The 71,615-nt window shown below is 44.4% G+C and overlaps 2 protein-coding genes across 3 annotated transcripts; both read left to right on the top strand.

Annotated features, from left to right (window-relative positions):
- The first annotated feature begins 14,834 nt into the window (after window positions 1–14,834).
- LOC123067420 (serine carboxypeptidase 1-like) lies at window positions 14,835–16,631 on the top strand. Its single transcript, XM_044490221.1, has 7 exons — window positions 14,835–15,129; window positions 15,219–15,490; window positions 15,562–15,811; window positions 15,903–16,008; window positions 16,084–16,170; window positions 16,282–16,390; window positions 16,470–16,631. Exons 1-7 carry the CDS (start codon window positions 15,054–15,056, stop codon window positions 16,629–16,631), a joined length of 1,062 nt encoding a protein of 353 aa, XP_044346156.1. The 5' UTR covers window positions 14,835–15,053.
- Window positions 16,632–30,737: 14,106 nt separating this feature from the next.
- Window positions 30,738–35,735, top strand: LOC123069162 (protein IWS1 homolog A). 2 transcript variants are annotated; one of them, XM_044491943.1, is made up of 9 exons: window positions 30,738–30,985; window positions 31,924–31,979; window positions 32,063–32,187; window positions 32,491–32,650; window positions 33,209–33,370; window positions 33,407–33,621; window positions 33,750–34,241; window positions 34,783–34,864; window positions 35,307–35,735. In XM_044491943.1, exons 1-9 carry the CDS (start codon window positions 30,917–30,919, stop codon window positions 35,449–35,451), a joined length of 1,506 nt encoding a protein of 501 aa, XP_044347878.1. In that variant the 5' UTR covers window positions 30,738–30,916; the 3' UTR covers window positions 35,452–35,735. The 2 variants fall into 2 exon arrangements, with proteins under 2 accessions (XP_044347878.1, XP_044347877.1); XM_044491942.1 differs by having other exon boundaries at window positions 33,209–33,621.
- The last annotated feature ends 35,880 nt before the right edge of the window (window positions 35,736–71,615 follow it).

Here is a 71,615-nt window from a genome sequence, read left to right as displayed (position 1 = left end):
GTGTGTGTGTGTGAGAGAGAGAGAGAGATGGAGTCTTAGTGTGGGGGGGTGCGTGCGTGCGTGCGCGCGCGCATGTGTGTGTGTGTGTGTGTGTGTCGCGGGGTCCCCTGTGGCGGATGTAATTTAAGTGTGCATGGATTCATCATAGAGAGGTGATGTGTATGGTAGAGGCCACCAACGATGGGGTGCGAGAGAGAAAATGCCCGTAGGGAGGGAAGAGAAGGTGCGTGCGCGTGAGAGGAGTCGACATCGAGAGAACGTGTTTGTTCGAGAGACACCAAGGAAGACTACTATATATCGATGGTGCATGTAGGCGGGAATTAAATAAAGGGATGGTCTTATTGGTTTCGGAGATGTAGGGGAAGAGTGAGAGGCGCGCACGCAGGGGGGTAGCTAGAAGGAGATTGTTAAGTGTGAGTGTGTGTTTTGCCCATCCAGGCAGAGGTTATGTGCACAAAAGAGGAGAACGATTCAATGTGGCGTTAGGATTGAGGGTAATTAACTACGTATGGAGACATAGAGACCTTGAACATGCATGTGTGAGAGGTATACATGTATACGTGGGATGTGTGTGTGTGCGCGCGCGCATGATCGAGATAAAAGAAAGAAGACATAAGTCCTAAGATCAATGACATGGGAGAGACGGATCGGTATGACAATATGCATGCATGTGAGAATGCACGGAAGAAGGCCCGACAATTGAGCATGTGTTTTTGTCTTTAAGAGATAATGGCATGGGCTGGAGCATGCATCTATGGTGAGAAGAGGGGGTGAGGCGCAACGATTGTGAAAAAGAGATCAACCTATAAATGCATATGTATGGATAGACATATATAGTGTGGGTGATAGGAAGCAAGACTCTGTGCGAGAAAGAAATGTTGACGGAGAAACTACAGATGGATACAGAGATGGAGATGCTAGCTAGAGAGACATCCGTTAGTTTGGGTGTCGGAGATGACCATCGGGTGGTTCAAAGGGTGAAGTTATATATGTGTGTGAGAGAGCACTTGACTGCATGTAGAGAGAAACATATGTGGTGTGCATGATAGGAATCAAGAGTGAGGGCGAGAAAGAAGGTTGATGGAGAAACAGATAAATAGAAAGATAAAGATGCTAGCTAGTGTGCGCTGGAGATAGGAGTCGAGTGGATCAGAAGGCTGGGTTATGTGTGTGGGTGTGAGAGAGATAGAGAGAGGGTGCATGTGAGTCACATACAAACAGATATCAGAGAGAAATGAGATCCAGAGAGACGGAGTTTTGTGTCTGCGAGAGAGAAAGATATTTCACAACGAGTGTGATAGCTAGAAAGACATATGAGGGAACGCAAGATATCTCTAGGGAGAGAGGGTGTGTTTGAGCGACATACAAGAGAACAATGGAGAAATATGAGACCCTGGGAGACAGAGTTTGTGTTTGTGTGTGAGAAAGAGATATTGAAGAGGAAGAGTCGTAGGTTCTCATATCTAAGGAGTGAAAGAAATCTCTGTATGAGGGGTGTGCGAGTGGCACGCATGGGAATAGTTGAGAGAAATGAGACCCCGGGAGACAAAGTTTTGTGTTTGTGTGAGAGAAAGAGATTCCACATGGAGAATCATAGCTAGAGACACATAGTAGGGAGCGAGATATACTTAAAGAGAGATAGAGTGATGAAGGTCGAGGGAGAGAGTACCGTCAGTGTGTTACGAAGATAAAAGATCATTGTCGACATACAGGTAGCACGAGAGATGCCTGAGAGACGATGAACGCGTATAGGTCCAGAGAGATAGTCCTATATAAGCATGAGTGATAGCTATATGGGACGAATATCTGGATTAAAGGGGATTCAAATATTTAAACTGGAGATCACGACATCGATAATATCATAACACAAATTGGTGTATCAAACATGCATATTCATTTGAATTTGGGCACACGTGTAATGTTATATAGTTTATCAATATTGGTGATCCATAGATTCTTCAATTACAAACAATGCATGGTTTATATGCAATTAATGTCTAAACGGGATTACACTATATGTTGCGTGTGTGAAACACATTATACATGTTTGAGAAGTTAAAAAAACCGCATGAAACACGCATTAATTGGAGACAGTTAGCGAGGAATGCATACATTGGATTTCAACATAAAGTGGTTTCAAATATTTGAAAATCCAAATTGATGGATACAACCTTATGAATATGAGATCATGCCATTTGTAAACCATATTTATGTATAAATGGTGTTGTGCTTTTGAAAGTATATATAAAAAATGATGTATATAGAATGTAATTCCAATTGAAAATGGATCCCGCCCGGAAAAAAAATAGTAGAATACAAACGGGATTCAAATTGAGTTGTCACGGTAAACGTGCACTGTGCAAAATTTGAACGAAGCGGGGAAAGTCGCAGTAACCGCCCGAAACCAAAATCTGCAAGATGGAAATCACTACTGCCTATCCCTGCCACGCAAAGCCTATCTGCTGGATATCTATAGGTTTCGATAGGGGTAGGTTTGTAATTTCACCCAAATGTGATGTAACCGCCTCTCACCCGGATTCATACACGGTGGGTGCCAAAACATAGTGTGCCCTCGGCCGAAATCGACTCCCTCCCCGATTCATATTCATACACGGTGGGCGCTGAAAACAAACTCTCGTCCGCAAATATTCGGTGTATGCGAGATTACCGTCCTATCCCCAACCGACTAATGTTGCTGTGATGTAGTAGAAATTTGAAACGGGGGCTAAGTTTGTAAATTTCCTCGCATTTGAGACAAGCGCGCCCTGAATACATGGTTCCCCCTTCCTCTCTACCTCCCTTTTCCCCATTCGTACTCCGTGGGCGCCAAAACACCATCTCCACCCCACCCTCCTCCGTCTGCCGCCATCCGCCACCCCATCCACCGCCGTCCTCCTCCACCATGTCGGAGCTGATACCCCGATGCCACCGTCCATTACAAGAGATCGACCTCTCTCATCCACGCCTTCAGACCGGGATCCTTGCATCCCGTCCTCTCGCTTCATCCCCGCCGTCGTCCACCTTGCCGGCGCTGCTCCTACGACCGTCTCGTCCACCGTGCCCCGCCGCCACCGTCTACCCTCCTAGATCTGTTTCCACGCTGCCGACAGCCATCGCTATCGCAGCACCGTCAAATTCTCAGCAGATGCGTACACGGCACCGCACCAGAGGCGGTACTCTTTCGTATCTGCTCAACTTATTTATCACAGCAAGAAAATAGATCGCCACTGCTTTAGTCTGATTTCTTGTCTTGGTTGCGAAGTTGCCTTTGTCCGGTTTGCACCTTCAGATCCGCCATGGCACGCTCAACACTATACTCCCAATGCTTATGGTTTTTCCCTTTTATATTCCACACTAGTTAAATCACAGTAGACTAAATTTCAAAATTGGGTCAGTCGATTTTTCAGAGCTCGCCGGAGTTCGCCGGTGCGATCCAAGGGGCTCGGGTAGTTGTGGGGCCTCGCCGAACAAAGAAAACTCGATGCGGGTGGGGGTGGGGGTAGCGGAGGAACACGGGCGGTGGGGGCCGGTGGTCCGGCCGGCGGCCCGTGCGGTGTTCTGTATGGGAAGAATCAGAGACGAGGAAGAAGAAGGGTTAGGAGACGTAGGATCTTCATCCAACCGCCTGAAATGGTCGAGAGATAGCTGGGAGTTGCATTCTTAATGCGCTCTGGTTCATCATGTGTGGGCACTGCGCAACCAACATTTTATTATCCAAAATCTGCTTGCTCTTCTTTACCATGTTTGATACGTGATCGATAGGCTTTCAATTACTAGCGGCAATACAACACCGTATTTTCAAGCCAGTTCCACTTTCCCGATTTATATATCGTGGTTATGGTGTACCCCTGTTATGTACACTATGATCTGCCAAGTTGTTGTGTGCTCTTGTTATCATGGTTTGGCAATAAACTCTCTATACAATATATTATGAACCTATCATCTGCCAGCTATCCTTACTTCTGGAGCCTACTTTTTTGTGTACTTGTGCCAGATTATATAAATGCACGCACGATATTACAGCACACATGATCTCTCTCATCAGAATCCAGTGATAGCACATAAGTGTTTACAGGAGCGCCCCTGTATTAGAATATCATCTGCATTACAAAGATAATCTCACAACTATTTATGTTTTCATGGTTCTCAGATATTATACGCAATTACAGTGAATATCAGAATCTGCGCATCAGAAGAATATTGTAGAACACTGCAATGACTTACAAAATTGGCACCAAGGCATTGAGTGCCATTCTGGAAGCAATGAAACTCGTACGCTCCCCGCCTGTTGATTCTTGTTCAGAATATCATCCTAATGACTATTCTAACCTCGAGGAGTCAAAGGCAGATGGCCTGTCCTATTCACCCATCAAGGTGCCTGTTCTAATTTGGCAAGGTTTTATTGATTGCGCATATCTTCATTTTCTTGTCTTGCATTTCTTCTACTTTGTTGCACCACCATCTGCTTAGTTTACTCATCATATAACTCGAGATGCCATGCCCATCCATTATCAATACATATTCCATCTGTCGTCATACCATATTTTTTCACTCAAATGTTGTTCTTGTGCATCAGACATCAAAAAGGAAGAGGGTGATTGCTGAACCTGAAGGAGCACCAGCAAAGTCCTTGAAAAACATGGTGGTGCCGGAGAAATCAGACAGCGCCCCACTTATATTGGATGTACAACCAGTGACACAAAACATAGGACCGACTCCAACAGACTGTACCCATACTTCACTAGCCACACCACTAGCCCCACCACACAGGACCTGCACTCCAACAAAAGGTATACCGATTTCATTTGCCATAGCACCAGCCGTACCATAGAAAAATCCCACTCCAGCAAAAAGTACAGCAAGTTCACCGGCCGAAAACATATCCCAACTGCAGAGACGGCCAATTCCTGCAGATTAGAACCCCATTCCATTTATTCCCAGTTTAAAAGACAATGATTTCAACATTGTTAGGGACTACGTGCATATATTCCCATCATGGGAAGATTATAGTGAAGACAAACACCATTTTCACATCTTCCTGTCCAACTTACGTGTAAGTGCTATTATTCATGGTTATTATTGTCCTGTTTTCTGCTAATAGAGCACATCAATGATTTACATTACATTGTTATAACTAGGTGCGGGTCAATCTGGATAGTCATGACGAGCAAAGCTTGCTTGTGCTTTTCAAGGAAGCATTGCAGCAGTATCGGTGTTACCTGAGGAAATCACACTTTGATGGCAAGTCTATAAACAAATTTCCGGTGAAGTCTGCTGTGCTAAATTTAGAAGATATTGAATGAAAAACCTTGTTATGCACTGGTCTCGTTCCCAGGATGAGGTATTGTCTATGAAATCACATAACAATTTGAACTTCTACTTTTCCGCATGTGCCTTACGGATCTTTTTTTGCAGGAAATCGGCTCGAAGAAGAATTCCGGTTTGAAAAGAACGACAGGATATCGCAAATATGCTGCCCGCTACTTTGCTCTTGTTAGTACCTGTTGTCCTGTATCACTGTACTTGCATACATACCTGGTTCATTATGTGACAGCAGTATGCATGATAGCTTGCTTATCAATTGTTCGCTCCAAATTATCTGATCTGTATGAATGGTTACATTAGTGTAGAATATATCCAATGCCAATGAATTTTTTTAGCTCTGCATTGTTCTTGTAAGTACATGCTGTCATTTATCAGTGTACTTATATATTGACAGGTAGTTGTTCATGTACCATCACTCTGCAGCTTATTTTCCTTTGCCCTCCATTTTCTACACATCAGATCTATATTTACTCTTACCATAAGGTTGGTACTGAAAAAGTTTAGTTGTGCATTGCTCTTGGATGAGCCTTTTGCCTGTATTACTGCACATACATTTATAGCTACTTGGTTATATAGCATCACTCTTCATCTTATCTTAAATATTCTCCATTTTTTTCGTATATTATCACATCTATATTTACTCTTAACAAAATGTAGAATAAAGGCAATGCTTATGAAGAAGATTCTGTGTTAAACTTCTTGAATTGCCCCCCCCCCATCAGCATGGACAAGGGCTTTATAGAGCCTGTCTTCACCAGTAATGTAAGTTTGTCCTTCTCAAGCCTTCAAACTTTGTTGTGTATATTTAGTTAGGCATGACTGCAACAGCTGTTTATTTTTTATGTTTGCATCAAATTGCATGTTTAAAGTTTATTATGTAGTTCATAAACAAAAGCTTGTCCTTCTCAATTTAAGTTTTCAGTTGTACAACCAAGTTCCTTCTTCATAACATGTAAATTAAACTATCCAGAGCAAGTGATCTTCTTTTGCACTGCGTGTATGCTTCTGTTCTTCATCCATAATCCGGTGGTGTGGTGAACCTACCCACTACAGCACAATGTCATATTCTGCAATGTCTTAACTATGAATAATGTCATATCATTCTATTATTATTTAAACCGTCTCTTTATTTGCCAATCTAAAATGGGATAAATTGACAGCACACTAACCATTGATACTTATGAGTTCTTGATCTGTAATCCAGTGGTGTCGTGAAGCTGCCAACTCCTTCATAATGTCATTTTCTGCCATGTCTTGACCTGAACAATTCCATATTGTGTTAATGCAATTTTAAACTGTGTCACTTTATTCATCAGTAAGAAATGTGATGAATTATTAGCACTGATACTTTTATGTGTGAAACATGTCATCTGTCTGCTTATTTATCTTTCAGAGTGAGGAAGATATAAGTGTTGAACAAGCGCAGTCTCATCATCTTGCTCAGCTGCTTGCGCTGCAGCTCCCCAGCAGGGCTAACTTTTCTTGAACTCTATTGAAGTGATGTCGGTTTTGTATATTATTTTGTCGGCGTGTTTATTTGCACTGGTGGCGATCTTTGATGCCCAGTGTATGTAATCTGATGTCTGCTTGTGCTTTATTATTATAGTGGCGAACTTTGATGCCCAGTGGATGTAATATGCCATAATTTCTTTGTATAGTCTAGGTTTTTTTTATTCACGATGTTGCAGTTATTTTACTATATATATGTCATGTCTTCGCAGTAAACCGGCCAAACCATAAAGTTACGGTACATAATCGGGTCGTCATGCAATCACGATGTATGATCCGCATCATGGGCCCCGTCAAACTGGCCCACTAGTAGATTCGGGTCTTTAATAGGCCGAGTAACCCCCGTCCCTCTTTTCGCAAGAAAACTGAATGGGCTTTTAGGAGGCTGAGAAGTAGGCTGGGCCTGAAACGTGCCGAATAGCTCACGGGCCGGCGGCAGCCCGAAATGGACCCCGACCCATGATTGTGCGAATCAATTCAGGGGCTTTTAACAGGCCAAAGTTGTCTCGGTTCTTGTTTGGCCCAATCAGAGATATCGGCTGCGAGCAGGCCGGATGCAAACCGGGCCGTAGTTAGGCCCAACTATATGACGGGCTTTTAACAGGCCGAAATTAATTAGGGCCGAAATGTTAAATGGGCCCTTAACAGGCCGAAACTAATATCAGGCCGAATTACTAAATGGGCCTTTAGCAAGTGGGCCCAAAAGCATAGCATCCAGTCAACGGGCCAAATTTGATATGGGCCATAATTGAGCCCAAAGCCTCTTAAAGGGCCGGACCTGATCTGGGCCATGATTTGGCCCAGAAAGTGGGAGGCTTTTAACGGGTCGGATCTTATATGGGCCATTATTAGGCCCGGAACGTGGCAGGCCATTAATGGACCGGATCAATTATGGGCCGTCATTTTGCCCAAAACATGGCAGCCATTTAATGGGCCGGCCTACTAGGGTCCTCAAAATCTTGTGGGCCTACAGCTGGGCCGGCCCATTAATGTCGGCGCAATCTCATGGGCCTTTAGCTAGGCCAGCCCATTATGATCCACAAGAATTTTGTGGGCCTTTACCTGGGCCGGCCCATTATGGCACACAAAAATCTTGTGGGCCTTTACCTGGGCCGACCTATTATGCCCCGCGAAATCTTGTGGGCCTTTACCTGGGCCAGCCCATTATAGTCCGCAAAATCTCGTGGGCCTTTAACTGGGCCGGCCCATTAAGGGCCACAAAATCTTGTGGGCCTTTAGTTGGGCCGGCCCATTTAAACTTGTTGGACCGTGCCACGTGTCGACGTATTATAGGCGCCTTCTGTCCAATGAGTGGATGACATCTGTCCCAATGATGAGCCGACACGTGTTTCCTCCAGCCAATGATGATTTTACACGTGGAAATTCCCCATTGGTCGGGGCTGTTAACGGGTTATCGGATCCAAAACCCGACCCGATAGCTGTTCCATTGCGGTGGATGCCACGTGTCGGTCACCCTTGACGAAAGCACTTCTGTGACGCGCGATTTATCGTCATGGAAGTGGACACTTCCGTGATGCTAATTTTGGTAATGTCATGGAACACTTCTACGATAGCACAGGTATGACTATCTTGATTCTGTCATAAATTTGGCATTGATGTACATGCATGACAAAAAACGCTACCTACTGTGACAAACACGTATCATCACGGAAGTGTATTTTTTTGTAGTGTTAGGAGGTGGGCTTTTGGGGCGCGCGGCATGAAAATTCGGATGGGCTTCAGGCTAAGTTTTCGCAGGCGCCCGAGCTGATATTTTCAGCGGCCCAACTGCCGACCCACCGTCGGTCGGGAACATTTGCCGACCGACTGGGTGACAATAGTGCAATTATTACCGACCAATGGTTCGATGCTATAGATTTAGGTATTACCAACCGACAGTTGGTCGTTACATGCGAGTAATACCGACCAACTGTCTGATAACAGTTTTACCAGCAAACTGTCGGTCGGCGAAAGTGATTTTTTCCAACACACATCTGTGGGGAATGCAGTGTCGTGGTGTAGTGGTCCCTGTGGTTCACTTGCCCGGTCTACGCAAAAAGTAAGTATGAAAAGATAGAACAAAAACTCATGCGATTTACTTTGGGTAGTGTCGCGGTTCACTTACTCCCAATATGAAGTGCAGAAAAAATGTTACGGAAACGACAGAATAATAATAATGCGGTTCACTTCTTGATAGTGTTGAGGTTCACTTCAGTTCGATGTGAACCGCTTTCCACTTCCTCTTCTAGGAAAATTTACCTTTGACAAAAAACCATGAAGTCCGTTTGTCCATCTGATGGAGTGCAGTTTTTAATTTAAAGCAGTGCGGTTTTGTGTGTGATGCAATACATATGACGATTTTAGTGTCGCGAAAAAACAAAGTGTCCACATTTTGTTAAAATCAAAATTTATCTTAAATCGTAAAGAATCAGAGAGAATGTTCTACATGAAAAAGTTGTGCCTCATCGATATCTTTCCAACGACGTATAATTTGAATCATTTCGACCAGCGCTCTGTAAAAATTTCGCGAAAAAGGCCGTTGCCTCTCGTCGTCAGCCGCACGATTTTCAAAATTAACTAAAAACCGTAAGTAATCTCAAAAACATTTCAATATATGAAAGTTGCACCTCGTTCGTAGATTTTCAACGGCACATCATATGTCTCGTTTCGACAAACGGTTCAAAAACTGGAGCAAAAACAGTACCGAAAATTGCAAAATTTTCAAAAAAAACTGAATTCTGCGATTTAGTAAAATTAAAACTGCTCTTAAACCGTAACGAATTATAGAAAAAAAATAGATATGAAAAGATGTGCCTCGATGATATCTTTCCAACGAAGTATCATTTGCTTCATTCCAACGAGCGGTTTAGAAAAAACGCGAAAAAACGCTCGCTGCCACTCGTCGTGCGCTGCACCGTTTTCAAAATTATTCTTAAACCATGAGCAATCTTCAAAAAGGTTCAACATGGCGGTGTTGCGCCTAATCCATAGCTTTACAATGGTATATTACACGCCTCGTTCCTATAAACGGTTCAAAAATTAAAGCGAAAAAGGAACCAGAAAAACATTATGTGCAGTTATATATATATATTATAGGTAAAATAGGTGAGGCACCTAGGTGCCTGGGCACCTTGATCGGGTCCAACCCGTTAGTAGAAATTTTGGTTTCTTTCCTAATCTATTTGCATGCAAGACATTCCATCTATGAAACAACATGAAGCATTTCCTTTTATTGCTTTTTTCTCCCATACCTTTTCACATAAAAGATTTAGACCACGTATTTACGAGTATATACATAAAAAATAATATGTATGCTGCCCACACTTTTTCGTGGACATATATCCATAAAACAATTTGGGTATCATACCCACTTATTTGTGACTATTACTTCAAAAAAAATTAGGCACAATACCTACATATTATTGGGGTAGGTATATACACATATATTTCAATTTTGCATACCCACTTATTTTTGGACTATGTTCTTAAAGAAACAATTGGGTATGATACATACGTATTATTCGGCTATATATTCATATATTTCACTTTTGGGTATGTAGATATAGGGAAATATGGAAAAACAATTAGGTATATTACTGAGGTATGTACTCCTATATTTCACGCCGGGTATGTAGCTGTAGAGAAATATTTGAATGTATACTTAGTTACATACACAAAAATCTAATAAGAATATACTCAGTTAAAAATCCATATAAGGTACTAGTATATTTTACATGGCAATAGTATGGAAGTTTTTTTATTACTTGATCTCACAAATGCACAGTTGATGACGCGCATTAAATGACAGATTTGGCCATTTCCTTATAAGGTATGCCATGCAAAATTCTTTGGAAGGTAATCCATTGACACGCCTGAGAGCCATGCAAACAAGTATGGAAAGTAATCTCATTTGTTAACGGATCAAATCCAATAACCCATATATCCATCATCACAACACAATCACGATGCAATTGGACGACATCTAGGCAAGGTGCCTGGGCACCTAGGTGCCCCAAACAGCCGTCGTACTACCGGGTGTAGTTACACCCATTTCTCATATACTACCATGTGGTAGTATATACTATACTTTATTATTTTTAGTATGTTCAAATACTATATCTAAGATACTTCAAACTGAATTATATGAAAAAAATTCCAAGTGAGCTCATAGTTTTATTGTATTTGTGAAAAACGTGCATATTTGTACGTGAAATGAAGTATGCATAAAATATGATACATATTATAAAAAAGTAGTACTACCTAAACATTCTTATATACTACATTCTACGCATACATACTCTTTGATGTGATAGATACTATCTAGAACGTATGAAACAAAAGTGGGAATAACTACACCCGGTAATAAGAAAATTTTCTCTTGTATACTTGAATATGCATACCTTTTTACGTGAAAGATTTTTTTTTTGCAGGAAGTTTTACGTGAAAGATTGTTCAAGAACTATTTTTATGTAGCTAAAGTTGAATATTTATCAATGTTTGTATGAAAATACAACTTTATAGTGACATACGGGAAACGATTCAGAATGGTCAGCCGGCAAAACTTTGCGGTCGTTCGTTTCTGACACGATTAATGTCTTATGAACCGCGCTCACTGCCTCACTCCCATCATGCACATGTCCATGGGATCCATCTTGTTCTTATCTCTTTCCTCACAGTCTATCCTCTCCCATCTAGCAACGTCCACTCTTTTTTTTCATCTTTCACGTATCGTCGTCCAGTCATGTTTTTGCTATGAGGTCATCGCTCGCCGCCGCTGCAAGGGCTCGCAGGGCGACCCGCCAGGCTGTCGCAAGCCTGGGGGTGCCACAGCTGCTTGCAACTTGGAGACGCCATGGCCTCTCATGTCCTCATCAACTTGAGGACACCATGGCCATGCCGTGTCCAGCCTTCGCTTATGACGTGTTGCAACCCCGGCAACGAAATGCTGGAATCAGCGTTCGATGGGAGTTGCAATGGGGTGCGTTGCACGACACATCGGGATTTTTGCTGGATCTGGCGATGGCAGATGCTACAACCCGCGGCGAGGGATGTCACAACCGGTTTTTGTTTTTGCTTCAACCGACTACCGGAGTTTTGTTACTGAGAATTTTTGTTGTAACCAGTGTTATTTTTTGCTGGAAGCAGCTAATATTTTTGCGCCAACCGACATGACGGATTTTGTTTTTTGAGATTTTTTTTTTGGAGCCTGAGTTATTTTTTGCTGGAACTGACTATTTTTTGCTTGACCCGTCTAATGGAGTTTTTGTGCGAGATTTTACTGATGAAATAGGGTGGTGCAGACCGACATCGGCGGCGAGCCAGAGGCGGAGACCAATGGGGGCGGAACTGCAGCAAACTCAATTTTATCTCCGTCGACCGATGTATAGAATTGCCAATACCACCATTCAGCAGGAGGTGAAGTTGGAACGGGCGAAGTGGTGGAGCTGCAACAGGATGACCGCCGGCGAGTTGCAACGAGCTCGGGCGGCATGTCCGCTACGACCGCAAGGGGGGTGAGGCAGCGATGTACAGGGCGGGCCCATGGCGTAATTCCTACGTGGGGAGGATTGGCAGCGTTGACTGGATAAGAGAAGGGAGCGTGACATCTGAAGGTCACGCGGTCTCCCATCGAATGTTCGGTATTCGACCGTCTGAAAGTTGGACCGGCCGGCCGACGCCTAGCGCTGTCCTATGGGATATTGTATATTTGAACGTGCTAGAAATTTGCCTAAATTCCTTATACTACTATTGATCAATATGTAATTTGTGCTAAACATATGTATTGAAATATAGTATGTTTGGATGTGAAAGATGTGTACAAGAAGTCGAGAATTAATTTATGCAATGCTATCACAAATTTTCCAACGTTAAATATTTAATGTTGTTTAAATATAAATATAATTTTGTAGTTAAGACAGATATCAATATGTGATAGTATTGTGTTTGTCCACATGTTAGAAATTAGCCTAAATTATTTAAGTTGTCATTGGTCAATACATACTTATATGTACTGAAAAATAGATGATGCCCAGGGCGTTGCTGCAATAACTTTGTTAAGAAATGCATAAATAGTTGCTAAAAGAATAACTAAATCTAATGAAAAGAAATATAAACTTGAAAAGACAATAAAAGAAAGTCTCTAAAAATAGAACTAAAACTTGGGAATTATTGTTTCAAATATTATTTTTTGAACAAAAATGTGAAGAATGGCTAACATGCATGTATGATGTGGCAGCATTACATGCATTGACTAATGTAAAAATAATTGTAATATATAAGTTCGCTTATGTGGCAGATTTTGAATGGTTTGATGAGAGAGAAGAATTAAATGCATGGTTAGTTCCGTTTCGGAAGAAATGCATGGTTAGTGGGGATGTCGAGGTGGACAGTTATGTTGAGAGAATTGAGATCAACTTTTTAAGAATGTAAGATGTGAACTAGCTTACCAACAGTGGTATCCCAGCCCATCAAGATCCGTCCTAGACTTTACAGCGATGTTCGTATTTTTTCTAGAGTTATTTCAGGCCTCCTGACAATATGTGTTCAATGTAAGGAGACGTTCTCATCGACTACTGAGGACGTCTGTGGTGAGTTTCCTCAAGCTCAAGTTGATGTGCCCAGCTCGGTCTAGGGGTAGAGTGTGCGTGTGTGCATAGGGTTGGTGTTGTTTGCGTCGGTATTGTGTTTAAAAAAATATGGATCTACTATATTATTATTAATAATGGCAATAAAAGGTAATTCCTTATCAAGATCTAATACTCCTAGCTAAGAGCCTGTTTGGGACTGCTCTGCTCCTTAAAATTCAGCTCTGCTCCAGAAAACACAAGCCAAACGGGGTAGCTCCACGATATGCCGCTCCACAAAAAAACTAGAATCTGGGGCACAACTCCCGGTTTTTTATGAAGCTCTTCAGGGGGTGCTCCAAAAAAACTCTAGAAGTTGGAGTTGGGTGGAAATTACCCACCACTGCCACTAGTAAGTGGATACCCCTTCGTTTCTCCCCTCTCGACCAATCAAATAGATCCTTTCCACCAAATTTCTCATTCTTGAAGCTGGAGCTAGATGGAAGCCAAACATTCTCTTTGGTAGTGCTACAACTTCTGGATAAAACTGCTCCAAAGTAAATTTAATGAAGCGAAACTGATTTTGATGAAGCGGAGCAGTCCCAAACAGGCCCTAAATTAAGGGCATGCAAGTGCTCTGGCATATTCTGGTTGGAATAAATTTGGAATGGAACCAACACGCACATTAATTAGCATTATTATTAATTTCCTTAATTACTTGCACGTTTAATGGAGCAATAATTTACTTCCTTATTCGTAGGAGTACAAATTAAGTCCATATTAGCCTTACAGAATCATCTCACCTTATAAGCGGTAAGAGTAATACTAGCCATCGGATCTCTCCTACTAATTAACAGCTCATATCAATTTGGACCATCTGTTGCCTAGCTAGAGATGTCACCTCGGCATCGGCGGCCTCGCCATGTCGACTCCATTGCTGAACGTACGTCAACAATGTAATGGTGAGGAGGATCGATATCTGAAACTCCCGCATTGTTGAACCCCAATCCATGAGACGTCCAATGTGGCTCTTAGCTAGCTCACTCTCTTCCGGCATCGGTTTCGGCGAATCCTAAACTCCAATGCTCTTACGTACTTGGAAGTTAGCTACCATTTCGTGGTACTTTACCCCCTCCGACCTCTACGGGTACCACCTACTCGCTATAGAAACACCTAAGATCCACGTATTCACAACAAGCAGGTGCCGCCTGACAGCATTAGGTTACGATGAGGAACCATGCCACGCCTTACACGGTCATACTGGCGATCCTACTGGGCGCCTCGCTCGCGAGCGCGAAGACCCTGCTGCAGCAGCGAGATGCGCTGACGACCTTCCTGGAGAGCAGGGCCAAGACGGTCGCGACCGGTGCTGTCAACCCGGACACGTGGGCCGACCCTGACAGCAGCTTCAGGCACCTGCCCATGAGCGGCCCGAGCGCGCCGCCCGGCGCCAGGGAGGCCGACAGGATCGCGGCGCTGCCCGGCCAGCCGCCGCGCGTCAACTTCGACCAGTACTCCGGTTACGTCACGGTGAGCGAGCAGCACGGCCGCGCGCTCTTCTACTACTTCGTGGAGGCCGCGTACGAGGCCTCCTCCAAGCCGCTCGTCCTCTGGCTCACCGGCGGGCCTGGGTGCTCCTCGCTGGGGGCCGGCGCCATGCAAGAGCTCGGCCCGTTCCGCGTGAACCCCGACGGCAAGACCCTGAGCAGAAACAGACACGCCTGGAACAATGGTGGGTGACTATCGATCCTCTTGATTACAACTCTCATGCGCGACGCGCGAGACAACAAGATATAAGCTGTTATGTATACATCTTCGCAGTGGCAAATGTGATCTTCCTGGAGTCGCCGGCCGGCGTGGGGTTCTCGTACTCGAACACGTCGTCGGAGAACCACGAGAGCGGGGACACGAGGACCGCCGTGGACGCCTACATCTTCCTGCTCAACTGGCTGGAGAGGTTCCCGGAGTACAAGGGCCGGGACTTCTACATCGCTGGCGAGAGCTACGGCGGCCACTACGTCCCCCAGCTCGCCACCGTCATCGTCGCCCTCCGCAACCTCGGCGCCACAAGCATGAACCTCAAGGGGATCTTCGTAAGTTATTGCCTGGTCATGGCAGACAAGTCTAGCGTTGCCATCGCTGGCTAATCGGGGTTAATATACAGGTTGGCAACCCGTACCTTGATGACTACAAGAACACGAGGGGACGGTACGAGTTCTTGTGGAACCACGGCGTGATGTCGGACGAGGTGTGGGGCAACATCAGCGCGCACTGCAGCTTCGGGCGGTTGGAGGGCAAAGCGTGCGGCCAAGCCAAGGCGTCCTTCAGAACCGGCGACATTGATCGTTACAACATCTACGCTCCCGTCTGCATCAGGTCGCGAGACAGGAGCCTCCACTCCAGTGGCTACGTACGTATAGTTAGCACCAACATATCTGATCATCAGATCAGAGGTGGTACTGATTGATTAATTAATTAGCTGATGTACGTGGTTGGGACAGTTAGCAGGCTATGATCCGTGCATCGGGTACTATGTGGACGCCTACTTCAACAATCCTGAGGTGCAGAAGGCAATGCATGCTCGAACCAACACTGACTGGTCAGAATGCGCGTAAGTACACACTTCCTTAAAAACTCTCTCTTATTTATCAGATATATTTCTGAGACCACCTTGTTCTGTTCACAGTAACTTAATTTGGACCGATGCCCCAATTTCCATGGTGCCAACCATTGATTGGCTTGTCAACAACGGATTAAGAGTCTGGCTGTACAGGTAACTTGCATATTGCAGTTCATTCAAGACACAAAATGAAGAAAAACAAATGGTTATAGTCTTGCTCTGCTCCCATCCCACCTCATTACATCACGGCTAACTCCATGACAGTGGTGACATGGATGATGTCTGCCCGATTACCGCGACGAGGTACTCTGTCAAGGATCTCAATCTGACAATCACAAACCCCTGGCGTCCATGGTACACCCCAGACAGTGAGGTAACCAATTAACCTCTATCATGATAGTTTTGTGATTTCATTCTCTATATATACTGAAGTTGTCTATTGTAAAATCTAGGTTGGAGGCTACGCTCAGCAATACAAGGGAGGATTCACATTTGCGTCAGTGAGAGGAGCTGGCCATATGGTTCCTAGCTTCCAGCCTAAAAGATCACTTGTTCTTTTCTACTCCTTCATGAAAGGCGTTCTGCCACCTGCGGTCCCAGAATTGAACGCCTGAGCATACATATACTGCTGGTCGTATAAACATATATATTGGAAATTTTCAGCCGGATGGATAAACTACTAGTCCAGCCATATACAAATAAATCAAGTGTGATATATCAAGGTCCCTGATGATATCTTGGGGAAGTTCTTTCTCAAATGATTGGTGTTCAGCTTATGTACGTTGTCCCAAAAAATGTTAGGGATACATTTCTATTTAACTCAATCAATAATATAATACATTGTGATTTGCTTAGTGTGGTAAATAAAGTTTTATACCGAAAAAGTCTTTCGCCCCGCTTTATATATAAAGCACGAAACCACAAGCATCCAGTACAACCACACGCCACGCCACCGCAACACACGCACACCCCCAAGACAGGATACATAGGCGCTGAGCGCAGCAACACCACTCCTAGCACTACCGCCCCGAAGAAATGAAGCTACATATGACGAACCATGCGCTCCAAGGCAGCGCCTTCAGGAAGGATACGACGCTGGAGCGCCGCCACCGCCCGATCCAAGGATCAGAGTTTCCCCCGGAGCCGCATGACGGGCAATGAGAGCCGCGACGATGCCTTCAAGAAGGGAATGATCTTCGCCGCCGCCGGTCCGTCTGAAGATAGAGCAGATTTTCACCTCGGCCCACAATCACCGCCACCGAACGCCACACCCCGGCAACCACGCCGCCCACACGACCATGGTGACCGGGCAGCACCAAGGCACGGGCTTTGTCCAAGAGCACCGCGCAACCACCACCACCAGGGCCGGCGCCCCAGCATCCAAGACCTCGACACCACCTCACCCGTGACCCGCCGCTACCCCAACCGAAGATACGAGCGGAAAGGAACCGCCTTTCACACCCCTGGGCTGCCCCCAACGCTGAAACCCAGAGGCCGGCCAAAATTGGCCTCCATCGACACGCCCTGCTGCCGGGCGCGAGATGAGCATGGTCCTAGTGTCGGGCGCAAGACGAGCATGATCCTGCTGCCGGGCGCGAGACGAGGTCGGTCCTGTTGTCGGGCACGAGACAAGGTCAGTCCTGCTGCCGGGCGCGAGACGAACTCAGTCCTCCTGCCGAGCGCGAGATGAGCGATGGATCGTAGTCGAGGGATGGCCGAACCTTCGACGAAGGTAGCAACCAGACGACGAGAGGGTCGAAGGTCGAAGGTCGAAACAGGCCGCCTACAGACAAGCCGACGCCGGAAAGCCAGCCACCCGCCGCAGTCAACCCGCCGAGCTGTCATGAAGCCAGCACTGCGAGCCACCTCCTCGCCGCCGCCCATCGCCGGGACCGCAGCCACGCCGGGCTGGGGCCCCAAACCCGAGCAGCCGACCGGAAAAAAGGCAAAATCCGTGCGGCACGCACCACCACCACCACCACCATGCCGACGACGACGACGAGCGCAACAGCCTCCGCGAGCTGCCGACAGGCCCTTGCCGCCGCAGCCCACGCCCCCTACCGGCGTCAAGACCAGACCAGGGCTGGCCGGACCTGACCGGAGGACCGCAGGGGCGCCACCACCTGGGGGGCCAGGCAGAGAAGGCCCAGACCCCGCCTCCACGTGCGCCAGGGCCCAGCCCAGCCGCCGCCGGAAGCAGAGCTGCGAGCCCGCGCGCCAGATCCGAACCACCCCGACCGAGAGGAGGAACCACCCGCCGCCCCCAACACCCACAGGCCCTTCGCACGGCTGCTAGCAATCTGCGGCTCCGCCGCCAGCTGCAGCCACCGCGCCGCCACGCCTCGTGCCCGCGCCACGCCGCCGCCCGACTCCGACGGCCCGCGCCACCAGGAACCGAGCAGGGGAAGGAGAACGCCCCGCCGCCGCCGATGCTGGCCGGGCTTTGCCCGTCAGCTCGCCGAGGCGGCGGCGAGGAGAGGAGGAGGGAAAGGAGGGCCCTGGGCCGGCGGCTAGGGTTTCCCCCCCGGCGCTCGCGGGAGCGTCGCGGGAGGGGGAAGGGGGAGGGGGGTTTCAATCTTCGTGGTCCAATAAAGTTTTATATGCCACTCCATCCATTCACTATTATAAGAATGTTCTAACTTTTTCCTGAATTGGACGTATATAGATGTGTTTTGATGTGTTTGTCCATTTGTATGTAGTCCATATTGAAATATCCAAAACGTACATATTCACAAATTTTCATGCAAAAAATATATGATAAAATTATACTTCAAATAAATTTGTCCCATGTGAAATGGAGACGCTAGAATAACCTATCTCCCTAGCCCCTAGGGCTCATTATGCACACAAGTTGAAGGGCATATCCTCACGTTTTCCAGTTTAGGAAACAAATGATAAGAAAGAATTAGCTTAAAATGTGATAATATTTCTTTCCTTTCCTTATCTGGTAAGGGGAGTGTCCGGCCTCTGCATCAAGCGCTGCACATATTCATTTTGTTAAACGTGGTACAAGTTCAAGTCACTGGGTACCAATTAGAAATAGAAATAAAACACAAGCACAATAGACCGAAAACGAGATTATATAGCTCAACCATAGAATATCTAGTCTCCCCAGCCATATTAGTTGAACAAACCCGTGCAACCATTTGCACCCAAATGCCATAAGCGCATGCGTGCCCACGTGCTATAGTGATGACCGTGTACGAATTGATGGCGTGGATATAAATATAACTTACAAAATTTAGGAGTGGATGATCTGGTAAAAACACACTCATTCAGGCAAATATCGAAATGTCCAAAGAACGACACAAACTCCCTCACGGATTTGGCCGTATGCCACCTAACCATTTTTCAAACAGATTTGGTATGCTCCTTGGTGGTGCTTGTTGAGTATCGTGATTATTTAGAAAATATGGAATAGATTAGGATTTGTTTTAGCTTGTCTTGTACTCCAAGACGGTCATATACTTCTATATATACGTCCACGAGGTTCAAGCAATAAATCAACAATTCCATCAATTCGCTCTATATTATCCTTTAAAGTGCTAAATTACAGGTAACATGAATTGTGCGCCAAATCAAGGTGGTGAACGGGCATGACATGAATAAATGATAAATTATTTCCTTTTGATCCCCAAAACATATTTTTGCTACCATGCAAATTTACGTTTTGCAAGATTATCTTTGGTAAGAACTACCTTCGTCTGTAAAAAGCAAATGAAAAATTTAATCAGAGAAGGAATTTCAGTTTTCCAAATATGCTTCCCGCGGAAAATAGGCCCAAAATTTGTAAGCTTTGCATACATGGACTTCAATCTCCAATGGAATGTGCCAGACATTTGAGTTAGATTTATCAACATCAACCTACTAACTAAATGGATCCACTTAGTCCATTTACCACTAAGTAAAGCCCTATGGAACTGAGTGTACAAAGGCTTGGCCCAAAGGCCACTGAGGCCATCTTTATGAGCACGAGATTGTAAAGGATCGAGTATTGTAGAGTTAATGGAGTGTCACCCAATCAGACATCTTCATAAAAGCTCGTCAATTGGCCATTACTAACCTTAAAAAATCCTCCCTTGGAAAGGAAGAATTGATCTTCATCAAGCCCTTCCAAAATGATGAATCAATAGGCTTTATCTCTACTTGGGATGACGTTTTGGAGCATTTGTTATGCAACAACTCTTGACAAACACCTTCCTCATTAAGCAATTTGCACAACCAATTGAATAGTAAACATTTACTTCTAATTTTGAGGTACGCAAACGGAAGGGACCCCACGTCACAATGTGATAATATTTCTTAGCCTTGTAAAACAACAGTCATAATAATAATTAATACCAAAGTTGTGTCATGTGAAATGATACCATGGCATTATGCATGTCTAATTGTACTCTAGCATCACTCGAAAGGGAATAGAGTTATTCCGTTCTTATCTATTCAATATTAGTAATTGATACGTCTCCAATGTGTCTACTTTTCCAAACACTTTTGCCCTTGTTTTGGACTCTAACTTGCATGATTTGAATGGAACTAACCCGGAATGACGATGTTTTCAGCAGAATTGTCATGGTGTTATTTGTGTGCAGAAATAAAAGTTCTCGGAATGACCTGAAACTTCACGGAGTCACGTTTTAGAATTAATAAAAAATATTGGCGAAAAAATCAACAGAAGGGGGCCCACACCCTAGCCATGAGGTCGCCCCCCAGGGCGCGCCCCTGCCTCGTGGGCCCCCTGGACCTCCACCGACCTCAACTCCAACTCCATGTATTCACGTTCGGGAAGAAAAAATCAAAAAGAAGGATTCATCGCGTTTTACGATACGGAGCCTCCTCCAAGCCCTGTTCTTCCGCGGAAGGGCTGATCTGGAGTCCGTTCGGAGCTCCGGAGAGGGGAATCTGTCATCATCAACCATCCTCCAATACCAATTTCATGATGCTCACCATCGTGCGTGAATAATTTCATCATAGGCTTGCTGGATGGTGATGGGTTGGATGAGATCTATCATGTAATCGAGTTAGTTTTGTTAAAGTTTGATCCCTAGTATCCATTATGTTCTAAGATTGATGTTGCTATGACTTTGCCATGCTTAATGATTGTCACTAGGGCCTGAGTGCCATGATTTCAGATCTCAACCTATTATGTTTTCATGAATATATGTGTGTTCTTGATCCTATCTTGCAAGTTATAGTCACCTACTACGTGTTATGATCCGGCAAACTCTGGAGTGACAATAGTCGGGACACTTCCCGGTGATGACCGTAGTTTGAGGAGTTCATGTATTCACTAAGTGCTAATGCTTTGGTCCGGTACTCTATTAAAAGGAGGCCTTAATATCCCTCAGTTTCCAATAGGACCCCGCTGCCATGGGAGGGTAGGACGAAAGATGCCATGCAAATTCTTTTCCATAAGCATGTATGACTATATTCGGAATACATGCCTACATTACATTGATGAACTGGAGCTAGTTATGTGTCACCCTATGTTATAACTGTTGCATGATGAATTACATCCGACATAATTAATCATCATTGATCCATTGCCTACGAGCTTTTCACATATTGATCTTTGCTAAGTTATTTCTTCGTTGCCACTGTTACGTTTACTACAAAACTGCTACTTTTACTTTTGCCATCGTTACTGTTACTTCCATGTTACTTTGCTACTAAATACTTTGCTGTAGATATTAAGTCTTTCAGGTGTGGTTGAATTGATAACTCAGTTACTAACACTTGAGAATATTCTTTGGCTCCCCTTATGTCGAATCAATAAATTTGGGTTGAATACTCTACCCTCGAAAATTGTTGCGATCCACTATACTTGTGGGTTATCAAGACCTTTTTCTGGTGTCGTTGCCGGGGAGCATAGCTCTATTCTCTGAGTCACTTGGGATTTATATCTATTGATCACTATGAGGAATTTAAAAGATCAAAGAATCAAGATTTTTCCCTCAACTACGAGGGGAGGTAAGGAACTGCCATCTAGCTCCACACTTGATTCACCTTCTGTTTTGAGTAAACTTGCGACACCTACATCTGCTATTGATTATGATATGTCGCATGTTATTGATGATGCCACTTCTACTATGCATGCTGCTTATGACGATACTACTTCTCTACTTGATAATAATGTGCCATTAGGTGAATTTCATGATGAACAACTTGCTAGGGTTAGAGAGAATGAAATTACTGAAACTGATGATATTAATGAAAGTGATGATGAAGATTCTCCCCCTAGATATGAATTGCCCGTTGTACCTAAGGGTTATTTTATGGATGAAGAAACTGCTGGAGACTTTCTTGCTTGCAATGATAGATATGATCTTAAGAAACTGTTAGCTAAGTTGAAAGAAAAGTCTTTGAATGCTAAAATGAAATATGACCCTACGTTTGCTACTTCACCTATCTAAGTTACTGATAAGGATTATGAATTCTCTGTCAATCCCGAGTTAATTACTTTGGTTGAATCTGATCCTTTCCATGGTTATGAATCTGAAACTGTTGTGGCACATCTTACTAAACTCAATGATATAGACACCCTATTCACTCATGAGGAAAAATTTCGCTATTATTATATTCTTAAATTGTTTCCTTTCTCATTAAAGGGTGATGCTAAGATATGGTTTAATTCTCTTGCTCCTGGTTGTGTGCGTAGTCCCCAGGATATGATTTATTACTTCTCTGCAAAATATTTTCCCGCTCATAAGAAACAAGCTGCCTTAAGGGAAATATTTAATTTTGTGCAAATTGAAGAAGAGATTCTCCCACAAGCTTGGGGGAGGCTTCTCCAATTACTTAATGCTTTGCCTGATCATACTCTTAAGAAAAAATGAAATACTTGATATCTTTTATAATGGACTAACCGATGCTTCCAGAGACTACCTGGATAGTTGTGCTGGTTGTGTTTTTAGGGAAAGAACTGTTGAGCAAGCTGAATTGCTAGTGAATAATATATTGAGTAATGATAATGATTGGACACTTCCTGAACCAACTCCTAATCCAACTCCGAAGAAAAGGGGTATTCTATTTCTTGGTCCTGAAGATATGCAAGAGGCAAAGAAATCTATGAAAGAAAAAGGTATTAAAGCTGAAGATGTTAAGAATTTACCACCTATTGAAGAAATGCATGGTCTTGATAACCCGACACAGGTAGTAAAGGTAAATTCTCTCTACAGATTTGATGAAAGTGATATTCCTCGTAATAAGTCTGCTAGTCAATGCTTGTATGAGTTTGACAATTTTATTGTTAAACAAGAAAATTTCAATGCTTATGTTGGTAGACAATTGAAACGTAATGCTTATATGGTTGAAAACTTGAGTCATTATATGTCTAGAGTTAAAGGTGACCTTAAGCTTATTAGTAAACATGCATCCATGGTTACCACTCAAGTAGAACAAGTACTTAAAGCACAAGATGATTTGCTTCATGAGTTGAATAATAAAGAACAATGACAATGTTGTTAGAGTTATGACTAGAGGTGGTAAAATGACCCAGGAACCTTTGTATCATGAGGGCCATCCTAAGAGAGTTGAGCAAGATTCTCAGAGGATTAATATTGATGCACCTAGTCCTTCTAAGAAAAAGAAAAAGAAAAATGATAGGACTTTGCATGCTTCTAGTGAACCTATTATAGACACACCTGAGAATCCCAATGATATTTCTATTTATGATACTGAAACACAATCTGTTAATGAACATGAACCTAGTGATAATATTAATAATGATGTTCATGTTGATGCTCAACCTAGTAATAATAATGATGTGGAGATTGAACCTGTTGTTGATCTTGACAACCCACAATCACATAATCAACGTTATGATAAGAGAGACTTCGTTGCTAGGAAGCACGGTAAAGAAAGAGAACCATGGGTTCAGAAACCCATGCCTTTTCCTCCTAAGTCATCCAAGAAAAAGGATGATGAGGATTTTGAGTGCTTTGCTGAAATTATTAGACCTATCTTTTTGCGTATGCGTTTGACTGATATGCTTAAAATGAATACCTATGGTAAGTATATGAAAGATATTATTACAAATAAAAGAAAGATACTGGAAGCTGAAATTTCCACCATGCTTGCTAGTTATACTTTTAAGGGTGAAATACCAAAAAAACTAGGAGACCCAGGAGTACCAACTATACCGTGCTCCATTAAAGAAACTATGTTAAAACTGCTTTATGTGATCTTGGAGCCGGTGTTAGTGTTATGCCTTTCTCTTTGTATCGTAGACTTGATTTGAATAAGTTGACACCTACTGAAATCTCTTTGCAAATGGCCGATAAATCAACTGCTATACCCATCGGTATTTGTGAGGATGTCCTTGTTGTGGTTGCAAACGTTACTATTTTAACGGACTTTGTTATTCTTGATATTTCGAGGACGACAATATGTTGATCAACCTTGGTAGACCTTTTCTGAATACTGCAGGGGCTGTTATTGATTGCAACAAAGGAAATGTCACTTTTCATGTTAATGGTAACGAGCATACGATACACTTTCCGAAGAAACAACCTCAAGTTCATAGTATTAATTCTATTGGAAAAATTTCAACTATCACTATTGGAGGTTTTAAATTCCCTCTTCCTACTGTCAAAAATAAATATCAATATCATATTCTTATTATTGGGAACATGCACATCCCCCCCTTTCCTTTCTTTCGCCAGAGGGAAAGGGAAGGGAGAGAGAGGGAGAAGGAAAGAGGGGGGCCGCCCCCCTTAGTCCAATTCGGTTTGGGAAGGGGAGGGTGCGCCCCTCCCTTGTGGCCTCTCTCCTCTCCTCCAATAAGGCCCAATAGGCCCATTACTTCTCCCGGGGGGTTCCGGTATCCCGATACTCCGGAAAAATGCCCGAACCACTCGGAACCATTCCGATGTCCAAATGCAACCTTCTAATATATGAATCTTTATGTCTCGACCATTTCGAGACTCCTCGTCACGTCCGTGATCTCATCCGGGACTCTGAACAAACTTCGGTCATCAAATCACATAACTCATAATACAAATCGTTATCGAACGTTAAGCGTGCGGACCCTACGAGTTCGAGGACTATGTAGACATGATCGAGACATATCTCTGATCAATAACCAATAGCGGAACCTGGATGCTCATATTGGCTCCTTAATATTCTACGAAGATCTTTATCGGTCAAACCTCATAATAACATACGTTGTTCCCTTTGTCATCGGCATGTTACTTGCCCGAGATTCGATCGTCGGTATCATCATACCTAGTTCAATCTCGTTACCGGCAAGTCTCTTTACTCGTTTCGTAATACTTCATCCCGCAACTAACTCATTAGTCACATTGCTTGCAAGGCTCGTAGTGATGAGCATTACCGAGAGGGCCCAGAGATACCTCTCTCCGAAACACAGAGTGACAAATCCTAATCTTTGTAACGACCCGGATTTGGTAGAATCCAAGTCTCTGTGCTTACTGTGCTATCCCTGGATCATAGCTAGCACACACAGTAGCAAAAATGAATATCAGTAAGACATACATCATTCTACTACAACGGTAGATCCAGATATATTTATAAATCATACCTTAGGCACAGCTCAAGTTGGCAGATAATACAGCGGAATTATACGTAGTCACTAAGTTAGGCTCCATCAACGCCACTGGGCTCGTTGAGTGTAGACCATAACCCTATCATCTCTTAATCTGTCGAGATCTGCATATGACAGGTGCAGATGAGTACGTGGAATGTACTCGCAAGTTGCAAAGGAAAGTATAACAGATTATATATGCAGGGTAAGTATTGGTGGAGGTTTCCTTTGCATAAAGCCAATTTTCTCTTATAGTAAATTTTGTAAACTTCTTTTGAAACAGAAATAGTTTTTTGTATAAAAGGTAGGAGTGAGACACTTGGATATACGCACCAGTGCTCATTCTCCAAAATAGTTTTAAAATATACATAAGGTTGAAGTGAAACACATTCACTGTGCTCATTCCTCAACTTTAACCCTTAAAACAGATTTTTAGAAAAGAGAGGGGAGATTCTTCTTCAGTCCAAGTCTTCAGTTGCTCAAAATTGCCCGTAACTAGGGGCACGGCTAATCGATTAGGTTAAACCCTCTGCAGAGGTCGTACACGTTCCCCACATGACACAACCAACCCTGTTTATCATTACACACTTGGGTGTACGACTAGGAGGAGATTGTGACGAAGCCTTTCCGTAACAGCCCCCTATACCTGACCAAGCCGCCCGCAACTTAGGCACTGAAAGCCCCTCTCCGATGGCGGTCCTAAGGTAAGGGTTTCCCGTTAGTACTAAGCTAAGCCAGAGCCCATAGTAGCATGTGGCTGTACTGGAAGCTACATCAAACTGTACTTGGAAGATCTCATTCCCCTGGACGGCAGTCCCCACCAAAAACCTGTGTGCAAGACCCCAGTCGGGCGCATTCACTGCAAGACCCCGATGGGCGCAATCACTTGTAGACGCTCCCGTCAATACCATTCCGTCCAGGGAGTAGAAGATAAAATAATATATAGTTTTGTTTTTCAATAGTTTTCACAAAACGTTGCCCCAAAAGAGGGCAAGTTTATTTGTTCAAAACTTGTTTGATTTTCAACCCACCCATTTGTGCAAGGGCGGCCAAGCATGGTGGTGACTCCTTATGGCTCTAGATAAAAATAATACTTTGCAAAACTTTTATAAAACATGCATAATATTACATTTAAAGAGATATGCATAATTTAAATAATATAGGTCAGGGCATGATCAAATTGCAACTTGCCTGATTCTTGAAGTTGATATATTCTACTTCAAGTCGTCTCTCCTTCACCTTACGATATATCTAACGATACAAGAAAATAATTTAACACACAACAATTGCAAATGAAGATCCAAATAAAAGATAAAAATTCACAATAAATACATTCGTAGGATAATTAGCACGACGTGGCTATGGTTTGAGATAGAATGAAGTTTGGTCTTAAACGAGACATGACATAGTCATATCCTAGGGTTGGATCAAGTGATACTAAGTGAAGATCTTGGTTTGATATAGAAGATGGGTTGTGAGACAAGTTCTTACAACAAAGTATATAATGGGTTTGATTGGAATATTGACTTGGGTCCAATGAAAATGGTAGATAGAGTTGGTGACATAAGGTTTATGTTACAATCTTGATTTATGCCAACCCAACAAACACCTTCGGAGACACCTGTAGAGTACCTTTATAATCACCCTTTTACGTTGTGACGTTTGGTAGCACACAAAGTGTTCCTCCGGTATTCGAGAGTTGCATAATCTCATAGTCCGAGGAACATGTATAAGTCATGAAGAAAGTAGTAGCAATGAAACTGTAACGATCATGATGCTAAGCTAACAGATGGGTCTTGTCCATCACATCATTCTTCTAATGATGTGATCTCGTTCATCAAATGACAACACATGTCTATGGTTAGGAAACATAATCATCTTTGATTAACGAGCTAGTCAAGTAAAGGCATACTAGGGACACTATGTTTTGTCTATGTGTTCGCACATGTACTAAGTTTCCGGTCAATACAATTCTAGCATGAATAATAAACATTTATCATGAAATAAGGAAATAAATAATAACTTTATTATTGCCTCTAGGGCATATTTCCTTCAGGAATAGGAGCTCCCGGCTGCTGCTGCTACAAGTACCTAGGAGAAGGCAACGAACGACTCATCTAGTGGATCACGAACGACACGACGGCTACCCCTTCTCCTACCTTTGTCTCTCTTCCTCTTGTCCTACCCCATTTCCAGTAGCTCAAACTGAGTGAGCAATAAACACACACACACACACACACAGATTACTCACACCTTAAAGAGAAAAAGACTCTTCTATACATTGGTGTCTTGCTTATGACCAAACAAGACATCTTACAACCTCTGCTTTAGGTTCACTAGTTTCGGGTTTGTACAATGCAATGTGCTTAATTAGAAGAGGTGTTTGAAGAAATAAATCAAGATTTTCTTAAGCACCAGTGCTTATTTGTACAGGGCAGACGCTTAATTAGGTGTCTCTTATGTAGAAATAAGCACTGGTGCTTGAGAAAACCTGGTTTATTTTTCTAAGCACCTAGCATTGTATAAGGCCTTAGTGACACAAAGAACTCACATGAAGCTGAGTCCAATTAATTATCTTTATTTTCTTTTATTGTCTTCCGTAAGGGAGTATATGTATTTATTTTCTCCCGTCGAATATATAGGCAAACTCACAATTCATAAAAAAGAAATCTTGAGTCCATATTGAATATCGCATATGTTAATTTTTTTATAAACCAACATTTATAAAGTTTGATCTAAGATAAAACTAATACAGTATGCAATGTAAATAAAAATGGAGAAAGTAATAAGGGGCTATTTGGATTGCCACCAACACCGACCCTACCAAAATATTGGCTCTCCCGTGAGAGTTGGAAGCTGTTTGGACTATCATCGAAATTTTGGCTCGCCCACCCCGTTCGGAACGACTCCATGTTATTTTTGCCAACAGATGGGCACACGGAGGGCGCAGAAATCGGTGCCAAAAAATTGGTGAGCTGTGGTTCCCGTGTTGTGTTAGTTAAACAAACGGTCAACGGATTGATTAAAAAAACAGTCAACGGATTAACCAGATGCGGAAATAAACGGTAGTATGTGTATTTTTTTTACGTGCAATTAGGAAGTGGTTATTTGAATCGGTTACTGCCGTCGACCTTTCACTGCTACCGGTTGTCTTCTAAGCAAACTAATGTTTCAGTTTCCGTAAAGGCAGCCGTGAGCTTCATCTTAGTTCAAAAGTAGTATAAATGTCTCTTTTTGAATATATGGGACGTCCCCGTATATTTACTCTTACATGCGAATTTCGGTCTTTTCTTGATAATTTTGTTTTTCAAATGTTATGGTTAACTAAATTCTCATATTAAAATATAATGTTTTATATTTATTTTTTATTGCCTCAACGTTACAACTAAATTAAAATCAAACCAAGCATCGATCAGTCCAAATTGGCAAACCAAGAGCTTGCCGAATTTTTGGGAGGTACAATGGCTACAATCCAAACAATAACAACTTGCCAAATTTTTGGTTATGCCCTTACTTTTTTTTGAGGGCAAAGCCATAGCTTTATAACTTAACTGCTCTTGGGCAAATCCCCAAGACACAAGCGCCCACATGGGCGGGTACATCAGACTCCCACTCTAGAAAGTGGTTAGGATCACATCCACGGCCAACAATGGCAAGTTCGTGAGCAACAGAGTTTGCGCGACGTCTACAAACTAAAATAGAAAATTTGGGAAACCAAAGCTTCAAGTGGTATTTTATGTCTTCAATGACATCAGCATACGCCGAAGAATCGGCCTTTTGCAATTCCAAAGCATCCGCCACCAGTTGGGAGTCCGTCTCCAACTCCATCCGGACGATACCCAGATCTGCCGCAATGTGCACTGCATGCGCCATAGCTATGATTTCCGCGGCAAAAGCGTCTGTGATATGCTCCTGTCTCCAGCTCGAGCATAGGCCAAATTGCCATCCTTCATTCTAACAGCCACCCCCCAGCCTGAATGGTTCCGACTAGGGACGAGGGATCCGTCCACATTGATTTTGTACTCGGCGTGCATTGGTGGCCTCCATCTACCAGGAGCTGGTTTGTCCGGCTGCTCCCCGAAGATGTCAAGGAACTCCAGCACACTACTCCTCGTGCGGCGGGGTCACTGTATCTGCAGACCAGCACCTCTCACCCTGCCTCAATTTATTTCGGTTTGACCACCAGAGCCACCAGAAGGTTAGAACATGTAGCCGTTTTTTTACATCGAGGCCCCAAAGAAAATCTAGCACTGCATGCACGGGCCCGATGGGTTCCAGCTTAACTCGTTCTTCCTCCGTCTCCAGCATTCTCCAGACCTCCTTCACATTCTTGCATTTGATGAACAGGTGGGCGCCATCCTCATCAGCTCGACCACAAAACAGGCACTTAGTATCGGTGATCCGGATCCCCTTCCTTGCCACATTGGTTCGGAAAGCAAGGGAATCGTGCTTGAGGCGCCAGGTAAACATTTGAATGTTGGGAGGGCACGACAGTTTCCATAGTCTTTTCCAGGAGTCATCACTAGCACTGTCCAGGTTGCCAGCCACATGTGAGCTGCCTCCCAGCCCTCCATCTTGCTTCATACGTTCAAGTTGGACTTGGAGCTTATAGGCGCTCTTGACGGAGTGGATCCCCTTGGTGTCATATTGCCATGCAATGAAGTCCCGGGTACCTTCCCTTAGCGGGATTTGGAAAATGTGCTTGACATCGTCGGGCCAAAAAGTATCATGCACAAGCTGCCCGTCCCAGTTTTCAGTGCTTGGATCAATGAGGTCACTCACCTTTTCCAGCAAGTTAGGCCCTCGGGGGGTGATCACCCCCCGCGACCATGGACGTGGCAACCATGAATCTGACCAAATGCTGACTTGTGTGCCATCCCCGATCCTCCAAATATAGCCCTCCTTGAACAACTGCAAGCCGTGCAATAAACTTCTCCACGAATATGAGATACCATCACGGGGTGTTGCCTCCAGTAGGTTGCCATCTGGGAAATAGCGGACCTGCAAGATACAAGCACATAGCGACTCCGGGCACTGTAACAGGCGCCAAATATGCCCTTACTTTGATCATGCCAAAATTTTGGTTGAGCAAGTTGGGGCCAAACAACCCCTAAAAAAAACGCTCGAACTCGAGCGGGTTTTCTTTCGGCAAGTGAACTGCGCGCCGTCGTACTGCCCATTGGACCCTCACCCGGGCACGGGCCGCGCCAACAAAACAGGGGAGGCGGGAAAACCGCCCCTCAGCCCCAATCCAATCCCGCGCCACACTCCCCCTTCGTCTTCCCCCGCCGCTCCCCAATTCGAAACCCTAGCCAGGGTTCCAAAGCCTTCCGGATCGGGAGCGGAGGCCACCGGACGATGGCCGACGGCGCGCTGCTCGACCTGCTGCCCCAGATCCACGCCCTCTTCTCCGACCAGCTCCGCGTGGTAACTATCGGACCACCCCCCTCCCCCCCTCCCCTCCCCTCCCCTCCCCTGTCTGATGGCTCAGTCGCCGCTATGACGATTCGCCCGTTCGATCTCGCTCCGTCTTGCTGTCTGCGCGGGGTTTCTCCGGGCGGAGGAGCAGGGGAGACGCGAGTTCTTGGATTCCGCTGGTTGTATTGTTCTTGTTGTCCCGTGCTGGTACGGATGATTTGAGTTAGGGTTGCGAATCGTGTGAGGTGTCCCTTCTGGTGACTTCGATGCCGATAAAATGGTCTAGTGGCTACTTCTGGGTCAACGTATGATTATTTGGGGAGTTTTAGAAAGAAAAGGAAACAGACAAATATTATTTGTGGTGATAAGCCGTGCATTTTATTATCTTTTTATGATTAAAATGTTCCCTTTTCTATCCCTGCACAATTTCTGCATGGATCTAGAAATAAGCCTGGATTCCTTTGATGACTACCTAGGTTAGTGTCTCATTCCACGCCAACGTTTGTATATGTGGATAAATTTCAAAGAAAAGAAACGAAAATATTCTATTGTGTGGTAATTTATGGTGCGTTTGTGCTAGTTAGGTTCATTTTTCTTTTCAACTGATGCACAATTTCTGTATCGATTCTACAAACAAGGCTAGATACTGTTCTCTAGACGACTAGCTAAAATTACTATAGTCCTCTCTGGGTTGTGGGGAGGGTTAACCTCGTTGCTGTGCTCAGTTTACAACTGGCAAAATTATTTCAGCATGAGTTCATTCAGATTTCAGGGTGATTAAACAACAGTGTGCCACTCAAGCTCCAGACGATTATTCATTCTTTTGTCTTCTCACTTAAGATTTTTTTCACGTACTCCCTCTGTAAAGAAATATAAGAGCGTTTAGACCACTATTGTTGCCTTGTTCAGTCCGTCCTGATTGTTTACAACATGGCTACTTCTAACAGATTTCGTACAAATGGTTAAGCCGGAATTTTTCTGTGTCATCAAATGACGCCAAGAGGTGACAATTCACTTTCTCTTGTTATTTCCACTGCATAACTATAGCATCATTATTGCATCTGACTAGTCTCTACTGCTGTCCAGGTTGCTTCAGGAGTTTGTCAACAAACACGGGACTGATCATGAAGTTATTTACAGTGTGTCTGGGTGGTTAAAGAACAATCCCCAAAATTATTGTGTACAACTCACTTCAAGCTCTAAACTTGAAGGTAATGCGGGAAATCTTTTTTTTGAGGGGGGGGGGGGGGCACAATTCCTCAAGTTACAGCATTCTGTTTATGATTAATGTGATCATGCTTGTTGGAGTTCAGAATGAAAATAGATTATTTACCTCTCCGCACTCTTTAGTACTCCCTCCGTTCGGAATTACTCGTCCAGAAAATGAATGTATCTAGATGTATTTTAGTTGTAGATACATCCATTTTTGTGACAAGTAATTCCGAACGGAGGGAGTAATATGTTGGTTCTAAGAGTCATCCTTCCTTCTAAACAGTTTTCTTTGTATGATGCAGAAGCAAGGCGAACCTTTAAGGATTCTTGTTCAGTTCAGGTTTACAGTATCCAGGCATGTATTCCAAAAGATACTGCTGTACTTTGGAATCCTGAATTTGTGCAAGCAGAGGAGCTTTTCAACCAGCCATTTGATGAAGAAAATTGTTTGAGAGATAATAGGTATTGCTGATTTTACCCCCTTTGCTTTGCTCCCCAAACCATGTGTAGGCATACTTGCAAAGGGTTTGTAAGAGAAGACGACTAAATGTTTTTGTTGAACAATCACTTTGGGGGGGGGGGGGAGGGTTCCCACCTGAATATTTATTACTCAAATGCCCAAGGGACGAGTTACATCATATATTATAGTGAGAGGAAAGGTATAGGCGCCAAGACATGATCGCCTCCCTACTGACATGATAAAATGTTATTAGTATGGAATGTGTGAGACACAGGTGGGATATGTTAGAGAAGAACACATGGCCCCGTTCTTTTGGCTGATTTAGTTAGGATTGTAAAAATAAATACGGGTTTAAGAATCTGGTAGAATCTAGGGGGAGATCCAATTCTCAACATCTGGGAGAATCAGCCAAAAGAACTGGGCCTATATATTAAATAGTACTTTCTGGATCACATTTTGTGTTTTTAAGCATTTCAATATTTTTTCTCAATATGTATAAGAAAAGCATGTCAATATTATATGATACCTTTCCCTCACCGGGGTTCTGAATTCTTGCACAGGTTTTGTGGTGTAAGGAATTCTTTTGTCAAGCGAACTACCACAGGAAAGCATGTGAGCTCAATGCCCCCAAAGCCTACAAATAGTGTTGTAGCACCTGCAGTGCCAAAACCTAGTAGTGCTCCAAAAGGGCAATCTTCTATGGTTCGACAGCAAGATCTACCTGAACCATCCGATCAAGTGAAAGAAACAGGCATTAAAGCTGAGAAGGATAATGCCCCGGTCTTGGATAAAACTGTTAATGCTCCGTCTGTCAAAGAGCCATCAGTTGGTGTGCATGCAAATAAAACCAAAGCTCAGAACGGGAAGTCCCTACCCAGTAATGGTGCATCCCTGGCTACAATGTGGGGCCGTGCATCTGCAAAACCCAAGGCTCCAGCTGTCACTAAAGCTAAAGATCTACCAAGTGTAGCTGGTATTTTCTCACTAAATCTCATGTTTTAATCCATGTTGCTTTACTTTCTTGCACTTTGATCTCAAGTACATATATCAATTCTGTATATAAAGTTGCTGATGAAATTGACATGCTGTAAATACTTCCAGTTACAGCTGATGCACAGATATGTGCAAAAGAAGAAGCAGATGCTGATAGTAGCGATGATGAAAAAAGTGCACACTACAAGCGGGCCTCTAATGGTGGAAGTAACAGAAAGAGAAGAGCGATCTTTGATTGTTCAGATGATGATGACGACGACGATTTTGTAGCCATTGCATCTCCAGAGCCACCAAAACAGCATGCCAGAAATCCTGTCACTGAAGCTGCACAAGACAATATATCAGAACAGAAGAAAGTGGAAAGCAAACAGGATACAGTCAGCGACGTGAAAAGCTTCAAAAAAGGGACCGATTCTGAGTTTACCTCTGAATGTAAAACTGGAAGTGACAATGGCAACGGTTCTGGGATCACCTTAAAAGAAAAGGCCAATGATCCACCAATTGATGGAAATAAGAAGGATCATGCTGCTGAGACAGCTTCCACCTCGCCTAAAAGAAGGAAGGTCTTAAAGACACGTATAGATGAGCGGGGGAGAGAAGGTAGAGTTAAACTCTATCCCATGAAACATGTCATGCTTATATCATTTGGGCATGCTACCATATTGCTCTGTCATGCTTATATCATTCACTTAGTCTCACTTGCTCCTAAATAAGCAAAAACTAGAAATGTCTTGAAAACCTAAATACCCCTTACTGCAATTGTACTGCGTACTCTATTTTTTTTGTAAACAACTGCATGCTACTTGTTGACAACATATTGCGGAATATGTATACATTTTGTGTAAGCAACTTGTCTTATTTATGAACGTAAAAATAATTTGTCTTATTTGTAGTCAATAGTCTTTTTTAGCTAAAGTATAAGATTGTGCATCTAATATTGTTTTCCTGTATTTGTTGTTTTGAATGCGTATGTGAGAAGTCTACAAATTTAATTGAAGTTGTCACATAACTTTTTTTGTTAAGTAATATTTCCATGGCTTGCATCATTAGCTGTTCTAGTTATCCTTCTGCTCAATTCTTCCATCTGCTTTCCATCCGCGTGATTGTAAATGCCTGAAGCTTTGCTCGGTTTCTATTTTAGTAACTGAGGTTGTCTGGGAAGGCGAAGCTCCTGCAAGTGATAAGGCAGAGAAAAATGTTACCACTACTGATGCCACTAACAGGTAATACACTGTTTTTTATTCTGTATTCTGTGAAATCCTTGATAACTTTATGTATTCACCTTATAGTTTGACACCACACGCTGTTGCTGTTGTTACTGAAGCAGTTATCTTTAGGAACCGCCCCCTTCTTTAGTTTATCAGGCATCAGAGCCCATCAAGGAATATGAATTGATTTAGTGCATAGTTTCGATTATGCCGCTGGCCATCTATATGCACAATAGGAAGGAAAAACACAAATTCATACCTCTAACAGGAGCTTTACCCATCTATTTTATCAGTGAGAAAAATAAATATGTCAGATGTCGGATGTTACAACAACATATATTTTGCACATTTAAGCTCTTGCATAGCTATTGCTTTGTTCGAGTCATTGTTAACCTGAGTGAATGCACCAGTTCTTATTCATGTCACTGACAAATCAACCTATTTCTGTTTGTGCCAGGCCAACTCTTCCAAGCAAGCCACAGCCAGCAGCAAACACTGACAAGAACAATGCTCCAAGCAAAACAGCAGGCAGCAAGAAACCTGCCAAGGCTGCTGCCCCCAAGCAAGGAAAGAACATAATGTCATTCTTCAAGAAGGTATAATAGCCCGTGTCCTTTCATCTGGTGATTGAGCAAGCCGTCTCTTTCCAAGCACCCGTTGCAGCTGAACTGGCTCTACCTGAACATCACCTCGGACAAGGGCTCGCTCACCAAGCAGGCTGTACGTTGTAGCTTTTCTTTTAAGTAAGCTGTAGCATTTTGTGTTTGTAGTAGTCAGTATTGGTTTGTTCTTCCCGGTTCAGAATTCAAGACGAGCTAAAATCACGCTCTGCGGTCGGTAGGAATCTTGCTGATTTTACTGAATGGGCATCCTGTTTCAGAATTCAGAGTGTTCTCTAGCTGTACATACTATCTCCTGTCTTTCTGCACAAGCACGTTGCTCTCCTGAGGTTGGAGGCAAAACGCCTGGCTCGTGAAAAGTAAGCGCATGGGCTGACGATATGGCTTTATGAAAATTTAGGCGCGCATGCAGATACGCAATGCACCTGCTGTGCGTGCATACTTCACAGTATGGTCGGGTTCAGATTAAATATGCACCCTCTTTTTACTGAACAATATGGGCGCTACCTGCTGTTTCTGACACATGCACTGTGCAGCACCTGCTGCTGCACGTTCCATTTGTAGTTGGGTTCGCCTTAGCTGACGCAGCAAGTCAACCTACGCCAGTAAAAAATGAACACAATCTCTTTACTGAACCATCGCCTATTGGCACCATCTCATCCCACAAGTGGTAAAGGAGGGCGAGACGAGTAGTGAAGCACAAGGAAAGCGCGAGCACCACCAGCAGCGTTATGATCCTGTCGCATCTCTCGCTTCCACAAGCTCTTGTGATTCTCACCGCCGAGCCGAGACGTGGCGGAGAAGTCTGAAGATCTCCGCTGTTGGTACGACCAGAGCCTTCCGACTCCGAGCCGCCTTCGTGTGGGCTTCCGTTCCCAACAACCTGCCATCGATGGCCGCCATCGCCTACGCATCACGCACGCCGCCCGGGCACGGCTGTCATGATTGCGCCACACCGGGCTAAACCGCGTCATTATCTCGCCGATAAGGCCGATTGAGGAAAAAGAGCGAGAAAACTGTCATCATCGAGGGTGGCTTAAGATGACAGCAAACGGCTGCGATACAGAGATAGTATGAGGAGGATGGCGAGTCGATCGGAGAGCTTGGTATTGGTACTAGTCTATGTCGTCTCTGTGCATGCCGCCTGCGTTAGGTCTCGTCTCGTCCAGAGACGTGAGCGTGCCAACTCTACTGAATTGTTTTTTCCAGTGTGTACATCGTGGCGCGGTAATCCAAGACGACATGCTATCGATTAATCTATCGAGCTTTACTTATGACAACACGACGAAGAGCGGCGCTTCGAATAATTACCCCAACCCGAGTTCCAACTACTTCCTCCGTTCCTAAATATAAGTCTACATAGAGATTCCACTAGATAAACTATATACGGAGTAAAATAAATAAATCTAAACTTAAAATGCATCTATATACATATGCGGTTTACAGTGAAATCTCTACAAAGACTTACATTTAAGAACGAAAGTAGTATATTATACTACCATCAGAAAATTTTGTGGAATGTATTAGTCCAGCCGGAGCTGAACTAGAAGAAAAAAAAGAAAAATGATGGACTGTATAGTCGGTTCAAACCTTTTTCTTTACAGTAATTCAAAGAGCTTTATTAAATCAAGGCGTTTCCAGGACAGTCAGCCAACAAGCTGGTCACTAGGAAGTTAGGGGTCTCATCGAGTCAGCACTCAGTCACACTCAGCGTGCAAGCATGCTTGGCACACGGATGTGCCGGAACCGTGTAACCACTGCATTCCAGTATCCTTCCTGCTGACGATGTATCCGTCGGGGAAACAAAGATCTCGCCGCACGCTGCAGCCATCAGATTTGCTTTACCAAATTCTGAAGCTCATTGGCCCACGCTGCCTGTGTCACACGATAAGTTCATTGGCCCACGCTGCCTGTGTCACACGATACTCCCTTTTACCCTGGGCCCTACACAGACGGGCACGTCACCGTGTCGTGCCGTCTAAGAAAATCTGTCCTCACATCCGACATGACACGAGAGTTAAGTACGTGCCCATCCACGGCTCCCATGTCTTAGCTCATCACTAACCTGCATTTTTCTTAGAGGTAATATAGAGTAGTACAATATTGATGTAAATCTACATGCACACCACATCACCACCATACAGTTTTTTTAGACTAACAAACACACTTAATTAATTGATCATAGACAACACACTTAATTTATCGATCATCGACAAAGTACATTGGGATATATGCCACCCGCAAAAAAAGTACATTGGGATACAACCAAGATCTGGGGGATTTAGTAGCCACACATGGCACCCCGATGAAAGGCTGCAGATACCTTCACACGACGTGGAAGTCTAAAATTGACCATATCAACACAAGTACATTACCATGATGATAACCTTCTTTTTTGGTTTATGGGAATTTTGAAGATAACCTTATATCCATTAAAAAATCCGTCTTAATGGGATGCGTGTGCTATCAATTAAGGTTTGATCTCTGATGGATTAGAGATATCACTATCATAAAAATCTAACTCACCCATAAAAAAAAAAACAGTCCAACCATAGATTGTACGTACCGTAAAAAAATACAGTTGAAAACATAAAAAATTTAGAGAACAAAATTGTACTGAGAAAAATTGGTACTATCAATGAAATGGCTATCTTATAAAGTGTACTACTATTTCACGAGAATTTTGGAGAAAGACAGGACCTCATGCTGTTTTGTCTTTTGGTGCTTGTAATATTTGTGTCCCCTGATTGATATCTAAACAACAATTTTGAACTGTATCAGTTATACGAGAGCGGCGTTTCAGTGCCCGACTCAGACGGGCAAAATAAAATTCACAAAAGATAGAAAAAAATCCGTTTTTCTTTTGCAAGCAAGATGCTTGTGTGCGTGATGTTTGTGCAAAATTTCATGGAGCTTTGACATTCGAGGAGCGGGCAACGAAAAGACAAATTTTGGCTCTGTGAGTAAGACTACTGTTCATGCACTGTTTTGACCGGTTTTCTTTTTCTTTTTTGCCACGGGCTCCACATATGTTCAAATGGAATAAGATTTAGCACGCACATCCTGCACTCAACCATCTTCTATGCAAAAAAAAAAAACAAACTCGAATTGTTTTGATTTTTTTCTATTTTTGATGGCGTTACCGTTCACCGGGTTCATCTGGGCCCGGGCACTGAATTGGATATTCACAGTTATACTTCCTATATAAATCCAGGATTTGTGGTGTTCCAATTCATGAGTTCTCTTTTTTCCAAATGGAAGAAACATCATTAGTCTTATAGACCCTAGGCATGGTGTTCACCTGGAAAAGGCAATTTCATAGGAATAATTAGACGATATGTTTTCTTTTAAGGAGACAATATGTTATTTTTAACATATTTTTTCCATACAATTCAAACGGAGTGGGTTCCACTATAAAAGATAACGGAATAACCAAGAAAAAAGAGTGACTTGCCGCAAGAGATACTAAAAACATATTCTAGATGACAAATGATGTTCTATATAGATCGTGATACTACTTAATACCATAATATGCAGGCAACATTTATAATCAACAGACAAGCACATTTTCTTGGCTAGTCTTTTTTCCACTTCACTAAAAGTCCAACGGACATCATACCGTTGAACATGCACCCTTTTTGGTTGTATTCGCCCCTTCTTAAATGCAAAGTGCATTTGCTTTCGTTAAGACAAGCCCTTGACCAGTAATTACTTCAGAAGTACAAGGTTTATGCGACATGAAATTTATGTCACGCGATATATTTCATGTGTATTTTCTTATGATAGTGGTTTGTATAAGGTCACCCATGTATTCCAGGAGCAATTGTTGGTCAAATGTTTGTCTTGCCGAAACAATATACACTTGACGGAGCATTTTTCCAGTACGACAATTACACGTTTGAAGTTCTAAAATACAGTATAAAATTATACTTCCTCCGTTCCAAAATAAATGACTCGATTTTATATTAATTTTAGTATAAAGTTAATACAAAATTCGGTTATCTATTTTGAATCGTAGGGGCATAGCATTGATCCAAAAGCACTCGCAATCCCGCGCAAAGAAGTTAAAGCTTCCCGCGCAAAAAAAGCATTGTGCGATGGACCATAGCTGTCCCACAATACTATGAAAATTCAAGCTTCAATGACAGGTGGAGCATCCAGGCGTGGGCGTGGGTGCGGTGGCCCATACACCGGGACCCATGGTAAGGCCTGCACGTGATGGATCGGACTGGGAGAGCAGGAGCCAGAGGGCACATGGGTCTAGTATCGCCAGGAGTCAGAGCGTGGGCCCGCGCATGGTAAAAAGACAAGCATATAGGGCTGGGGACTGGAGGAGTGCGCAGGGTGCATAGCGCCAGAGCCGTTGAGCTAGTAGAGCCTCGGATTCGGGGGACATGTCCCGGCTCGACTCCACGCCACTCACTGCCATCTGGGCTCCATGCCACGCCTAGCCCGCAGCCTTTTGTTCCTACGTTTACACACGAGACGCGACGAGTTTCGCAGACTTCCTGGCCCAAATCAGGGACTATTATTTTTATTTTGTTAGTACTATCATCTCTGCTACACAGTTCTTCGAGTTCTTTGAAACAGTGGCACTAATTCGCTATGCCTTTTTATTCAGATTGAAAACTGTGACCATCATCAGTTACTCTAGATTACTACGAGTGTCCACGCAGAAAAAAAAAGCTAAATAACCGGAACGAATGCATTGTTACTATTATATGCAAAAAAAAAGGTGAAAACCCAAGAGGAATAGTACCTTGTCCTAGTCAGAGTGCAGCTTTCCGGGCCGGAGCACGGACATTTCCAGTTCTCTGCTCTGATTGTGCGGTGGACCAACAATTTCATGATTCATCCATGACTCAAACGTGGCAATTATTATACACAGCTTTCAGTTGATTCAGTTATTCATTTCCCATCCTCGTTCAGAGCTTCAGACCGGATAACATTCCCCATTTCATCCTGAACCCAGCATGCAAGGTTTTCTATTCTCCAAAGATGATCCGTCCGTAGTACGTGGGCAGCATGAACCATAACGGACTTGACTCACTTTTCCAAAGAAGTGACGGCGCAGCTAGCTAGCCATGATACATAATCTGGCACCAAAGAGTCCAGACGGCTCTCGGCCAATCTGGCACGGAAGAGTCCGAACGGCTCTCCGCCGGAACCAATCATCCCAGCTAGCGTTGCATGGCAGGGACAGCGAATGTGACAAAACTGCAAACTCCTTTGCATGAATCCATACAACGTCCATGTATGCAAATATGCAATATCATAGTCGCCTACGATGATGGATCGGCTTAATCATGAGCCTGGCAGTTCGTTGCGTGGTACGCTCGATCGATCATGCCATGGATATATAAATATGTACTACTCCTATTTCTCCAAGATCACGTACCTTGCAGTCAAAGCATGCAGCCAAGGCTAATCATCACATCTAATTAAGCCCGCGCTTATCAACTTGGGCAAGGCCGTCGATCATGATCATCAATGGCTACCGCCGCCAACTATTACTTTTTTTTAAACCCAACTCATATATAAGAGCATTTCGGACAAATTCCTTAAGAAGTTCTTAGAATCGTTCATTACAGAATTTGTCACGCAGAACAGAACACTATTACAAAACAGACCATTGGACGTATTATTAAAACGAAAGTTAGCAATCTCATACGCCGCCAACTATTACTTTTGATAAGCCTGGCCTACTCCATCAGCTTCGGCCAGTACTATATCGATCAATGCTAGCGAGGAACGTATGAATGATCATGCATGATTGTGTTTAAAGCAAACGTATGTTTCATTAATGATTGATCGAGAACTGAAATTTTTTGCCGTCCTCTTATTGCGACGGGCTGGAAGAAATGTCCCACTTTTTGTCTGAAGAAGAAAAGACGGTGCACCGACGAGACGAGCTCTGTGGCGAGGTTTTATTGGCCGGCCAGTCAATCGTGCGTGATAATTCGGATTAAGATATGTACGCATACCTCGTTTTAGGTCCACATCATTCGAAAAAGTCGGCAATGGAATAATAAACAGACCAAGATTGTGTTGACTGTGGTCTATTGCAGTCCTAAAAACATTACATAAAGCAGTCCCGTTTTTCTTTGGAAAGAAAGAAAACTGGGAGATGTTGAGTGACGGGATGCACCTAGTGCTGTCTCTCTGTTAGCACAAACGAAATGATCTGTGGAGTGAGCCCAACACACCCCGAAGTTTCTGTACCGGCACGTGTTCCAGACCAGCGACCGATCTGGGGCACGTGTGAATGAGTTTCATTTTCCAAATTAAACGCGGCGAAAGCACATGATCACCGCGCGATCTAACCACGAATTCGGGACGGACACGTAGGTACGGCATGTCTTGTCATTGGCCACGTACGTACGCGCACCGTGCCACAGTGCTTTTCCACAAATTTAATCCCATCAGCCGCTGGCTGTTCGATGCACACACACGCGCTCAGAGCACTGTTCCTCGATCGAGTGGCTTCCGGGAAACTTCGACGGAAAACCGCCGCTCGCGAACGCCGAACAGCGAGAGTGAAATGATCAAAGGAGCGAGCAAACGTACGTTGCTACGTACGCACTCCCATGGCGAAAAGGCCATGCATGGAGCGTTGGAATGATAAGGATTCGCTGGTGTGTTTTTTCCTTTCTTTTTCTAGCGCTCTTTATGTTTTTTTCCCTCTTCTTCCTCACTGTAGTGTTGCTTTTAAGCTAGTAGCTCCGGTGTGGTCATGATCGGGTGCCGGCCGGGCGGTCCCACGTGACAGACGCCGGGAAAGGTAAAGTACCATGTTTAGCTGATTAGCTCTGGCCCACGTCCTAGCTGCTTTCAGATAGTATTCTCAAATGCACTCGCCCTGGGCCCTGTCCCGTGTCATCTCATAGCCCATCATGCTGGGCCTCTCTTTTTGGTTCAATTCAATGGCTCGCTTTGAGTTTGATTGGCTACAAAGATAACCGAGGTAGGACTAGGACTAGTAGGTGACCATGAACATCTGCCCTTTCTTTCTCTGTCTCTGTCTCTGCCTCTCAAGAGAAAGAAAAGAAAAGAGCTGGGAGTAGATAATGTGATGTGTGCATGCTTGCATTGCGGCTCACAAGATTCAGGCACGCCATGCTTCCGAAAAAAGATGATCCACGGATGACATGCTCACAGCTTTCGTCGTCTCGACTGGGCAACACAGGCACTGCGCCGTGCGTGCTTGTGTTGCTTTGCTACCGGTGAACGAATCGATGGCGTAGGTGCCTCAATGCGTGCGTGCGTGCGTGCCGGCTGCCGAGGCCGGTTTGCTTTGTTTCATTCTTTTTGTGGTGTTTTGCAGTTTGCATGGAAAGATGCATAGTGGAACGCACAGGGAGTACAGTAGCTGGTACTCATGGAGAAGGAGACGGAGCGTGTCTACGTTGTATTCTACAGGATCACGCATGCATTGCATCGCATTGCCAGCACACATCTTGCATGCTTGGAAAGAGACCCCGTTTATTGAAAAAAAAGAGACGGGCAACTCCAACGCAGGACCCCAAAGGACGTCTGTTTTATCCAGAATCCGTCCGTTTAGGGATGACAATGAAGCCGTGTCCGCCTGGATTTAGGTTTGCGCCGGTCGGACGCTCGATGCGCGGTCACATCTTCTGCCCCATCTCGTTCGCCGGAGCCCAAGTATAAAAATGAAGCATAGCAAAAATAGTTTAAAAATACCAAATAGTCTTACAAAACCACTCAAGGTTTGTGCAAAGAGATTAAATCGATAGATCTACTGATTGCCAATGTGATCCCACGTGTGCTCAACCAAGTTATCTTGCAGTTGCGTATGAGTGTTCCGATCACGCAACTCACGATGAAATTGAACAGACTTTTCAAAGGTTGCGGGAGGTGGGTGCTCAGGCTCAACATTCTCACCCTGGAAATCAAACCCTTGGTTGTAGATGCTGCCATCACGCTCATCCTCAATGATCATGTTGTGCATGATCACACAAGAAGTCATCACTTTCCAAAGCTTCTGAGTGCTCCATGTCAATGCAGGGTTTCGAACAATACCCCATCGAGACGGAAGCACACCAAATGCACGCCCCACATCTTTCCGAGCACTCTCCTGCATTTGGGCAAACCTCTGTCTCTTCTCTCCTTGCGGATTGGGTATGGTCTTCACAAGAGTGGACCACTCGGGATATATACCATCTGCTAGATAATATCCCTTGTTGTAGTGGTGGCCATTGATCTCAAAGTTGACATCCGGGCAGTGGCCTTCTGCAAGCCTTGCAAACACTGGAGAATGCTGAAGAACGCTAATATCATTGTGAGAACCAGCCATGCCGAAGAAAGAATGCCATATCCACAGATCTTGTGAAGCCACAGTGGCACCTTTCACATTGTTACGCCCAATATGCGACCCTATCCAAAAGGAACTCGAAGGTCCCACCAAGGATAGACCCGCATATTGAAACACTTTTGCAAGGTGGATATCATTACATCAACATTACATAATAGATGGGGATACATACATAAGGCATACAATGCCACACGAATACATCATCACAATACATGAGAGCATCATCCGACTACGGATGAAACACAAACAGAAACTCAAACGACATCCACCCTGCTATCCCAAGCTGCCGACCTGGAACCTATCCCCTGATCGAAGAAGAAGCAGAAGAAGAACTCCAAACAAGCAAACATCGCTCTCGCGTCAAGATCAGCGCATAACCTGTACCTGCAACTGTTGTTGTAGTAATCTGTGAGCCACGAGGACTCAGCAATCCCATTACCATGGGTATCAAGACTAGCAAAGCTTAATAGGAAAAGGAACACTAGTAGAAAACAGGGCTTTCGTCCAGGCCAGTTTAGCCCATTAGTCCCGGTTCAATCCAGAACCGGGACCAATGGAGCTATTTGCCCCGGTTCGTGAGCCCAGGGGGCCGGCCGGGCCACGTGGGCCATTGGTCCCGGTTCGTCCGGACCTTTTGGTCCCAGTTGGTGGGACGAACCGGGACCAATGGTCCTGGCTCCTGGCCCACCACTATTGGTCCCGGTTGGTGGCATGAACCGGGACCAAAAGGGTTACCTTTAGTCCCGGTTCATTCCACCAACCGGGACCAATAGTGGTGCCTATATATAGCCCCTCGCGCAAGAGCAGAGCACACTGCTCTGTTTTTTCTGGCTGAGGGGGAGAGGGCTTGGTGGTGCTCTAGCTCACCTCCTATGCACACAAGGTGTTCGATGGAATGCCCGAGCCACACTACTTAAGGTTTCTCCTCTCCAGGCTCGACCGCCAAGCTTCATTTTCCTCAATATTTATCTAGGTTTAGCGGTCCGTCACGCCCCGTCCCCGTCTTCACCGCCGTTGATCACCCGCGCCGATCTCATCGCCGGCACCACCGTGGTGAGCCTCTTGTTCTTATCTTCTTTCTGAAAGGAAAAATATTATTACTTGTTTGTTTAGATAGATACTTGTATGATTTTCTTACTTTTATATTGCATCTTATATAGTGCGCCGATGGTTTTGGTATCCGCCCCCGTCGGCCCTCGTCCTGTCTATGATTCGGATGTGGTATATATTATCTTTTCATAACTATTGGTTCATTTATTGTTTATGAAAATTATGCCGACCAACGTGACATAGATTTTATTTATCTAGGAGGTTGTTGAACCGGAAATTCCAACCGACCCTATTGTCGAGAGGTTAAATTTAGTTGAAGAAGAAAACAATTTCTTGAAGGAAAAAATAAAAAAACTTAAGGAGGAGAAGATGATATTGGAGTTGCATGTTGCGGATGTCGTCGATGATCACAAGATCAAGATGGATGCAATGCGCTTGAAGATGAGAAAGATTAGAAAATATGCCATTCATACCGAGGCTTGGTATCATTATGCCGTTGGATCAGTTGTTACCTTGGTTGCGATTATGATCGCATTTGTTTTCGCATTGAAATGTTTTACATAGTTTCAATGTATGGTTTAATTAATTTAGATGCTCTGCAGAGCTTTATGTTGTTAGATGAGAACTATGTATCTACTTTGGTTTTTATGTGATGATGAACTTCTATTAATTTGGTCACTTAATTATCTATTCATGATGTTCTGTAATGATTTTTGACACACTTAATTATATATAATGCACGCAGATGAACCGGCAATGGATGTACGGTGACAGACACACCTCCGAGTACATTAAGGGCGTGCATGATTTTCTCGAAGTGGCTGAGGCAAACAAGCAGAATGGTTTTATGTGTTGTCCATGCCCTATATGTGGGAATACGAAGTCTTACTCTGACCGGAAAATCCTTCACACCCACCTGCTTTACAAGGGTTTCATGCCACACTATAATGTTTGGACGAGGCACGGAGAAATAGGGGTTATGATGGAAGACGGCGAGGAAGAAGAGTACGATGACAACTATGTGCCCCCTGAATACGGTGATGCTACTGAACATCAAGATGCACCAGACGATGTGCACGATGGTGCTGCAACGGGCGAAGCTGCTGAAGATCAAGAGGAACCAGACGATGTGCCCGATGATGATGATCTCCGCCGGGTCATTGTCGATGCAAGGACACAATGCGAAAGTCAAAAGGAGAAGCTGAAGTTCGATCGCATGTTAGAGGATTACAAAAAGGGGTTGTACCCCAATTGCGAAGATGGCAACACAAAGCTCGGTACCGTACTCGAATTGCTGCAGTGGAAGGCAGAGAATGCTGTGCCTGATAAAGGATTTGAGAAGCTACTAAAAATAATGAAGAAGAAGCTTCCAAAGGATAACGAATTGCCCGACAGTACATACGCAGCAAAGAAGGTCGTATGCCCTCTAGGATTGGAGGTTGAGAAGATACATGCATGCCCTAATGACTGCATCCTCTACCGCGGTGCCTACAAGGATCTGAACGCATGCCCGGTATGCGGTGCATTGCGGTATAAGATCAGACGAGATGACCCTGGTGATGTTGACGGCGAGCCTCCCAGGAAGAGGGTTCCTGCGAAGGTGATGTGGTATGCTCCTATAATACCACGGTTGAAACGTCTGTTCAGAAACGGAGAGCATGCCAAGTTGATGCGATGGCACAGTGAGGACCGTAAGAAAGACGGGAAGTTGAGAGCACCCGCTGACGGGTCGCAGTGGAGAAAAATTGAGAGAAAGTACTGGGATGAGTTTGCAAAGGACCCAAGGAACGTATGGTTTGCTTTAAGCGCGGATGGCATTAATCCTTTCGGGGAGCAGAGCAGCAATCACAGCACCTGGCCCGTGACTCTATGTATGTATAACCTTCCTCCTTGGATGTGCATGAAGCGGAAGTTCATTATGATGCCAGTTCTCATCCAAGGCCCTAAGCAACCCGGCAACGACATTGATGTGTACCTAAGGCCATTAGTTGAAGAACTTTTACAGCTGTGGAATGGAAACGGTGTACGTACGTGGGATGAGCACAAACAGGAGGAATTTAACCTAAAGGCGTTGCTGTTCGTGACCATCAACGATTGGCCCGCTCTCAGTAACCTTTCAGGACAGACAAACAAGGGATACCACGCATGCACGCACTGTTTACTTGACACCGATAGTATATACCTGGCAAGCTGCAGGAAGAATGTGTACCTGGGCCATCGTCGATTTCTTCCGACCAACCATCAATGTCGAAAGAAAGGCAAGCATTTCAAAGGCGAGGCAGATCACCGGAAGAAGCCCGCCATGCGTACCGGTGATCACGTACTTGCTATGGTCAATGATTTACACGTAATCTTTGGAAAGGGTCCCGGCGGACTAGCTGTTCCGAATGACGCTGAGAATCACGCACCCATGTGGAAGAAGAAATCTATATTTTGGGACCTACCCTACTGGAAATACCTAGAGGTCCGCTCTTCGATCGACGTGATGCACGTGACGAAGAACCTTTGCGTGAACCTGCTAGGCTTCTTGGGCGTGTATGGGAAGACAAAAGATACACCTGAGGCACGAGAGGACCTGCAACGCTTGCACGAAAAAGAGGGCATGCCTCCGAAGCAGTATGAAGGTCCTGCCAGCTACGCTCTTACGAAAGAAGAGAAAGAAATATTCTTTCAATGCCTGCTCAGTATGAAGGTCCCGACTGGCTTCTCGTCGAATATAAAGGGAATAATAAATATGCCAGAGAAAAAGTTCCAGAACCTAAAGTCTCATGACTGCCACGTGATTATGACGCAACTGCTTCCGGTTGCATTGAGGGGGCTTCTACCGGAAAACGTCCGACTAGCCATTGTGAAGCTATGTGCATTCCTCAATGCAATATCTCAGAAGGTGATCGATCCAGAAATCGTACCAACGCTAAGGAGTGATGTGGCGCAATGTCTTGTCAGTTTCGAGCTGGTGTTCCCACCATCCTTCTTCAATATCATGACGCACGTCCTAGTTCATCTAGTCGACGAGATTGTCATTCTGGGGCCCGTATTTCTACACAATATGTACCCCTTTGAGAGGTTCATGGGAGTCCTAAAGAAATATGTTCGTAACCGCGCTAGGCCAGAAGGAAGCATCTCCATGGGCCATCAAACAGAGGATGTCATCGGGTTTTGTGTTGACTTCATTCCTGGCCTTAAGAAGATAGGTCTCCCTAAATCGCGGTATGAGGGGAGACTGACTGGAAAAGGCACGCTTGGAAGGGACTCAATAATATGCAGGGACGGATATTCTTGGTCTCAAGCACACTACACAGTTCTACAGAACTCTACCTTGGTGACCCCGTATGTCGATGAACACAAGAACAGTCTGCGCTCCAAACACCCGGAGCAGTGCGACGACTGGATTACATGTGAACACATCAGGACTTTCAGCAGTTGGTTGGAAACACGTCTCAGAGGTGACAACACTGTTTGTGATGAGCTGTACTTGTTGTCCAGGGGACCATCTTCGACTGTAATGATTTGGAAAGGATACGAGATAAATGGGAATACATTTTACACGATTGACCAAGATGAAAAGAGCACCAACCAAAACAGCGGTGTCCGCTTTGATGCAGCAACCGACAATGGAAATGACACATATTATGGTTACATAGCAGACATATGGGAACTTGACTACGGAGTAGATTTTAAGGTCCCTTTGTTTAAGTGCAAGTGGGTCAATCTGTCAGGAGGCGGGGTACAGGTAGACCCACAGTACGGAATGACCACAGTGGATCTGAAAAATCTTGGGTACACTGACGAACCGTTCGTCCTAGCCAATGATGTGGCACAGGTTATCTATGTGAAGGACATGTCTACCAGACCGAGGAAAAGAAAAGATAAGGAAGCGAATACATCATACAATGAGCCAAAGCGCCACATAGTTCTTTCAGGAAAAAGGGACATCCTGGGAGTGGAGGGCAAGACAGACATGTCTGAAGAGTATGAAAAGTTTCATGAAATTCCCCCCTTCAAAGTCAAGGCTGACCCAAGCATCCTGATAAACGATGAAGATTATCCATGGTTACGGCGCAATAAGCAAACGACACAAGCGAAGAAAAAGTGAAGACTTTCTCCCGCAACTATTATGATGATAACATGCCAACTTTGTAACAGACGAGTATGATACCATTGTCCGTTTTGTACATGCACATGCTATGCCAACTTTTTCAGAGTTCATTTGAAAACTATGAATTTTAAAACCTCGCCAACCGAAGGGCGCTCACACCGGTTTATAAATAAAGCAACAAAGAAAACAAAAAAAGAGTTTCCAGATTTGAAAACTAATGGCACTAACAGAAAGTTTATAATTTTTCTAAAACTAAAAGCAAAAAGAATTAAAAAATAAAGCAAAAAACAACAAAAATAAATAATGCAGAAAACAGAACAAAAAACTGAAAAAAAAATAAAAATAGCAACAATAAGTATTTTGTTGTAAGTAGAAACAAAATAAAATAAATAAAGCAACAAAGAAAACAAAAAAAGAGTTTTCAGATTTGAAAACTAATGGCACTAACAGAAAGTTTATAATTTTTCTAAAACTAAAAGCAAAAAGAATTAAAAAATAAAGCAAAAGACCAAAAGAAAAATAAACCAAAACCAAAATAAACTAAATAAAGCAACAAATAAAACAAAAAACAAAAAAAATGCCACCTACTGGGCCCCCACGGCCTGAATACGACTAGAAACCCTATGGGCCAGGATTCAGGCCCGTGGAAGGCCCAGTAGGCCCACAGGCACAGATGGCAGAGTTAGGCCCGAAAGCCTGCTTTAGAGAGGAGCTCGAGAGGGGAGCCGCACCGCACCTTATAAACTGGTGCGGCTCCCTCTCAACTAGCGAGGTGGGACTAAACATTTGGCGCGGGGCAGCACAAGGCCTTTGGTCCCGGTTGGAGGCACCAACCGGGACTAAAGGGGGCCTTTGGTCCCGGTTGGTGGCACCAACCGGGACTAATGCCCCCCTTTAGTCCCGGTTGGTGCCACCAATCAGGGACCAAAGGCCGCCGCTTCCCGCCCTTTGGGCTGCTGAAAATTGGCCTTTGGTCCCGGTTGGTGGCACCAACCGGGACTAAAGGGGGGCATTAGTCCCGGTTGGTTCCACGAACCGGGACTAATGCCCTTGCTATATAACCAGGACTTGTGAAAATTTCACATCTCCCTTGCCTCCTAGCCAGTTGCCCCTGCCGCCAGGCTGCCCAAATCGCTCGCGCGCTCCTCGTCGCCGTCGCCGCCGCCGGCCGCCATCCCCGTCTCCCCGTGCCCCTGCCCCGCGCCCGAGCCCACGCCGGCCGCCGCCCCGTGCCCCTGCCCCGTCCCCGAGCACGCACGGCCGCGCCCCTGCGCCCCGGCCCGCCCCCACCATTGTCGACGTCGTTGCCGGCGCCCGCCCCCACTGCCGCCCCTGCCTCGACGCCGCCCCTCCTCCCCGTTCGGTCCGGCTCCGGCGACCCCCTTTCCTCCCTGTCCCCTCGATCCTCTTCATATAATTTTTTTCATATAATTTTTTTCATATGCATATGTTGATTATATGGATGGATGGATGATGTATATGTTCATTATATGGATGGATGGATGATGTATGCTTTTTTTCATATAATTTTTTAGGCAGATTTTTAGATTTTTTAGGCAGATTTTTAGATTTTTTGTGTATGTATGTTATGTCTATATGTATGTATGTATGTTCATATGTATGTATGTTTATATGCAAAGCATATGCAAAGAAAATGTATGAATGGTCATATGCAAAAAAAACAAGCAATACAAGAAGAAGAAAAGAATGAGAGGAAAAAGGAAAAAAGAAGAGGAAGAAAGGAGAAGAAGAGGGGATAGGAAGAAGAGGAGAAATAAATAAGAAGAAAAAAGAAAAAAAGAAGAGGAGAAGAAGAAAAGAATAGAGGAAGAAGAAAAAATAGAATTTTTTTCTATTTTTTCTTCTTCTCCTCTATTCTTTTCTTCTTCTCCTCTTTTTTTTCTTCTTTTTTTCTTCTTCTTCTTCCTTCTTCCTTCTTCCTCTTTTCTTCCTTTTCCTTATTTTCCTTTCTCGAGGGATAAGAAGAAAAGAAGAGGAGAAGAAGAAAGAAAGGAATAGAGGAGAAAGAAGAAACTTTGACACGAGGGGGGGGGTACCGATACCCCCTCCCCGATAACATTATTTTCCCATGTATATGTATGTTGCGTCGTTGTCGATATAACGAGGGTGTCGAGGATCGCCGAGGGGTCGAGGGTCGGGAACTAGGGTAGAGGGTCGAGGGTCGTTAAGGGGTCAAGGGTCGAAGGTTTCAGGGTCGAGGGTTCCTATAGTGTCAAAGTATTGAAGAAATCTAATAGCTTGTGGGCACCCGAAAGTAAGTACTATATAGTAGCATATTCCAGGCATCTCCTAGTGATTCAAGTGCTAGTTTCATCAATACCATTTAGCATGCTTGCTAATTATCAGTTTGATTGACCTCTATTTCTTGTAAAGTGGTTGTGGCAGGAACAAGGGAATGATTTCTGTGGATACTACATTTGCGAGTCCATCCGCCACACGACCTGTGAGCGGGGCTACTCCGACAAACAATATGAAGTGCGTAAATAACAATATTCACAATTTTATTTTATTACCATCATTTGTGTTGAGTTTCATTCATTCATATATATATATATATATATATATATGTATTGACCCCCTTCTTAAAATTAGATGTTTCGGATGCGGGATGAACTCCTAGCACCAGATCGCATGCGAGCAATTCAAGAGGAATTGGCGGCATTCTTTCTTAACCACGTGATCGCTGAAGACGGAGAATACTATGTGGACCACGCGTCCGTATTTTAGGAGATTATATATTTGTAAAAGATAATTATTGTATATATGTAGCCGGTAGTGTCGGATAGATATACGAGAACTTGTTTGTTCGACCAATCTCTCGGAGAAGGAGAGGTGGTCGATATCACTTCTCTCTGTATGCATATATGTTCATGACGATCTTCTGTTTGCTTACTAGCTAGCTAGCGTGTCTAGCTAGTCCTCTCTATACGTATGTATGTATGGTACGTAGCGTCGACCAAGCACGGACAAAAGAGAGGACACTTCTCTCTATTAATTAGCTAGCTATAGCACAATATATGAAACACCTAAATTAACCCCCCAAAACCCCCCAAACCCCCCCCTTTCAAAAAAAAACAAAAACCACAGCCACATAAACGCTGACGCGTGGATGCCTATTGGTCCCGGTTGGTGCCACCAACCGGGACCAAAGGCCCTCCTGCCTGGGCTCAGGGGACAGGCCACGTGAAGGCCCTTCTGTCCCGGTTCTGGATTGAACCGGGACTAAAGGGGGGAGGCATTAGTACCGACCCTTTAGTCCCGGTTCACCAACCGGGACTAAAGGCCCTTACCAACCGGGACAGTAGGCCCTTTTTCTACTAGTGGAAGGGGTAAAGTGGTGAGGTTGCAGCAGCGACTAAGCATATATGGTGGCTAATATACGCAAATAAGAGCGAGAGGAGAGCAAGCGGAACGGTCGTGAAGCTAGCATTGATCAAGAGGTGATCCTGAACTCCTACTTACGTCAAACATAACCCAAAACCGTGTTCACTTCCTGGACTCCGCCGAAAAGAGACCATCACGGCTACACACACGGTTGATGCGTTTTAATTCGGATCTGGTGTCAAGTTATCTACAACCGGACATTAACAAATTCCCATCTGCCTATAACCGCAGGCACGGCTTTCGAAAGATTATACCCTGCAGGGGTGTCCCAACTTAGCCCATGATAAGCTCTCGCGATCAACGAAGGATATACCTTCTCCCAGGAAGACCCGATCAAACTCGGAATCCCGGTTTACAAGACATTTCGACAATGGTAAAACAAGACCAGCAAGACCACCTGATGCGCCGACAATCCTGATAGGAGCTGCACATATCTCGTTATCAGGGCAACATCGGATGAACACTACGTACAACTAAAACCATCCCTCAAGTTTTCCCGAGGTGGCGCTGCAAGTGGCTCTGGTTCGGACCAACACTTAGACAAGCATTGGCCCGGGGGGGCTATAATAAAGATGACCCTTGGGTTAATTACTCCCAAGGGAAATGTAGGTGGTGGTGAGGCAAATGGTAAAACCAATGTTGGGCCTTGCTGGAGGAGTTTTATTCAAAGCGAACTGTCAAGGGGGTCCCATAAATCACCCAACCGCGTAAGGAACGCAAAATCCGGGAACATAACACCGGTATGACGGAAACTAGGGCGGCAAGAGTGGAACAAAACACCAGGCATAAGGCCGAGCCTTCCACCCTTTACCAAATATATATATGCATTAATTAAATAAGAGATATTGTGATATCCCAACATAAACCTGTCCACCATGGAGCAATCTTCAACTTCACCTGCGACTAGCAACGCTATAAGAGGGGCTGAGCAAAGCGGTAACATAGCCAAGCAACGGTTTGCTAGGAAGGGTGTCAAAGGTTAGAGGTTCATGGCAATTGGGAGGCTTGATGAGCAAAAGATAGGTAAAGCAGCATAGCGATAGAACGAAGCAACTAGCATAGCAATGATAGTAGTGAGATCCAGGGTAGCGGTCATCTTGCCTGAAATCCCGCAAGTAAGAAGAACGAGTCCATGAAGAAGATGAAGCCACGAAGACGAACCAAGCATAGACGAACGAATCCTCACGATCGCAACGAAACGGAAACTATCGAAAAGAAGCACACAACATAGTAAACACACCACACATAAAAAAGGCATGATGCACAACAAGCATGATGCATGACAAAGCTACATGGAGCTACTCATGGGAAGAGATGATGCAAACAAGAGCAACACATCAAAGCAAGTTTAAATGAGGCTGGGAACAACATATAACAAATCCGGTAAGTCCTCATATGCAAATTTCAAAATTAGTCCAGATCTGAATAAACCTCATGTTCAAGTTGTTAAACAACAAGTTAAGATGCACCAAGATGATCTACACGAGATTCTAGTCAAGTTACATATAAAGTTCATTTAGTTCGGAGCTACGGCCTAGAAGATATGAGCAAAACAAGTTAAACATGGCATTGATGCAAAATGCATCCAAACATCAAGCAAACACCTCAAAACAAGGATGCAACATGATAGTATGAAACTACATGCAAAATCAATCAAGTTTCATATAGAGCACACTCAAAAGGGAGCAACGGTGCAACACATACACTCTATACAAGTCATAACAATAATCTGTCCAAAACAGCAACTAGGCATATTGCAAGCATCAAAACAATATGCTACAGCATCTCAACATGATAACAAAAGGCATGGACATGATGTACAGGTAAAGCATAACAAAACATGAACACTGAGCTATCTCCAAAAATCACTAGAACATGCTCAAACACACATGGCAAGATTGCAAATAATAACAGTTTAGACTTTGCGGAAAATAACTTCAGGTTGCAATGTTTAGAGCTATCAAATAACATGTTACAGGAACTTATCATGGCAAACAAAGGCATGTAATGATACTACTAAATGCATAGAACAAAAGTCCCTTACTGACCATGAGCCAAAAAGGAACAGAAAATATGATGGCACCCATGTAAACATGGCAAGTTATATGACAGATGCAAACATGGCAGGAACAACGATAAGTAGGCATGTTGGTGAGCTTGTACCACTCACCACAGAGCATTACATGTCATGAAAAGGCAACCAATAGTAAGAAGACATGTTTATGAAGCTAAGAATGGCAAGAGAAAGTTCATAGAGTACATGGATCACTAACAACATTCATGGCAACAACTGAACTTAATGTTAACAGGCTGACAACAACATTATTTAGCAACTTTAGAGCAAGATTACAATAAGCTACAACAGGCTATAAATGCAACCAGGGGCATGGATGTATAGAGCATGACATGTAGAACAAAACACCCTTAGTGAACATCTCCAGATTATGCATAGAATGACTTGTAGCAGCAGGTTTACATAGCATCACGAAATAACAGATTCAGCCTAGCAAAACAGTAACAGCAAGTACCCTACTTAACAAGCTCGATTCACTCACCACAAGTCATTGCATGACAAGATAAGCATAGCATCAGCAAGAAGACATGTTTATCAAACAAACCAAGGCAAGAACACGTTCATAGCATGCGAGGATCAACTACAACAACCTTGGCAAAATTGAATAACATGTAAACAATCTGCCAGGAAACAATTTATAGAAAAAGTAGAGCAAGAAAGTGACATACTAGACAACTCCATAATTGCAAACAGGGGCATTAATGGCTAGATAAAAACCATATGTTCAAAACATCCTTACTGAAGTATCTTAAAATAAGCATGGATCTCTCTGTAACATCATGTTTACATGGCATAAAAATAACAACAGAACAGGGACTGAAATCAGCAACATCACGAAGCCTAGTTTACATGCTTGTGCTAGTCACCACATTGATCACAAAAATACATGGCATACACCCCTGTAAATATGGCATGACATAGATCAAAACACATGTAGACATCAACCTCATAGGATGCACACATCAAACATGGCAAAAATGACAAAAGAGCAAGTTCTGTTAACAGACAGCAGACAACATCATAAAGCACTCTTGCAACAATGATTCAGGCATCAAGAAGAGCTCAAATGAACATGATGCAATGGAATGAAATGAAGAGCATCTCTAAGCGAACATTTTGACATATTGCACACACGAAACGGAGCAGTATGCATAGAGTTATGATGCGATGCACATGGCATGATAATGTAAATAATTTCGGGACTTAGCAGATTTTTACCTCCGCGAAAGTCAACGCGGGACGAGGAGATCCCGGGACGGAGGGATCCGGGCGTGGGGACGCGTTTGGATGGGGAACCCGATGGATCTCGTCCCACTTGGACGGATCTGACCGGAGGAGAGCTCCGGCGAGCTCTCCGGCGAGGGAGATGTGGGGAGGAGGCCGCGAGGCTTGCGGCGGCGCGGGGCGGCGGTTGCCGGCGACGAGGCGAGTCGGCGGCGGGGTTGGCGCAGAGACAAAGGCCGGCGGAGGCGGCACGGGGTGAGGCGGCGGTTGCTGGCGCCGGCGAGGCGGCGGCGGGCGACCGGAGCGCGCCCGGCCGGCGGCGGCGCGAGGCGGGACACCGATGGCAGGGCGGAGGCGACGGCGACCTCCGGTGGCGGGGACGGGCACGGGGAGGCGCGACCGGGCCTGGCGGCGGTGCGGGACGGTGACCGTGGCGGCGCGGCGCCGACGGGAGGTGGCACGGCGGCGGGGGCGCGGGCTCGCGCGGGACGGCTGCCGCGGGAGTCAGGGCGCGGGGCGCCTGGGCCCAGATCGGCCCGGGGGCGGGCCTGCGGCGGGGGAGCCGGATCGGGCGACGTGGCGCTCCCCCGTTGGCTGGAACGGCGGCGGCTGACGTGTCCGTCGCCGTCCGGACGTGTCCGACGCGCGGAGGAAGAAGGAGGCCAGGGTTAGGGGGAGAATTCATGCGCGAATTTCGGGGGGAGGGGCATATTTATAGTTTCTGGGAGCTAGGAGAGTCCAAATGAGGAGCGGTTTTCGCCCACACGATCCTGATCGAACGACCGAGAGCATGGAGGGGAGTTTGCTGGGTTTTGGGCCAGTTTGTAAGGGGTGTTGGGCTGCAAGACAAAAGAGGCCTTTGGAGTTACCCGGTTAACCGTTGGAGTATCAAACGGACTCCAAATGGCACAAAACTTGACAGGCGGTCTACCGGTGCTATACCAAGGCCACTTGGCAAACCTCGGGCCATTTCGAGAAAGTTTAACACCCAGTCACAACAAGAGACAAAAGGGGGACGCCGGAGGGCATAGGAGTGTCGGATTGCGAAACGGACAACGGGGAAAATGCTCGGATGCATGAGACGAACACGTATGCAAAATGAAATGCACATGATGACATGATAAAATGCAACACGCAAGCAAATGACATGGCAATGACGACGAATAACTGGCAGACACCTGGCGCATCGAATCCGGGGCGTTACAACACTCCTCCACTAACAAGAGATCTCGTCCCGAGATCTTAGGACCAAGACGGAAGGGAAAAGGAATAAGGTGAAATAACAACTCAAGAGAAGAAGCATACAATCAAGAGCACTCGAGAAGAAGAGAGGAACGACGAGAATGACGCGAATCGAAAGCTCACGGAATCAGATAGACTATGAAACAACTTCGGTTAGAATGAGATAAGAAACGAATAAGACTGAAAGGATTTAGACAGCACTCCAGCTGAAAATGGAAGGAATAGAACACGAGCTTGAGAGGATGGGAAGATACTTGACGAGAATAACAACGCAATGCCTCCGGAATAATTGAAATAGTGGAATGAAAGAACTTTAAATGAAGGATTGATCGAATTTGGATATCTGAGAAGAACGAAGAAATGCAAAACTCCACTTCAAATACAGATATTTAATTGCCCCTCGAGAAGCAATAAGAAGGATACTTGAGTTCCTTCGATTAGAATCTTGATGAACTCTTTGGAGAATGAATTAAATCATGAAGAACCGCCATGAAGAACTCCGGTACAAAAAGGATGATGAGATAGAATGAAGGAAGAAAGAATAAGATGAGCCTTGCGATGATTTAGATGGAGGTTCCGACGAAATGATCGAGGAAATTTGAACTCCGGAGAAGAAAAGATGAAAACACTTGGAACTAAGAATTTATTCATCAAGAACAAACTCCGAAGGAAGGGATTAATCACTTGGAAGAAATAAGAATAAGATTTATTGTATGCTTATCCTTCATCAAATTAAATTGATGACAAGCAATGGATTTTGCATACTACTTATTATTCTTGAAAAGAATTGAGAAGTGACATATTGCAAACTTGAGAAGGTCTTCATGAACCATCGGTAGGATTGAAAGAACTAATGGATTGAAATGATAATCAAGGAAAAAGAATCTTGAACGAACCACCGTAAGAATTCGAAAATGACTGATGAAAGAGAAGGAATCACCGGGAAGAATTAGAAGAACCAATAAGCAAGAGGGGATTTAGATGCAAAAGGACAAAGAGATCATGAACTGATAAAGAATACTTGAACGAAGCACCGGGATAAATAGAGAACGATAACTGGAATGTGAGGACGAAGAATTCTTCTGGAACGAAGGCCTCAGGTGAAAAGAAATGGGAAAATAACTTCTGACATACTCCGGATGGGTAAGAAAAGAATATCTGATGATTGGAATAATTCGAGAGGATGAGATGAAGCTAGAATCACGAATATACGAGAGAACGGACAAGATTTAGAGGAAAAACTCTTCTTCGATCTTCAAAAGACGATGAGAAACACCACCAAATTTACTGAGGTACTCTGGTAGAATGAGAAGCAAAGAGGTTGAGCCAACAATGAAATGATTTGAAATCGATCTTGACAAGGCATGTGACTGATGGAATCCATTCTTACGTCACACTTGAAAAGAATTTAAGAATAACTCCGGGAAATTAGAAGAGTCAGGTAAGATCCTGGGAAAAGACCTGTGGGTTAGGGCCCACTGAAGAGATAACACCGTTGGAAAGGATTGTTGAACAGATAGATGATGCACCGGAACAATTAAAATATTTGAATGAGGTGACAACCTCGAATAAATTCAAACACAGACGAATCTCCTGAGATGTCTTGAACACTCCGGAAGGATAAACTAGTGAGGGGTGAACGAGCAAGAAGAACACTTGATCCAAGGAAAAGAATGTGATCAACCCGAAAAACTTGAATTGAGTTCGCCAGAGAAGAGATGAAGAATGTCGAACGAAACGAGAATTCACCGGTTGAAATAATTTATGGAAGACTGAAGAGGTTCCGCACGAATGAAATTGATGCTCGAAAGAGACTCAGGCTCCGGGAAGAAAAAAGGGGTGGGAGGGCGGGAAAACAAAGGCAACTTGGAAGGGGGAACCGACGAATAGCTTGAAGAGAAAGACACCGGTTGAAATCATTGAGGAAAGAAAGCAAAAACTTGGCATGAGTAGGATGGATACTCGATTACGGACTCCGGTTCCAAGAAGAAAAGAGGGTGGGAGGGTGGGAAAAGAAAACAATAGAGGATTGAACTTGATAAATATGAAGAGGCTCGAGACAACTTGACGAGAAATGCGCCGGATAAAAGAGCCGAGAACCAACGATCGGAAAACCAACTGCGTGATCCTAAAGAAATTTGAAGGGGAAGAGTAGTAATTCAAAACACCTACGTCAAGATTCCTCACCAGAGCGACGAAGGGCTAAGGAGTAAAAAGAAGTCCTACTCTCCGATATAACTAGACTCCGAAAAATAGTTTTCTTCTAGACTCAACAACGGCCAAACTACACGATCAATCAAGGGGGCTCCTAGGGTCGGTCGAGGCTCTGATACCAACTTGTTACGCCCAATATGCGACCCTATCCAAAAGGAACTCGAAGGTCCCACCAAGGATAGACCCGCATATTGAAACGCTTTTGCAAGGTGGATATCATTACATCAACATTACATAATAGATGGGGATACATACATAAGGCATACAATGCCACACGAATACATCATCACAATACATGAGAGCATCATCCAACTACGGATGAAACACAAACAGAAACTCAAACGACATCCACCCTGCTAGCCCAGGCTGCCGACCTGGAACCTATCCCCTGATCGAAGAAGAAGCAGAAGAAGAACTCCAAACAAGCAAACATCGCTCTCGCGTCAAGATCAGCGCATAACCTGTACCTGCAACTGTTGTTGTAGTAATCTGTGAGCCACGAGGACTCAGCAATCCCATTACCATGGGTATCAAGACTAGCAAAGCTTAATAGGAAAAGGAAGGGGTAAAGTGGTGAGGTTGCAGCAGCGACTAAGCATATATGGTGGCTAACATACGCAAATAAGAGCGAGAAGAGAACAAGCGGAACGGTCGTGAAGCTAGCATTGATCAAGAGGTGATCCTGAACTTCTACTTACGTCAAACATAACCCAAAACCGTGTTCACTTCCCGGACTCCGCCGAAAAGAGACCATCACGGCTACACACATGGTTGATGCGTTTTAATTCGGATCTGGTGTCAAGTTATCTACAACCGGACATTAACAAATTCCCATCTGCCTATAACCGCAGGCACGGCTTTCGAAAGATTAGACCCTTCAGGGGTGTCCCAACTTAGCCCATGATAAGCTCTCGCGATCAACGAAGGATATACCATCTCCCAGGAAGACCCGATCAGACTCGGAATCCCGGTATACAAGACATTTCGACAATGGTGAAACAAGACCAGCAAGACTGCCCGATGCGCAGACAATCCCGATAGGAGCTGCACATATCTCGTTCTCAGGGCAACACCGGATGAACACTACGTACAACTAAAACCATCCTTCAAGTTTCCCTGAGGTGGCGCTGCAAGTGGCTCTGGTTCGGACCACCACTTAGACAAGCATTGGCCCGGGGGGGCCTATAATAAAGATGACCCTTAGGTTAATTACTCCCAAGGGAAATGTAGGTGGTGGTGAGGCAAATGGTAAAACCAATGTTGGGCCTTGCTGGAGGAGTTTTATTCAAAGCGAACTGTCAACGGGGTCCCATAAATCACCCAACCGCATAAGGAACGCAAAATCCGGGAACATAACACCGGTATGACGGAAACTAGGGCGGCAAGAGTGGAACAAAACACCAGGCATAAGGCCGAGCCTTCCACCCTTTACCAAATATATAGATGCATTAATTAAATAAGAGATATTGTGATATCCCAACATAAACCTGTCCATCATGGAGCAATCTTCAACTTCACCTGCGACTAGCAACGCTATAAGAGGGGCTGAGCAAAGCGGTAAGATAGCCAAGCAACGGTTTGCTAGGAAGGGTGTCAAAGGTTAGATGTTCATGGCAATTGGGAGGCTTGATGAGCAAAAGATAGGTAACGCAGCATAGCGATAGAACGAAGCAACAAGCATAGCAATGATAGTAGTGAGATCCAGGGTAGCGGTCATCTTGCCTGAAATCCTGCAAGGAAGAAGAAGGAGTCCATGAAGAAGATGAAGCCACGAAGACGAACCAAGCGTAGATGAACGAATCCTCACGATCGCAACGAAACGGAAACTATCGAGAAGAAGCACACAACATAGTAAACACACCACACATAAAGAAGGCATGACGCACAACAAGCACGATGCATGACAAAGCTACATGGAGCTACTCATGGCAAGAGATGATGCATACAAGAGCAACACATCAAAGCAAGTTTAAATGAGGCCGGGAACGACATATAACAAATCCGGTAAGTCCTCATATGCAAATTTCGAAATTAGTCCAGATCTGAATAAACCTTATGTTCAAGTTGTTAAACAGCAAGTTAAGATGCACCAAGATGATCTACACGAGATTCTAGTCAAGTTACATATAAAATTCATTTAGTTCGGAGCTACGACCTAGAAGATATGAGCAAAACAAGTTAAACATGGCATTGATACAAAATGCATCCAAACATCAAGCAAACACCTCAAAGCAAGGATGCAACATGATAGTATGAAACTACATGCAAAATCAATCAAGTTTCATATAGAGCACACTCAAAACGGAGCAACGGTGCAACACATACACTATACAAGTCATAACAACAATCTGTCCAAAACAGCAACTAGGCATATTGCAAGCATCAAAACAACATGCTACAACATCTCAACATGATAACAAAAGGCATGGACATGATGTACAGGTAAAGCATAACAAAACATGAACACTGAGCTATCTCCAGAAATCATTAGAACATGCTCAAACACACATGGCAAGATTGCAAATAATAACAGTTCAGACTTTGCGAAAAATAACATCAGGTTGCAATGTTTAGAGCTATAAAACAACATGTTACAGGAACTTATCATGGCAAACAAAGGCATGTCATGATACAACTAAATGCATAGAACAAAAGTCCCTTACTAACCATGAGCCAAAAAGGAACAGAAAATATGATGGCACCCATGTAAACATGGCAAGTTATATGACAGATGCAAACATGGCAGGAACAACGATAAGTAGGCATGTTGGTGAGCTTGTACCACTCACCATAGAGCATTACATGGCATGAAAAGGCAACCAACAGTAAGAAGACATGTTTATGAAGCTAAGAATGGCAAGAGAAAGTTCATAGAGTACATGGATCACTAACAACATTCATGGCAACAACTGAACTTAATGTTAACAGGCTGACAACAACATTTTTTATCATCTTTGGAGCAAGATTACAATAAGCTACAGCAGGCTATAAATGCAACCAGGGGCATGGATGCATAGAGCATGACATGTAGAACAAAACACCCTTAGTGAACATCTCCAGATTATGCATAGAATGACTTGTAGCAGCAGGTTTACATAGCATCACGAAATAACAGATTCAGCCTAGCAAAACAGTAACAGCAAGTACCCTACTTAACAAGCTCGATTCACTCACCACAAGTCATTGCATGACAAGATAAGTATAGCATCAGCAAGAAGACATGTTTATGAAACAAACCAAGGCAAGAACAAGTTCATAGCATGCGAGGATCAACTACAACAACCTTGGCAAAATTGAATAACATGTAAACAATCTGCCAGGAGACAGTTTATAGCAAAAGTAGAGCAAGAAAGTGACATACTAGACAACTCCATAATTGCAAATAGGGCCATGAATGGATAGATAAAAACCATATGTTCAAAAGATCCTTACTGAAGTATCTCAAAATAGCATGGATCTCTCTGTAACATCATGTTTACATGGCATAAAAATAACAGCAGAACAGGGACTGAAATCAGCAACATCACGAAGCCTAGTTTACATGCTTGTGCTAGTCACCACATTGATCACAAAAATACATGGCATACACCCCTGTAAATATAGCATGGCATAGATCAAAACACATGTAGACATCAACCTCATAGGATGCACACATCAAACATGGCAAAAATGACAAAAGAGCAAGTTCTGTTAACAGACAGCAGACAACATCATAAAGCACTCTTGCAACGATGATTCAGGCATCAAGATGAGCTCAAATGAACATGATGCAATGGAATGAAATGAAGAGCATCTCTAAACGAACATTTTGACATATTGCACACACGAAATGGAGCAGTATGCACAGAGTTATGATGCGATGAACATGGCATGATAATGTAAATAATTTCGGGACTTAGCAGATTTTTACCTCCGCGAAAGTCAACGCGGGACGAGGAGATCCCGGGACGGAGGGATCCGGGCGTGGGGACGCGTTTGGATGGGGAACCCGGTGGATCTCGTCCTACCTGGACGGATCTGACCGGAGGAGAGCTCCCGCGAGCTTTCCGGTGAGGGAGACGCGGGGAGGAGGCCGGCGAGGCTTGCAGCAGCGCGGGGTGGCGGTTGCCGGTGACAAGGCGAGTCGGCGGCGGGGTTGGCGCGGAGACTGAGGCCGGCGGAGGCGGCACGGGGTGAGGCGGCGGTTGCTGGCACCGGCAAGGCGGCGGCGGGCGGCCGGAGCGCGCCCGGCCGGCGGTGGCGCGGGGCGGGACACCGATGGCAGGGCGGAGGCGACGGCGACCTCCTGTGGCGGGGACGGGCGCGGGGAGGCGCGACCGGGCCTGGTGGTGGCGCGGGACGGTACTAGCGGCGGCGCGGCGCCGGCGGGAGGCGGCACGGCGGCGGGGGCGCGGGCTCGCGCGGGACGGCGGCCGCGGGAGTCGGGGCGCGGGGTGCCTGGGCCCAGATCGGCCCGGGGGCGGGCCTGCGGCGGGCCTCGACGGGCTGCGGCGGGGGAGCCGGATCGGGCGACGTGGCGCTCCCCCGTTGGCTGGAGCGGCAGCGGCGGACGCGTCCGGCGCCGTCCGGACGTGTCCGACGCGTGGAGGAAGAAGGAGGCTAGGGTTAGGGGGAGAATTCATCCGCGAATTTCAGGGGGAGAGGCATATTTATAGTTTCTGGGAGCTAGGAGAGTCCAAATGAGGAGCGGTTTTCGCCCACACGATCGTGATCGAACGATCGAGAGCATGGAGGGGAGTTTTCTGGGTTTTGGGCCAGTTTGGAAGGGGTGTTGGGCTGCAAGACAAAAGAGGCCTTTGCGGTTACCCGATTAACCGTTGGAGTATCAAACGGACTCCAAATGGATTAAACTTGACAGACGGTCTACCGGTGCTATACCAAGGCCACTTGGAAAATCTCAGGCCATTCCGAGAAAGTTTAGCACCCACTCACAACAAGAGACAAAAGGGGGACGCCGGAGGGCATAGGAGTGCCGGATTGCGAAACGAACAATGGGGAAAATGCTCGGATGCATGAGACGAACACGTATGCAAAATGAAATGCACATGATGACATGATAAAATGCAACACACAAGCAAATGACATGGCAATGACGACGAATAACTGGCAAACACCTAGCGCATCGAATCCGGGGCGTTACACACATGTCCCTTGTATTGCCCCTGCCAAGCAAATGGACTATTCTTCCACTTCCAATGCATAAAATTAGGGGTGTAAGTGGCAAATAAATGGCGTCCGCAATCCTGTTTAGTTAGTTTTTGCTAGCTTGGTAGTTCATTTTCCTCAAACAAACAAAAAACCTTTTTGAACTATCATATCATAAGTGGACTTTAAATGGGATTAAATGGGACCCGATTGACATCCCTACATATAATCGATACTACCAAGCATGCTAGGAAAGCCCCTCTCGGCATTAATCGTCAACAACCTCTCTGTATCAGCGGTATTTGGTTCTCTCAGGTATTCAGGACCGAACACTACCACGACGGCCTTGCAGAAACTATACATTGAGAGGAGACATGTGGACTCACTCATATGCACATACGCATCCAAGATCACCGGGAATTCCATATGCAAGCATGCGAATAGCCGCAATGCATTTCTAGTAAGAAGAGAAGCCAAGTTTGCCAAGGGCGCCCTCTTTGCATTCAAAGTATGGGTCATATGCAATCACTCCTTCCTGAATATGATTCAAGACATGCCTCCTCATTCAAAAGCGGTGACGAAATTGATGCGGTTTGTACAGTGCGGTTATCTGAAAGTAATCAGAATAGAGGAGGTGGTGCCCTCTCTCCCTATTGCGGTTCAAGGCTGGGGCATGGCCCGTGATTGATCCCCTGAACCGAGGCCGCATCCTACTGATGTGGTCATGGACGACCAATGCTGCCACCACAATGTCCTCATCATCCGGGACGAATCATCCGATGAACAAATGAAGTTGTGAAAGAAGTACTCATCTCCGCTATCCATGGTACCTTGGGAGCAAAGCGTCGAACACCTTGCGGTCGTGGTGGAGACACGGCCGGAAAGGGCACGTCGAGGCCGTTGGTTCGCAGCAAGGGGGCGACTGTGGGCTGAAGGCGGAGCAACGAAAGGGGAGGGAGAAAAGGGGCTGCTCCACCGACGGGCAAAGCAAGGTGGATAACGGGCGTGGCGGCGGCGAGGGTGAGGGGCCAAGGGCGAAGTGACGAAAGGGGAGAAAGAAATGGGGTTGTGTCTCCACGAACGGGCCAGGGGAGGACAAGGGAGCGCGTCCCGCCCGTCCGGACGCTGTCCGTTTGGCGCAAACACGGCCCAAACTTGGGTCGGGAATGGGTCAAAAGCAGACCGAAAATGAACACTTGTCCGTTTGCTCCTGCGCATTGGGCCACAATCTGTGTCCGTTTACCTCCAAGCAGACGCGGGCAGATGATTTGGGGTCGTGCGTTGGGGTTGGCCTTAAGGTCGTGAAGACTATAGACGAACTAGCGAATAGACACCAACGACAACACATTAGAACCATGTTTAGAGGATGCACGAGACAAAGCAGCGCATAATTGTGAAAAAAACCATGATTCAAACATGGTTTTTGAATAAATAGTTGTATTTGCGATGGAATATAAACAACACTTTTGGTAAATACCACAGGGGTTAGCATTTGGATGATGGAGCACATGTGCAGTCTTAGAAATTGGAGCCTCACGTATGGCTTTCGCACGACATGTGAGACCAGTGCTTCCGCTTGGACCATACCATGGTCCAACGCAACACCAAAACTCCTCTCTCCTCCCTACGTAGCCAGTATTACTGCATATGACAAGCGGGCCCGACCTTCCCAGCCCTACCTGTCGGCGGCGTATGGCATGTCCCATCGGCCATCGCGCTAAAGATAACAGAATGACATAAGCAATCAAAATAATTCAAGAAAAAAACTTGCATAAGAGCATGGTTAATAATACACCCAACTGATGGCTATAAGATGTTGCCATCTAATCTATAGTTAAGACATATTGTCACTCTTACAGCAGGGTTAACTATAAAGTTGGCTATAAGATTAATACTTTTTTCATCTTCTCTATCTCTTTCTTCACATTTATTTCATATGCCTAGGAGCACATATATAGTTAGGCTCTTGTATGAGAGCTCCTCCTTCCCTTACTTTTTCATGTCTCTCTCCTCCACATAGGTAAATTTGCCAGGTAAGCGGGTTATAAGCGTGATGTTGTACTTGCTCTAAGGGCATCTTGAACGCTGACCCTCAAACACCCCGCATTCATTCGGACCGTGCTGTCCAGACGTGTTTTCCCATCCAACGTGGTACCCTATTCGTCCATGGGGAGGTCCGGACGTCTATTTTCCTGCAAATCGAAAGCAAACAGGGCTGGTGGCTTTGTGGGAGTCTGGACCGCCGCCACGTAGGACTCCGACACCCCCGACCCACTCAAATCACCCTCCGAACCACTTCTCTTCCACTTCGTCCCTGCTCGCCCTTACTTTGCATCCGCACCCTCCCCATCCGACGATGTCGATGTACCTCTCCCACCGCTGTCAAGGCATCATAGCACGTCATAGGCCCCACCAACTACGCCACCGTCCACCCAGGATCCCACCACAGCCAAGTATACCCTTTGCCCACTGCTGACGATGTCCATGGCGGACACCACGCCTGGCAGGTGTTCGGTCAAATGCTCATGGAGCTAGATCCGGCAGATCTCGGGTAGGGGGTGCTGAATTAAGTGTCTTGTGACGATGGTAATATGGACACGAGTTTTACCCAGGTCCAGGCTCTCCACAGATATAAAACCCTACGTCATTCTTCTGTTTTATTACTTTGGGATGGAATACAAAGTACATTTGATCTACCATGAGATTGTTGTGTGTCTTTGATACGTCCATTTTGCATCATGTTTTTATATCAATATTTATTGCATTATGGGCTTTTATTTCACATTATGTCACAATACTTATGGCTATTCTCTCTTATTTTACAAGGTTTACCAGGAAGAGGGGGAATGCCGACAGCGGGGATCCTGGCTGGAAAAGGAGCAAATATTGGAAACCTATTCTGCACAGCTCCAAAAGTCCCGCAACTCCACGAAAGTCATTTTTGGATTTAATAAGAATTATTGGGTGAAGAAAGTACCTGAGGGGTCCCACACGCTGGCCATGAGGGTGCCCCCCCTACAGGGCGCGCCCCCTGTCTCTTGGTCCCCCTGGTGCCCATCTTCTGCTATATGAGGTGTTTTATCCTGGAAAAAAATCAGAGGCAAGCTCACGAGACGAAACTCCGCTGCCACGAGGTGGAACCTTGGCGGAACCAATCTAGGGCTCCGGCAGAGCTGTTCAGCCAGGGAAACTTCCCTCCGGGAGGGGGAAATCATCACCATCATCATCACCAACAATCCTCTCATTGGGAGGGGGTCAATCTCCATCAACATCTTCACCATCACCACCTCCTCTCCAGACCCTAGTTCATCTCTTGTCTCCAATCTTGTATCAAAACCACAAATTGGTACCTGAGGGTTGCTAGTAGTGTTGATTACTCCTTGTAGTTGATGCTAATTGGTTTACTTGGTGGAAGATCATATGTTCAGATCCTTTATGCATATTATTACCCCTCTGATTATGAACATGCGTTTGTTCCAGAGGACATGGGTGAAGTCTTGCTATTAGTAGTCATGTGAATTTGGTATTCGTTTGATATTTTGATGAGATGTATGTTGTCTCTCCTCTAGTGGTGTTATGTGAACGTCGACTACATGACACTTCACCATTATTTGAGCCTAGAGGAAGGCATTGGGAAGTAATAAGTAGATGATGGGTTGCTAGAGTGACAGAAGCTTAAACCCTAGTTTATGCGTTGCTTCGTAAGGGGCTGATTTGGATCCATATGTTTCATGCTGTGGTTAGGTTTACCTTAATACTTCTTTTATAGTTGCGGATGCTTGCAATAGGGATTAATCATAAGTTGGATGCTTGTCCAAGTAAGGGCAGTACCCAAGCACCGGTCCACCCACATATCAAATTATCAAAGTACCGAACGCGAATCATATGAGTGTGATGAAACTAGCTTGATGATAATTCCCATGTGTCCTCGGGAGCGCTTTTCTCATTATAAGAAGTTGTCCAGGCTCGTCCTTCGCTACAAAAAGGATTGGGCCACCTTGCTGCACCTTATTTACTTTCATTGCTTGTTACTTGTTACAAATTATCTTATCACAAAACTATCTATTACCTACAATTTCAGTGCTTGTAGAGAATACCTTACTGAAAACCGCTTGTCATTACCTTCTGCTCCTCGTTGGGTTCGACACTCTTACTTATCGAAAGTACTAGGATAGATCCCCTATACTTGTGGGCCATCAAGACTCTTTTCTAGCACCGTTGCCGGGGAGTGAAGCGCCTTTGGTGAGTGGAACTTGGTAAGGAAACATTTATATAGTGTGCTGAAATTTTCTGTCACTTGCTACTATGGAAACTAATCCTTTGAGGGGCTTGTTCGGGGTATCTTCACCCCGACCAGTAGAGCAAAGAGTTGCTCCTCAACCTACTGAACCTACTGAAAATGTTTACTTTGAAATTCCTTCGGGTATGATAGAGAAACTGCTAGCTAATCCTTTTGTAGGAGATGGAACATTGCATCCCGATTTACACCTTATTTTTGTGGATGAAGTTTGTGGATTATTTAAGCCTGCAGGTATTCCCGATGATGTTGTTAAGAGGAAGGTCTTCCCTTTATCTTTGAAGGGAGATGCATTGACATGGTATAGGCTATGTGATGATACGGGATCTTGGAACTATAAACGATTGAAGTTGGAATTTCACCAGAAGTTCTATCCTATGCATCTTGTTCACCGTGATCGTAATTACATATATAATTTCTGGCCTCGCGAAGGAGAAAGCATCGCTCAAGCTTGGGGGAGGCTTAAGTCAATGTTATATTCATGCCCCAATCATGAGCTCTCAAGAGAAATGATTATTCAAAATTTTTATGCTCGACTTTCTCTCAATGATCGCACCATGCTCGATACTTCCTGTGCTGGTTCTTATATGCTGAAGACTACTGAATTCAAGTGGGACTTATTGGAAAGAATTAAATGCAACTCTGAAGATTGGGGTTCCGATGATAGTAAGGAGTCAGGTATAACACCTAAGTTTGATTGTGTTAAATCTTTCATGGATACCGATGCTTTTTGTGGATTTAGCGCTAAATATGGACTTGACTCTGAGATAGTAGCTTCTTTCTGTGAATCTTTTGCTGCTCACGTTGATCTCCGTAAGGAGAAGTGGTTTAAATACAATCCTCCCATTGAAGTAAAAGTAGTTGCACCTATTATAGTTGAAGAAAAGACTATTACTTATAATGATCCTATTGTTCCTACTACTTATGTTGAGAAGCCACCTTTTCCTGTTAGAATAAAGGATCATGCTAAAGCTTCAACTGTTGTTCGTAAGAGTAATACTAGAACTTATACACCCCCTGAGCAAATTAAAGTTGAACCTAGTATTGCTATGGTTAAAGATATCCTGGATGATAATATATATGGGCATGTTATTTACTTCTGTGGTGAAACTGCTAATATAGTTAAACCAGATGTTAAGATACATAGACCTGTTGTAGGCATGCCTGTTATTTCTGTTAAAATAGGAGATCATTGTTATCATGGCTTATGTGATATGGGTGCTAGTGCTAGTGCAACACCCTATGACTTATATAAAGAAATTATGCACGATATTACACCCGCTGAGTTGGAAGATATTGATGTTACAATTATGCTTGCCAATAGAGATACTATTAAACCAGTTGGGATTGTTAGAGATGTTGAAGTCTTGTGTGGGAAATTCAAATACCCTGCTGATTTTCTTGTTCTTGGTTCCCCACAAGATGACTTTTGTCCCATTATATTTGGTAGACCCTTCTTGAATACTGTTAATGCTAGGATTGATTGTGAAAAGGATGTTGTTACGATTGGCTTGGATGATATGACTCATGAGTTTAATTTTGCTAAATTTCGTAGACAACCCCGTGATAAAGAATTACCTAGTAAAGATGAAATAATTGGTCTTGCTTCTATTGCCGTGCCTCCTACTGATCCGTTAGAACAATATTTGCTAGACCATGAAAATGATATGTTTATGAATGAAAGAAGGGAAATAGACAAAGTATTCCTTCAGCAGGTGCCTATCTTGAAACACAACTTACCTGTTGAAATCCTAGGGGATCCTCCTCCACCCATGGGTGATCCCGTGTTCGAGCTAAAACCATTACCCGATAATCTTAAATATGCTTATTTTGATGAAAAGAAGATATATCCTGTTATTATTAGTGCTAACCTTTCAGAACAGGAAGAGGAAAGATTACTGAAAACTCTGAAGAAGCACCGTGCTGCTATTGGATATACTCTAGATGATCTTAAGGGCATTAGTCCTACTCTATGCCAGCACAAAATAAAAGTGGAGAAAGACACCAAAACCGGTTAGGGATCCTCAACGACTATTGAACCCTAAGATGAAAGAAGTGGTAAGAAAGGAGATATTAAAGCTCCTTGAGGCAGGTATAATTTATCCCGTTGCTGATAGTGAATGGGTAAGCCCTGTCCATTGTGTCCCGAAAAATGGAGGTATTACTGTTGTTCCTAATGATAAAGATGAATTGATTCCGCAAAGAATTATTACAGGTTATAGGATGGTAATTGATTTCCGTAAATTAAATAAAGCTACTAAGAAAGATCATTACCCTTTACCTTTTATCGATCAAATGCTAGAAAGACTATCCAAACATACACATTTCTGCTTTCTATATGGTTATTCTGGTTTCTCTCAAATACCTGTGTCAGCGGAAGATCAATCAAAAACTACTTTTACTTGCCCCTTCGGTACATTTGCTTATAGACGTATGCCTTTTGGTTTATGCAATGCGCCTGCTACCTTTCAAAGATGCATGATGGCTATATTCTCTGACTTTTGTGAAAAGATTTGTGAGGTATTCATGGATGACTTCTCCGTTTATGGATCCTCTTTTGATGATTGCTTGGGCAACCTTGATCGAGTTTTGCAGAGATGTGAAGACAGTAGTCTCGTCCTAAATTGGGAAAAGTGTCACTTTATGGTTAATGAAGGCATTGTCTTTGGGCATAAAATTTCTAAAAGAGGTATTGAAGTTGATAAAGCTAAAGTTGATGCTATTGAAAAGAAGCCATGTCCCAAGGACATTAAATGTATAAAAAGTTTCTTTGGTCATGTCGGTTTTTATAGGAGGTTCATTAAGGACTTTTCTAAAATCTCTAGGCCTCTGACTAATTTATTGCAAAAAGATATTCCGTTTGTCTCTGATGATGATTGTGTAGAAGCATTTGAAATACTTAAGAAAGCTTTGATCACTGCACCCGTTGTTCAGCCACCTGATTGGAATTTACCTTTTGAAATCATGTGTGATGCTAGTGATTATGCTGTAGGTGCTGTTCTAGGGCAGAGAGTTGATAAGATATTAAATGTTATTCAATACGCTAGTAAGACTCTTGATTCTG

This window comes from Triticum aestivum, chromosome 3B (genome assembly GCF_018294505.1).
Source record: "Triticum aestivum cultivar Chinese Spring chromosome 3B, IWGSC CS RefSeq v2.1, whole genome shotgun sequence".
Taxonomy (NCBI): domain Eukaryota; kingdom Viridiplantae; phylum Streptophyta; class Magnoliopsida; order Poales; family Poaceae; genus Triticum; species Triticum aestivum.
Note: the sequence above shows the minus strand (reverse complement) of the source record. Positions and strands in the feature narration are given on the sequence as shown.

Bases quoted from the DNA above. Each gene is read 5' to 3' on its own strand.
- LOC123067420 (XM_044490221.1), top strand. From the start codon at position 15,054: ATGCAAGAGCTCGGCCCGTTCCGCGTGAACCCCGACGGCAAGACCCTG. The intron at 15,130-15,218 runs GTGGGTGACTAT...ACATCTTCGCAG, and splicing joins CAGACACGCCTGGAACAATG to TGGCAAATGTGATCTTCCTG. The intron at 16,009-16,083 runs GTAAGTACACAC...TTCTGTTCACAG, and splicing joins ACTGACTGGTCAGAATGCGC to TAACTTAATTTGGACCGATG.
- LOC123069162 (XM_044491942.1), top strand. From the start codon at position 30,917: ATGGCCGACGGCGCGCTGCTCGACCTGCTGCCCCAGATCCACGCCCTC. The intron at 32,651-33,208 runs GTATTGCTGATT...ATTCTTGCACAG, and splicing joins AATTGTTTGAGAGATAATAG to GTTTTGTGGTGTAAGGAATT. The intron at 34,865-35,306 runs GTAATACACTGT...TGTTTGTGCCAG, and splicing joins ACTACTGATGCCACTAACAG to GCCAACTCTTCCAAGCAAGC.